General features: G+C 34.2%; 1 long non-coding RNA gene across 3 annotated transcripts; it reads right to left on the bottom strand.

The window, feature by feature from the left end:
• Nucleotides 1-12,230: 12,230 nt before the first annotated feature.
• Nucleotides 12,231-63,575, bottom strand: LOC103886219. Of its 3 annotated transcripts, none has more exons than XR_002523355.2 (5): nucleotides 63,509-63,575; nucleotides 48,274-48,478; nucleotides 45,992-46,053; nucleotides 30,634-30,743; nucleotides 12,231-12,907 (listed from the first exon to the last, which is right to left on the bottom strand). It is a non-coding gene; the product is annotated as an uncharacterized LOC103886219 (long non-coding RNA). The 3 variants fall into 3 exon arrangements; XR_004185394.1 differs by having other exon boundaries at nucleotides 63,521-63,575; XR_004185395.1 differs by lacking the exon at nucleotides 45,992-46,053.
• Between the last annotated feature and the right edge of the window lie 8,514 nt (nucleotides 63,576-72,089).

The raw sequence follows: 72,089 nt of genomic DNA, 5'->3' as shown, positions 1-72,089 counted from the left end.
ATTTAGATATCTTTAATTTAGGAGAGGATACATCAAATTGAATGAAAAGCATGAGCCAAATGGAAACAGGTGGGTGAGTTTGTTTTATAAATTCTCATGACAGAACCTTTGGTTTGATTTGAAGGTGTGTGCACTGTAGTATTCCGGCCTGTCTGAGAGTGTCTGAAGAACTATTGTACTAAGTCTGCTAAGTGTCTATTGCTTATTCACAAGAGAAACCAAGAATTCTCCTGGAAAATGAATTAAAAATATAGTTGCTCTGAGAAAATTACAGAAATTTATATAAATGATTCCCTCAGCTACTCAGATTTATTTCCCAATAAGCCAAGGGGTTCTAGTGTTTCCATAGAGTAGAGGTTTGAGGAGAGGTATCCTTCACCTTGTTTTATATTTCTTTGTGAAAAACAGCAACTGATGTAACATTAAAGAAGAGTGAATTCTCTTGTGAATTGGATGCAGAATCAAGCAAAGCGAGAAAACCTTGTGTCTTCCTTGCATCACCTCTTTGTGTCCATTTCCATCAGAAATCAGACATTCCATTCTGTTTCCCATGTCATATTTTACAGACAAGTCCCCAGATGAGGAAGCCCATGGTCTACTGGTACTACCAATATCAAGCTGAAAAATTCTTCCTTATTCTGGGATTCAGTATTAAGAAATTTCTTGTTTCCATATATCTAAGACAGCTTTTTCAGTATCAATCTTATTATCAGTAATAAAAAAGTAACTGAGCTCCATTCTGACTCACTTTCATCTTCTCAATTGCTTCAGAATTTGGGAAGGAGGAAAGAGGAATTATTTAGTAGACTACTTCAGACACCAAAAGTGAACAAGTTAGAGACATAGTGATTTGTTAGTGTTAGTTTAATGCTTTATGCAACATGTAAGGTCTCAATAAAGTTACTCAGTTTGTTTTATTTTTCTCACTTTATTCTTACCTAAAAACAAAAGGGCAATATTGCTATCTAGATAGTATTTGAAATCACTGAGATTTTAGGTGTTGTTAAAGCCAACACATACAATATATACAGATTTTTTAAAATCAAAAGTTAATCCAGTAAACAACCCAAATGTCCTCAATTGTAGAATGGGTAAATAACAGTGGAAATGAGCAAACTATAGTTACACACAACAACCTAGATGAATATCAAAAACATAATGTTAAGATAAGGAAGCAAGACACAGAGAATATAGTTTCAATTTATTTTAAAAAGCTACAGAAATGAGAAGAACTAAACTATATTGTTTAAGGAATATATAGGTATAACAACAATATAAAAAGCAAGGAAATTATTGTCACAAAGTTTAGAATAATTCTAGGGGGCAAGTGAAGGTATTGCAAATGAGGAGGGGCATGTGGTAGGTATCTGGGGTTCTGGCAATACTCTATAACTCTTGACCTAAGAGGTAGTTACATGGAGGAGTGTCACCTTTTGACGTTCTTGTCTCACAATGCAGACCAACCTATTCTTTGTCCTCTCTTTTCACTTAACTTTTATCCTCCTTAAATTCTACCAGCATGCTACTCAGCTATATCTATTAGAAATTATAATTTTCTCTTCCTTTTGATTTATGAGGAAGATAAGTTTATATCCACAATCTCTTCCCTTTTTTCCCCAGTAAATCCTATTTCTTTCTTTAGGATAGCAGTGTGCATCGTGGAGATGGAACATTAAATGTCTTACGGCTTTTACTTCTGTTTTTATTTTATTTTATTTTCCTTCACCACCTCTCCCTCTCTTTCTTCTATTCTTTCCTTGCTACCATCCTGTGTGCTTATCTTTTAACTTTGGTTCATTTATTCTAGGAATTTCCTTCCAGAATCCTGGAGTACCACTTGAAATGATAGTTATATATTTATAATGGAAATAGCTATATTTATAATGGAAATAGCTTATTTTTGGACTTTATGGAGTTTCACTATGAGAAACAGATAAAATGAAATTATTAGCAGGTAAGACTAAAATCAAATTCACTATGGCATGAGTAAACACACCAAAAATCTCAGAACGTTGTGGACAGTCAGAAAAAGTAGATAAAACAATAAACCCCACAGCCATATTTTCTTTCTACACAGAATTTTAGGGACCTGTTAATATGGCAAATGTACTGGTTGTACTCTGTTATTTGATCGAAAATATATTACCATAATATTAAAAGCATCTCTATGGCAAAGAGACAAGTTGGTTTAATGATTCATGTTTAGGATTTAGACTCCGAATGAGGAAGAAGTTGTAAGATGATTTTCCAAAATAGTCTTGATTAGGTGAGAATGGGTGTGTGTGTGTGTGTACGTGTGTAAACGACAGTGAAAATTAAGAGTTCTTGAGGTTTTCAAATAGTCGTTATTCTGGTATGGTAATTTACTCTACACTAAAAAGCCTTTCGGCCAAAATAATCATTTGCAAAAAACTAATGAGATATATAATAATTTTATAAGTTAAAATTATAGGATAGTACCCAATTTTTATATTTTCCACAGCAATTATGGTGACAGTATTTAATGGCACAGCATAATATTATACATTTATTTATCACAATATTTCTCTATGGAAAAATTTAAAATTTCAAAAAATATATTTTATACTCTGAAATTTTTTTTTACTAAATTATATATAAATCATTGCAAGGTAAACTCAGCCCAAATATTTATAAAATGATATCTAATTATTTTTTAAATTAAAAATATTTTAATGCTAAGAATAATAGTTATAATTTTAGTATCCCAGACATAGTTTTAATAAGTTAGGAGAATATAATTTTGTATTTCAAATGTGGATATATATTACATTATAGACATTTTTAAACCAATAGTTTATCATAACTGAAAGAATACTAAGCGTATTGAAAAGTATTGTTAGCATTATTTTATCATTAAGTTTTGATAAGTCGTATACACGACGTAATACAACTGCAAAATTGAATTCAAGCATTGGAAAAATAAAAAGCAAAAATACTTTAAAGAGAAGCCATATGAGCAAAATGATAGTTCTAAACATAACTTTTTGGCTCTAGAGTGAGTATAATAAAGTATTGCCTAGCAATAGCAATGGCTGAAGATGCTATGAAAATTGGAAATGTCGAATTTGTCCTCTTATAACTAATAGTTTTAAAGTTATGTATGGAATAATTCACCCAAACTCTCCAGAAATATAGACAAAATAACTTGGTATCTCAAACAACATCTGCCTAACATTTCTCTCCTTCCCTTATCACAGGACTGGTCACTGACCAAGATAGACTACTCAAATTGGATTCCTAAAATGAAGTCTAGACAATTTCCCTGTTCTATTTCCTAGAATAACTACTAATATTACTTGAGATCCAAAAACAAGTGTAATACACCTTACTGAATGTTAGGTAATATTTTAGGAAATTAAAAGGAATATCTTGGTCTCTATTTTCTAAAACAAGTGCCATGCAATTAAAAAACCTGATAGAATATTCCTTATAGTATTTGATGTAATTAGACCCCTGTAGCTGAAAGTCATAAATATGATCAATGCACTGTTGACATCTGAGATATTACTCAATATAATAATATTTTATATATATTCATGATTATATAAAAGAATAGGAAAGACTAATAAATTCCTACGTGTAAGAACTCAAAATTATATGAGCTGTTTAAGTTAGTTTACACTAATAAGGTAAATAGGAATAGAAACAAAACATTAATAAAAATCAATTCATTTAAATTAGTTATAAGATGTTTATTAAGTATACAGTTAATAATAATTTTTTAACAAAACTTATAAGGCACAAAAAACACTAACTGCCCTACACTTTTTTGAAATAAGTTATAAGGCATTTGGAAAGGGCATAATCTCAATAAAATCTGAATATTGAATTCAAAGTCCATGCCAATGTTCTTTGAAAACAAACATCAGACATTTAGAAAGCATATATTATGTATTATTTATGGTTATAAACAGGAATTTATTAATTTCTTCTACATAACTGGTGCCACTTTTCCATTTCCATCTCTTAAATCACACTATCTCTTAATTAATGATTCTGCTCTCATGATTTAGCATACTCATTCATTTTATGATTTATTCTTTCATGGAGATGTGCTGAGAAAAAATTCTAAAGGCAAAATTAATTCAAAATAACCATTTAGAAAAAATTAGAAAAAATGTTGTATTACATATATTGTATCCATGTTTGTCATTTTAAGATTTTCTTTCTTAAAACACTTTTCTCTTCCTGATAGTAATATGTGTTTACTCTGAAAATTTGAAAAAATAAAAATATAAAGAAAAAATAAAAGTTACCCTAACACTTCAGTAATATCTTACTTCAGGAAGAACTGTCCTTTACATTTTGATAAATATCCATCAATAATTTATATGCACACCCAAGTATACATTTGATTATATACATTCTTTAGAAATAGAAAATCGTAATATACTTACTGCTTTATAAAATTCCTAATGTCCTCATGTTATGAAATACTTGTCAGTAATATTCTTTGTCAATAAACTACTAACTGCATAGTAGTTTATTGTATGAATGAATGACATATTATAATAAAGTCAACCTAATTCTTCTTGCTGGACAAATAAGTGATTTCTTTTTAAAAAATATTAACAACTTTAATGAATATCCTTGATATCAAAAATTTTTGTACCTGCATGATTTTCTTAAAAGTACATATTGCTATACATATAAAGTCAATAATCTAGGGAATGGCAGTTGTAACCTTTTCTAAATATGTTGCCAAATTGTTTATTCCCAATGCAATGCTAATGTTTACACATACCAATTGATAAGTACAGTGTTTGTGTGTTTATTTCCTTGTAATGCACCTATGCTGTGAATTATCTCTTTAATTTGAACATTTAAGTACTAATTGTATAGAACTTATTTTTGTATGAAATGTGAGGTTGCCCTTTCATGTAATTGTTTCTAAAATATTTTGCTTGTCCTTATACCATTTATTAAATTATCTATTCTTTCTAACCTTATTTGAAATGCCAATTTATCTTGAGTTAAATTTTTTCACATTTAATTCTGGGTGTCTATTTCATTGGTCCATTTGTACATCAAATCCGATATGATTATCTCTAAATATATTCCTTCTTCAAGCTGTCATGCAGCATGCTACTAATCCTATCATATTATTTATCCCAACAGTATTGTAATTTTGTATTTTTCTACTGCTTCCTATTACTGTGTTCATAGTGTGCATTTTGCTAGCACATGAAGCAAATTACACTCCCACCAACAGTATAAGTGTTCTCTTTTTACCACAACCTTGCCAGCCTCTGTAATTTTTTGACTTTTTACTAATCGCCATTCTGACTGGTGTAAAATAGTATCTTGCTGTGGTTTTGATTTGCATTTCTCTAATGATCAGTAATGTTTAACTTTTCTTCATATGCTTCTTGGCCATAGTTATGTCTTCTTTTGAAAGTGTCTATTCATGTCCTTTTCCCACTTTTTTATAGGGTTGTTTTTCTTGTAAATTAGTTTAAGTTCGTTATGGATGATGGATATTAGATTTTTGTTTCTATAGGTTGTCTGTTTACTCTATTGATAGTTTCTTTGGCTGTACAGAAGCTCTTTAGTTTAATTAGATCCCATTTGTCAATTTTTACTTTTGTTGCAATTGCTTTTGGTATCTTTTTCATGAAATCTTTGCCTGCGCCTATGTCCTGAATGGTATCACCTAGGTTGTTCTTCAGGGCTTTAATAGTTTTGAGTTTTTACATGTAAGTATTTAATCCATCTTGAGTTAATTTTTGTATATTATGTAAAGAAGGGTCAAGTTTCAATCTTTTGCATGTGGCTAGGCAGTTATCTCAGAACTGTTTATTGAATAGGGATTCTTTTCCCCATGGCTTGTTTTTGTCAGGTTTGTCAAAGATCAGACAGTTGTAGGTGTGTGGTCTTATTTACGGGCTCTGTATTCTGTTCCATTGATCTCCCTGTCTGTTTTTATACCAGTACCATGCTGTTTTGTTTACTGTGATCCCATAGGATAGTTTGAAGTCAGATAGCTTGATGCCTTCAACTTTGTTCTCTTTGTTTAGTATTACCTGTGCTATTCAAGCGCTTTTTTTGTTCCATATGAATTTTAAAATACTTTCTTTCTAGTTCTGTGAAGAAGTTCAGTGGTAGTTTAATGAGAATTGTATTGAACCTATAAATTGCTTTGGGCAGTACCATTTTAATGATACTGATTATTTCTATCCATGAGCATGGAATGTTTTTCCATTTGTTCGTGTCATCTCTAACTTCTTTGAGCAGTGCTTTATAGTTCTTGTAGAGATCTTTCACCTCCCCAGTTAGCTGTTTTCCTAGGTATTTTATGCTTTTTGTGGCAACTGTGAATGGGAGTTCATTACTGATTTGGCTCTTGGCTTGACTGTTGTTGGTCTATAGGAATGCTAGTGATTTTGCACATTGATTTTGTATCCTGAAACTTTGCTGAAGTTTTTTTTAATCAGGTTAGAAAACTTTTGGGCTAAGACAATGGGTTTTTATAGATATAGAATCATACTGTCTACAAACAGGATAGTTTGACTTCCTCTCTTCTTATTTGAATGCGCTTTATTTCCTTCTCTTGCTTGATTGCCCTGGCAAGAACTTCCAATACTCCTATATTGAATAGGAGTATTGAAAGATGGCATCCTTGTCTTGTGCCAGTTTTCAAGGGGAACGCTTACAGCTTTTGCCATTTTCAGTATGATGTTGGGTGTGGATTTGTTATATACGGCTCTTATTATTTTGAGGTATGTTCCTTCAATACCTAGTTTATTGAGAGTTTTTAACATGAATGGATGTTGACTTTAATTGAAAGCCTTTTCTGCATCTGCGGTTTTTGTCCTTAGTTCTCTTTATGTGATGTATCGCATTTATTGATTTGTTTATGTTGAACCAAACTTTCATGCCAAGGATGAAGCCTACTTGATCATGGTGGATAAGCTTTTTGATGTGCTGCTGGATTCAGTTTGCCAGTATTTTATCGAGGATTTTTGCATTAATGTTCATCAGGGATATTTGTCTGAAGTTTTCTTTTTCTGTTGTATCTCTGCCAGGTTTTGGTATTAGGATGATGCTGGCCTCACAGAATGAGTTAGGGAGGACTCCTTCCTCCTCAATATTTTGGAATAGTTTCAGAAGAAATAGTGCCAGCTATTCTTTATACATCTTGTAGAATTTAGCTGTGAATTTGTCTGGTCTTGGACTATTTTTTGGTTGGTAGGCTATTTGTTACTACCCCATTTTCAGAACTAATTAATGGTCTGTTCAGGGATTCAATTTCTTCCTGGTTCAGTCTTGGCAGGGTGTCCCAGGAATTTATTTATTTATTTCCTGTGTCCAGAAATTTATTAATTTCTTCTAGATTTTCTAGTTTATGTGTATAGAAGTGTTCATAATATTCTCTGATTTTTTTTTTTTTTGTATTTCTGTGAGGTCAGTGGTAATACCCCCCTTGTCATTTATGATTGTGTTTATTTGAATCTTTCTCTTTTCTTCTTCATTGGTGTAGCTAGCAGTCTATCTGTTTTATTTTATTTTATTTTATTTTATTTTATTTTTAAAAAAACAGCTCCTGAATTCATTGATCTTTTGGATATTTTTTCATGTCTCTGTCTCCTTCAGTTCAGTTCTGATTTTGGTTATTTCTTGTCTTGTGCTAGGTTTGAGATTTGTTTGCTCGTCATTTTCTAGTTGTTTTAATTGTGATGCTAGGTTGTTAACTTGAGATCTTTCTAACTTTTTGAGGTGAGCATTTAGTGCTATACATGTTCCTCTTAACACTTCCTTAGCTGCGTCCCAGAGAAAATTTTAAAATAACTCAGAGGAAAACAAAAATGCCTTGTCTATTGTGTCGGTTAATTTTGTGTGTCAACCTGATTAAGTCATGTGGTGCATATATATTACTCAAACATTATTATGAGTGTTTCTGTGAGGGTTTTGTTGGATGAGATTTACATTTAAGTTGGTAGACTGAGTAAAGCAGATTGCTCTCTACAATGTGGGTGGGCCTCATCTAATGTGTTGAAAGTCTAAATGGAATAAAAAGGCTGACTCTCCCTTGATTAAGAAAGGGTTTTTCCTATCCAAATGCCTCTAGCTGGAATATCAGCTTCTTCCTGCCCTTGGACCCAAAATGAAATATCAACTCTTTCTGAGTCTCAAGTCTTCCAGACTTAGGATTGGAACTACACCATCAGCTTTCCTGGATTGCTGGCTTGTCAGCCTCCATAACCACAAATTATGTGATCCAATTTCTTATAATGAAACTCCATATTATAATGAATGTATATTATAGTATGTAATAATAAATACATTTTACATATAATTATTTTTATATATGTATGTGTATATATGTACAGATACACACACATCTCCTGTGATTCTGTTTTTCTGGAAAACAATTACTAATGTGTAGAGGAATAAGACTAAAATATAGAGGAATAAGACTAAGAATTACATCAGACTTCTCTTTAGAAACCATGCAAGCAAGAAGAGGGTGGAGTGAAATACCTAAATGTTGAAAAAAAACCATGCCAACTTAGAATTTTATATCTAAGTGAAGGAGTAACATAAACTTTTTCAGATAAATGAAAACTCAGAAGACCGTCACTAGTACGATTGAATTGTAAGAAATATCTTAAAGAGTTATTTCAAGAAGGTCAATGATATAGGTCAGAGACTAAGTTTTTAAATGAGTTCTATAATTCCTTGATTTGAGGATAGAGATGAAAATCCCTAATATGCCTGCAAGATCCTGAAAACACTCTTTCTGATGACCACCCTAGCCTCTTCTATAATCACACCTCTAGGTAAAAACCTACTAGAGTACACTGTCATAGCGATATGTACTTTCATTGCAAGACACTATTCATGGTTAATGTTTTTATTTCCGATTAGACTACAAAGAGAAGGGACAGTGTCTAAAATTATGCGTCATTGTTTCTCCAGTTCTCAACTCAATTTCTGATACGGAATGCTTAACGCAGGGGTCCCCAACCCCTGGGCTGTGGACTGTTACTGGTCAGTGGCCTGTTAGGAACCAGGACACACAGTAGGAAGTAAGTGACAGGCCAGTGAGCATTACCACCTTAGCTCTGCCTCCTGTCAGATCAGTGGTGGCATTAAATTCTCATAGGAGCATGAACTCTCTTGTAAACGGTGCATGTGAGGGATCTAGGTTGTGCTCTCCTTATGAGAATTTAATGCCTGATGATCTGAGGTGAAATAGTTTCATCCCAAAACCATCCCCCGCTCATGTCCATGTAAAAAATTGTCTACCACGAAAGCAGTCCTTGGTGCCAAAAATGTTGGGGATCACTGCCTTAACACATATTTGTTGAATCAATCAATCAATTAATGACATTTACTACTTTTTGACTAAAATGCTTCAAAGACTAGGCAAATGATAGCTATTTCCAGATTAGTTATGTAACTACAGGGTCATCTCAGAAGCCTACAGTACATTAGTACATTTTTTTATTACTCAGAGTTCTGCAGAAAAACAGGACCGAAAGGAGAGAGAGGGAGGTTATGAAGAATTAGCTCATCTTATTAAGTAGGCTGAGAAGTTCCATGATCTACTGTCTGCAAGCTGGAGACACAGGGAAGGCAGTGGTGTAGTTCCAGTCAGAGCTCAAAAGCCTGAGAACAAGGATAACCAATGGTCTGAATTCTCGTCTAAGTCCAAAGGCCTCAGAACCAGAGGACTGATGGTGTAAGTCCCAGTCCGACAGCAAGAAAAGATGAATGTCCCAGCTCAAACAGGCAGAAAGAACATTGTCCCTTATACAATCTTTTCATTTTGTTCAGGCCTTTGATAGACTGGATGAAGTCCATTCACACTGGGCTGGGTGATCGATTTTACTCAGTCCACAGATCCAAATGCTAATCTCTTTCATGTTGACACATAAAATTAACCACTATACATTTGCATAGGCCATTTATTTATTTTAAGGAAAAAAATTACAAACGGGGGCGTCACTAAATATGGCCCTTCAACAATTTTGGTTTGGCCTATGAATTGTTTTAATAATTAGTAAATTTCTGAAGAAATTCTAAAAATTGGTAAATCTTCTATGGGGTATCCAGATTACTACTTATACATAAAAAGTAGAAGATCTGGCAAAATAACATTTATGTTCTCACATGCCAACATGTGGCTTCAGTTTACTACAGTTCCTGATAGCTTTTGCCTGTTTAATTTACTGCTCCTATCTTTAGAGAAATTTTGGGTTGTTTACTAAACTTTTATAAAACTTGAGGTTTTATAAAAATGGATTACTACTCAGAATTTTTGAGCTATGGAAGATGCTTTAATTATTTGATAATTTTGCCTGAAGTAGAAAAACATCAATCTTTTCTACAAGAGAATATCCAATTTATGATTTTAAAGTATGTATTCTTAATATCAATCTTGTTTCCCAACAAAAGTGCAGCAAAAAATGACCTGTAGTATCACTGATTACGGCTCTGCTCATAGTCAGGTGGGAAAATACTTCTTTCCATTCTATAGAATTTTACTGGTAAAGCCATTTCCTTTATATATTTCTCTAACTGAAAAGAAAACAATGTGTCTGGCTCAATATTTAATATCCTTTAATTATTGGCACACTGCATGGAGTGTATGTCTAATAAATATTTGTTTCAAGGTATATAAAAAAGTAACATTCAGTGATTCTTAGTAGTTAAAAAACTATTTGGGGTTTAGAAAGTCAGCTTTAATTATATTCAGAAGCATTTGTCAATATGTTTGTAACTTCCTCATCATTGCCAGTAGAATAAAGTAAGTTTTACAGATGGTTGAATGGTTGAAAAAAAATTGATTGAACAGATATGACTTGCTGAAAAAAATACATACTTTTCCAGTTCTCACCAGTTCTCAAACAGTAATTGTCCATTGTAAAAACACATTACAGAAAACAACGTGATTCTAGAAATTGCTTTTAAAACAGTTACATAGGTACCTGATATTTGGAACTGATTGGCCAGTTAAGTGTTTTCAAGTGAGTCAGCTTTCAACATCCTGAAAAGCCAATTGAATCCAAAATAAAGATATGAACTCTAGGCTGATAGAAATGGATCACTTTAGTGGAAGATTAAAAGTTGACTTGAATAAGGACTTCAAGAAAAACAAGGAAACAAGAATTTGAATAGTCGTCCTAGAACTAATGATTTTAGCTTTATCTTTAGCTTTCCCACCTACAAATGGATTGTTATATAAATATTTCTGCTTCCAAAAGTTCTTTATTTTACTATATATATTCCAAGTTATTGAAAGCAAATTAACTGAAGACACTGAAGACCATGGATGCCATGGATGTGTTATTCCCATATTGGCACAGTCTAGAACTACCTGGGAGATTAAGAAAGAAGAGATTGGCTGTCCGGCTCCCATCTGTAGATATTCTGATTTGACTGATCTGAGTGTGCAGCCTGAGGATGAATATTTTCTTTTTCTACCTGTCCTATTTTTTTTTTAGTGTGCACCCACACTTGAGAACCACTGTTCTAATTCATGATCCTTAAAATTCCATTAGTATCAATGCCCTAGTATTTCTTATCTTCTTTCACTTGTAAATGAAAACAAAAGATATTTACTTTGCTTCAGATCTCAAGGATTTGAAAAATATAAATATATAGTTTTACATCAATAATGGCCTAGGCAAAGATTATTTTAAACCAGATATTAGCAATGTCCGCTTGTATCATATTTTCTTGACTATCCTATTTCTCTCCACCTTTGAGAGACAAAGAAATAGAGAGAGACAGACAGACAGACAGATGCAGAGAGATCATTTCATCCCATCATTTCCAAACACCCATGTATATATATCCTGAATATATCCATAGCTTCTGGTTTCATATAAGATTTGAATCAAATTTTTTCCCACTCAAAATAACCACATCAACAAAAGCAAATGTTTATTTCTCACTCTGAATATTTCATTGCTGAACTTTCAACAGCTTATGTGTTACAAAATCACCCCTATGTCTAACCTCAAATATTCTTTGTACAAGCTTCTATTGAATTGAAAAAGCACTTAAACACAGTGAGACTTTCTTACTCAGAAACAAAAATCCCTGGATGACTATACAGAATAAAAATTCTCCAACCTATCAAGGACTTATCTTCATGACTGGTGCCCCTCATGATAGCAATGATAGCACGATAGCACCCTCTTGACCAATTTTCAGATTTGAAAAAGACTTCACACAATTTGAATTATGCCTCTGTGGCAAAGTGAAAGGGCATATTTTAATTTTGAAATGTACTTTTACCAGGTGGAATGAAAAATGATAATATTGCTCGAGACGAAGGGAGGCATCATTCAAGAGCAGCGATTCTCCAAGTGTGATCCCCAACCAAAAACATCAGTGTCATCACTGAACTCAGAAGCCCAAATTCTCAGGCCTTACTGCAGACTTATTGAATCAGAATCTCTGGGAGTATGGCCCAGCATTCGGTGTTTTAACAAGCTTCCAGGTGATTCTGATACATGTTAAACTGTTATAAGTACTATTCTGAAGAGAAGATATTCCCCTGATACCTACAGTAAGCTAAATTCAACCCATGTCAAAGTGAGGAAAGCCTCAGGTAGATATTCTTTTGCGGTCTTGATACCCTCATGGAATTGTGAAGTCTAAAAAAACCCAGCTACTCAATGTAAAGAAAAACAAACCAATAAGACAGAGATTAAAGGATCAAACTGTAGGTTGCTACACTCAGGAATATGTCATTGTGCTTACAGAGCAAGTAACATGGAGTTCATCTTTCTGTACCATGAAAAGATTCTTTTGAAGTTGTATCCAATGTAGGACTTAATCTTTCTGTCACAAGAAATTGAATTACAATCTCACCTTTCTCTGTAGCTCCATCAGATCATACAGGAAGCTGTCCAGGGACACAAACATTTCTCTGGAAGACACAAAACAGAATATCACAGTGCCAACCTCATAGACAACATTTCCAGAAAATAATTCACCCAGAAAATGCATCTTCAGAGTGCCCAGAAGAAAAAAGTTACCAGTATGAGTTCTATGAAATTAAAAACCAAGATGACTCAAGTTCAATAAATGTAATCAACAAAAATCTTTTATTTACACTCACCTCCCTGCAAAAACAAAAAAACAAAGCCCAAGTGGCTCCTTTCTGAGTCCAGTTATAAAAAATCTTAGTCTATAATGTGGATATGGAAAAAGGACTGAATATTCTCTGAAAATAAGATATAAGACGATTAGGCACCTTTGTCCACTGGCAGAAAGGAACAGAGAACCTTTCTACCTCTGGCTAAGTGGATTTTGTCAATTTCTAGTTTAGTAGGATAGTCTTTATACATGCCATCTGTTTTTGTTTTCTCCTTGGTAATCCTTCTAACCTATACATCTCCCATTATTTGAATAGATTTAGTAGCTAAAAATGACACGAAGAACCCAGTAAAAAATATAATTGAGGCCTTGATTGAAAACAATAGTTTTGAAAACTCTTACTTTCAAATGCAAAACCTGAGCTTCTTCAGAAAATAAATTACACACACACACACACACACACACATACATGCACACCTCAAAAAACTTTGCATTCCAAAATTCAAAGTGGCAAACTGCAGAAAATAAACTTTATAATATAAACCACAGGGTAGGAAAGAATGCTTTCAGAGATTGTTTAATAGCAATGCATCTGACATCAAAAAAGGAAATTGAGGGTTCAAGTAAATTTAAGGCATATATCAAGAATATAGATGGTAATGTTTATGTCAGAAGAAAACCATGAAAACATCCTTAGCTAAATCCAAGTTCAGTAACGTAGTTTGAAACAATAAACACCACAGGTACATTTGGAGCATAGGTACTAGAGCATAAACGACTGGCTTCCTAGTGTGTATCCTAAAAAGCTGCAAGAATTATCATCAAGTCTTACATTCAAAAAGTAGAGTAAAAGTGGCAGTTGAAATTCTTTCGGTGAATGCACTGGATACAGTCTCACAGCATCTCTTAAATTCAAGATTAGTCCAAGGATAATAGCTAAGAATTCTCAAATACTACCCCCTAATATGTGGGTAGTGGCTCACTCACATAGTGGCTTAGAGGGCTAGCATGTTGGGAGAAATTTTATTATTTGGATGGAAAGGACCTGCCAAGATACAACCACTCAAAGTCATGGCAAGACTTCACAAGTGACACACTGGGGATAGAAGCCAAAATCCTGAAACTAAATGGAATGTGACTGCCCCTTGTCAACCAGCCATAAAGCTAATAGAAGGCAAAAAGAAATAAGAAATAGACACTCAAGAAAAATTGAGTGTCTGTTTAGGATAGTGAATATTATTGACCATGGCATTAAAGCTTGATGAGGGATCAAATGATGATGAGAGCTGGAGTACTAGAGAAAGTGATCTATAAAGAGAGAAAATGGTGGTCAGAGAGTGAAATACTTGAGATTGAGATGATAGTGGGGCTGTAATTCTTGGTGATAGTTTTGGGTAATGACAAGGTATAGGATATTGCCAGGGGAAGAAGTGTCTGAGACAGGAAGGAATACAAGAAGAAAAACAATGTTTAGAAACTGAAAGGTAAGCTATTAGAATAATCATTGATTTTAGAATTCCAAGAATTATATAGTCCTGTTGGAGATTTGAGTTTGAAAATCTTCAAGGAGTTAAAGGGCAGGGGCTGGTGGCCATAGATCAGGGCTTAATGAGTGGTTTAGGCTGATAATAGAAGAGATTCAAAGCTGTGTGGTTGATGTGTTGGGAAATGGTCACGAGTGACAAAAAGGAGCACCATCTTTACAGTAACACAGTAGGGTGGGGGGAACCCAGTACTTGAGGGAGCATCAGAGGAAGCAGTGTCTTCAGATTAATAAACAGTGTGTTTTTTTTTCCCATTTGTTTAGATGTCCTTTCATATCTCAGCAATGTTTTGTACTTTACAGAGTACAGATCGTGCACATCTTTTGCTAGACTTATCTCTAAGTATTTCAAACTCTTTGATGCTATTTTAAGTGACAGTGTTTATTTAATTTAAATTTTTGATGATTGATTGTAGATTTTAAAGTGCTATTAAAAACACAAATATTTATTGTCTTACAAATTTCTGAGGGCTAAGAATCCGGAAGCAGTTTAGCTGTGTGATTTTCATTCAGAATGTTTCATGAGTTTGCTGTCAAAATGTTGACAAAACTCACATCCTCTCAAGGCTGGACTGGGACAGGAGAATATACATTCAAGCTTATTCAGTTCCTTTCAAGCTATTGCAATAAAAGCCTTAGTTCCTTGCCACTGGGGCTTCTCCATAGAGCAGCTCATAACATGGCGGGGACTCTGTTGGCTCTCATAGACCCTGGAGACATTTCCTGGTCTCCTGAGCTCTGTCTCTGGAAGAAGGTGAAATTTAAGATGACAGATCTCAGAATGAATCCCAGAGGTCTGTGCCATGAATATTGAGTGTGAGCACAGGGTTCAGAGTGCCTACACCACCCTCTGATCATTTGTAAGTCTCTTTTCTCCCTGTTTTATTTTGGATACTTTTATTGTTATGTCCTCAATTTCACTAATCTTTTCTTCTGCAAGGTTAATATGTTGTTGATTTCATCCAAAGTATTTTTCCTATTGGATGTTACAGGTTTTTATCTCTAGAGTTTGACTTGAGTCATTTGCATATTTTTCATGTCTCAACTAACTTATTCAAATAGCTTCTTGAACATGGAATACAACTATAAAGTTGATTCGCTGTCCTTGTTTACTGATTCTGTCTTCTGGGTCATTACTGGGTCAGCTTCAACTTATTGAGTTTTTCTCCTCATTTTGGGCCATATTTACTACTTCCTTGTATGCATGATAATCTTTTTATTGGATGTCAGACATCGTGAGTTTTATCTTGGTGGGTGCTGAAGAAACCTCTACTTTAGAACGTTTAGCAAAGGTAAGAGTGATACTGTCACACAGTAAGTGATGAAATCTGGATTTGAATTTAGCAAGTCTGCGTCCAGAACTTGTGATCTATAACACTTCTTGCCATGTCTGTTTTTCCTTGTATTTACTTGGCCTTTGGGCCTGGCTACTTCATTAACAGCCATTACTGGCCTGTTCCTTTCTGCCCACCAGAGTCTCTGTGTCATTAAATAATGACTATCTCTGAAACTAGAACACTGACATTCCTTTTATTTGAAATAACTTCAGATTCTAAACCTTGCACTGTCTAGATCTTTTAAAAAATATATACACTTCCCTGGATTTGTCACTCTTTCCTAATGCCTTGCATGTCAAGTATAATGATGTTAAGTAGAAACATTTTTGCTAAGTTGAACATATGCTCAGCATGGACAAAAGCAGCTTTTGTTTTAGAAGCATTAATCTGAAGCTTGAAAAAAGAAAGAAATTCTGTAAGGATGTGACAAAGTGTAGGCACATAACATTTTGGCACCAAGAACATTTGGATGTAGTTGCTTTGAACTGGAGCTTTTTTATCTTTGTCTTGAAAAAAAAGGAATAGATGAAAATTAAACATGCTAACAGTCAGATACACGAAACAATGGGGTGTGCATGGGTTGTGAGGTAGAGGATTTTAGGGAAATATAATTTAAAAGCAAAATCTTCTCAAAATCTGCTTCCCAACGAAAGAAAACCTTGATATGGTTCGGATATTTGTCCCCTCAAAAATCTCATATTGAAATGTGATCCTCAGTATTGAAGGTGGGGCCTGGTGGGAGGTGTTTGATTCACGGGGGTAGATCTCTCATTGATGGCTTAGCACCATCCCTTTGGTGATAAGAGTTATTGCTCTATTGCTTCACACAAGAGCTGGTAGTTAAAAAACAGCATGGCCTCTCCTCCTTATCTTGCTCCCTCTCTTGTCATGTGAGATGCCTGCTCCTCCTTTACCTTCTGCCATGTGTCAAAGCTTTGTGAGGCCTCACCAGAAGCCAAGCAGATGCTGGTGCCATGCTTGTACAGCCTGCAGAAACCTGAGCCAAATAAACCTCTTTTCTTTATAAATTACCCAGTCTCAAGTGTTCCTTTATCACAATGCAAAACAAACTAACATACCTCTCCAAAAAGGTAACAGAGACAGAAAATAGTTTTATTATTAAGTAAGCATTAAATCAGAATTTCATATGCATCACAGGCAATCCACTAAGAAATTGTGAAGACAGAAAGAAATCTTACCCTTTTACATAGCTGAGCAGGTAAAACCCATTTTGTACCTGTTCTCAAGATAAACAGTAACTAATCCTCAAGTAAGAGGACTTGACACTTTTGTTATACAAATTATATCCTAAATTCACTTGGTAGTTGGGGTAACTATGTGTGTTAGCTAGTTGTCTCTCACCAAAGGAAAAATTAACTTCTCACATTTTTATTACAAGACATAGTTTTGCAGCTTGGAACAAGATCCCAAGTTAGATCCCAACCTCCCACAGAAATGGAGAGAGAAGAATGCTATCTTCTTTGATGTTTTACATTTCAAAGAAACTCAGGTTTTGAGAAAGACTTCCCTGGTTTATAAAGTTGACAGAAGTCCTACATAGTTTTCAAAAAGATTTATGTAAGTGTCAAAGAGAGGAGAAAATACTTACAATTGTAAGTTTCCTAAAGTGAATAGTGTAAGAAAAAGGGTGGGAGGGGAAGATCTTTCCTCATTTTCAACTGAGAGAATTTAGTTTTTTAAAAAAAGGTTTTTATTTGTCCTTAGAAGTGCAAACTCAAATCTCATTCTCGAAGTGTGAGCTCCACACCAGCAACATCAGGATAACTTTGATATTTTGTTAGAAATGCAGAATTTCAGTCCTCACTTCATGCCTACTGAATAAGAAAGTGCATTTTTAAAAACATCCCTCATTAATTCCAATGCCCATTAATCTTTAAAAATCACAGATTTATAGGATGCCAGAGGAGTTCCAGATCTTCATCTGTACTTTATTTTGGCCACAAATGGTTTCAGGTTTCAAATAGCTAGCCTATCAGGTTGTTATTAATTAATTACCCCAGGTGCTCAAGCCAACATACGAAAACTCAAATTCCAGATAAGTGCATCGGAGTCAAATGTCTTCAACCTGCATGACTCTGTATCTCATCACATTTAGTCTAACACCTTCACAATCCACTCCCACACATACTTCCAAGGTTTCTATATAAATAGATTGGCAAGATTTTCTAACTCTGTTGGAATATGAGTTATTTCCTTCTTAAGTAGATTTTATATCTTACTATGCTATCTGTGCTTAGTCTTATATTACGAGACAGAAGACAACTTTCAAGGGTGAGTTTAAGTCTTTTTATGTGGCAAATGACATAGGTGCAGTAATTTAAAGGTTTCTACAGGGAAGGCTGGTGTTCTCAAAAGGGTGAGTGAGATAACGCTGTTTCTACCAGCAAAAGAGCTTCATGGTATTTGAGAATGCATAATTTTTAGCCTCATTCATGTTGTTTAGGGTGTCCCCAGTCAGACATGTAACATAAAGACCCCACTCCTTCCCCTCTAGCTCTCTTAGCTTAAGGTCCTGGTATGGTTGAGCATTTAATTAGTGTTACAACTCTGCAATTCTTACAATGAAAGCATAGGTATGATCTTCTGTCATATGCGCCCTACTGTGATAGAAGATGAGATACTTCTTTCAAGCTACCTTCAAAGTTTTCTTATTTTTTGTTTGTATTCTGAGTTGCATACTTGCGCCTTTAATTTCACCTTCTTCTACTATATGTTCTCTGGGGCCATCAGAGGAAGCCATGATATGTCTAGTCATGTTTGTCACCATAGTGACTAACTGCCATGGCTACTTGGTATCCTCATACTTTGTTCTTCATCTACATGCCATCTCATGCACCACCAGTGACAATTTGAATAATAATGACCTCTCTGTGTTCACAAACATGCCATTAACCTTTAGAAAGGAGGCTATCCACATGCTTCTCAATGAAGGCTCCCAGAATCTCTCCTTCCAAGGGACTGTCCTGAAGTCACTCCAGCTTTGCATGACTGTATCAGTCAGGGTCCTGGCAGAAGTCCTACAGACTTGACACAGCATTGCTAAATATCATGAACTTACTCCCTTACTGCCATTCAGTCTTTCGCTATGCCTCCCAATTGTCAAACCCAAGTAGAAGCCTCAGGGTAGGAGAGCTGGGTAGTATGGTCCACAAATGTTCCTAAGACACAGAGCAGTGTGGAGGATGAATCTGGAGGGGGAAGTGACATTCAACACATCTGCAATCTGAGTTCTAAACATAGTATTTGACTTTCAATTTTCTTTCATGAGAAGAAAATCATAACAATATTCATTGTAAAAATTATAATATACATGCTGACACCCGCTTTTACTTTTTCACTCAAGTGCAGAAACCAAACAAACATCTGTCTAACATAATAGAAATCTGAGAAATCCCAATGCTTTTTTTTTTTTTTTTTTTTGAGATGGAGTCTCACTCTGTTGCCCAGGGTGTAATGCAGCAGCACAATCTCAGCTCACTGCAACCTCCGCATCCCAGGTTCAAACAATTCTCTGCCTCAGCCTCCCAAGTAGCTGGGAATACAGGCGCCTGTCACCACACCCGGCTAACTTTTTTTTGTTGTTGTTTTTAGTAGGGACGGGGTTTCACCATCTTGGCCAGGCTGGTCTGGAACTCCTGACTTCTTGATCCACCCGCCTTGGGCTCCCAAAGTACTGAGATTATAGACATGAGCCACCGTGCTCGGACCCAGTGCTTTTTAATCAACATTTTCTTATATATTTTAAGTGTACATTGAGAGTTTTCCACCCTCTTATCACAACAATATTGACAATAAGGCTTTTTAAAATAAGAGAATAAAAAGACAAAAATGTACTAAATTAATTATGGTCTCTTAAAAACTATAAGGTGCCTCACAATTATCTTACTATATTACATATCTGATAACTAGTTTTATTTACATAACAGAAATGGATGTTTAGATATGTAAAATGTATCTCTTTTAAAAAGGTGTAACTTTTTGGGAATGAACAAAGGTTTTCTTAACTGGCCAAGAATGTCAGTAGTATATTGTATTAAAACAGATTTGTTGTTGACCTTCAAGAGGATGTAATCTTTATGAAAGACAAAGTCCATGTAAGCAAAGAAAATATAATGAACAAAAGCCATTATCTCTATAAATAGTGACTCTAGGGACAGAAAGAGAGAGTCAGTCGTCTCACAGTAAGCAGATCTATGGAAACTTATTCCCTGGAGACCAAGGGAGCTGAGAGGCTGAAGAAAGAGTCTGACAAATCCAGTTTCTTTGAAAGAAATATTTAATAGGATCTCATGAACAGAGGCCATGCCTCGGGTGGTGGCAAGGTGTGATGGCAAATGCCAGTGTGGTTACCTCTCAGATCCAGGGCTTATACCATAGGGAAATGGTACATGTGCTTCTGAAGGGATGTGTAGAACAATGCTTAGGGCAGGATTTATGGCAATTTACAATAAAATCCAGGATTGTTTTGATGTAAGGGTGGATTTAAGGTAAGCATGCATTCTTACGCAGGAACAGTAGATAAAATAGAAATCTGAGGGATGTTCTCAGAACTGGGGTTAATCACAAGTTAACATTGTGGATTAACATCCAAGATTGAGTTGCTTTAGCCTCCACAGGTTTGAAATTCTTTATATCACAATAAAATGAACCAAATTCAATGATGGAATATATATAAGAGTGTGTGTCTCTATCTGTATATGTGTGTGTGTGTGTGTGTGTGTGTGTGTGTGTGTGTGTATGTATTTTTTTCATCAACAAGATGACTGACTTTTTCATGTTGTATCCCTTTTATCTTTAAAAATACATTTAATACATTTTTGGAAAACAAGAAACATTTGTGGAAGAAATTACTTTTTCATTCAGGAATAAAAAACAGTGATATTTTAACATGAAAACATTGGAGAAGGGAAAGGAAGAGATGTTAAGGTTATGGCAATTCATTTATATACAATCTACCATTTTTCAATAAAATAGTTTCTCCTGAAATTTCATTTAAAATAAAACGGTAGAAACTTGCTTTTTGTAAAATTATATATACTTACTGTCAGTTAAGAAAAAAAATCTCTCATGCAAGAATAGTAGAGAGAATTCATGCAGTGGAAATCAAAAGATATTTCATTTCATAAGGTTAACTGTTACCCAGCTCTAGCTGTCACCACAGGAGTTTCCTAGCTGGAGGCATATGTTTAGCTGTAACTTAGAAAATACGTAAAACAGCATCCTTGTCTAAAACCTCAGAAGCAATACCATTTTATTTTCCAATGATTTTTTATAAAAAAATTATATCTAAAATATATAGCAACATCTATATATTATAAAACCTATTAAAAAGATATTTTTTTAACCGAGGGGAGAAGAGGTCCTGATGTAGCTGCCTTTTGGTGAGAATATCACAACTTAATGGTGATTTGACCTATGTTTTAAAATATTAAAACAAAATAACAGTATTCTTCAACTCAAACATCTGAGGAAGTTAATTGGTAAAGTTTCTTTATGGCTTTACTTGAGGTCCAAATGCTCAAATCATAACAAACATATTCATAACTAACTGAATATAAAACTAGCTACTTTGGTTTAGGAATGGTCATCTTATTGACTGGATAAAAAACAGAATGCATATAACAAAACAAGGCCAAGAATTTTTATCATAGTCTACCTTATTTTCTAGTGAATCATTTTTATTCCTACAAAGATGCAATAAAATTTTAAATTTATCACAGCTTTTCTTGGATTCCTTCTTTCTTAATATAGAATTCAATGAGTCACTTGCTTAGGTGGAAAGAAAATCAATACTGCAAATATACTCAATTTTTCTACAGAAATTCCCAAGAGAAATTATTCTATGGTCCAATAAATTTCTTAGTGAAGAAATATATTCTATTACTTAGTATAAATATGTACTTAGTCATTTTACCCCATAAACTCAATTATATTGCAACCCTGTCTTAACAGTGTATAACTTTTTTCTTTTCTTCTTTGTGGAGCAGAATTTTAAATTACCACTCATTGCATTCTCATGTATCTTCCATTTAGGACCAAAAATATCCATGTAAAGATTTCTCTTTAAAACTAACAACTATAAAAATCAACATTAAAGGAAGTATATTCATGATTTGCAGCATTATCACATTCTGCAAAACAATCTTTAAATGGATTCTTAATAAGAAGCTTTTGTCACATCTGTTAAATTTGAGTTTCTGAAATGCCGTAACCAACAAAATTGTTGATTACATAAATTAGATAATTGTTATTTTGATCTGGTAGGGAACTAGTTACATTTTAAAAACACGTAGTTAATTAGAAGTGCTACTGTTTCTTCAGCAAGATCCGTGGTAGAAAATACCAAGTCCAAATCACAAAGGTCAAAAAATGATACTCATGCTTGGCAAACAATCTCTGGTAATAATTGTTTCTCTTGTAAAGATTGTAAAAAGTGAAGGAATTATCTGGCAATGTTATGTGAAATTTTTTGTTCACCTAGCAGTTATACTTAGCAGTGCAAATTAATATATCTTTAAGATTTAAAAAAACAACCTTTAGAATTTAATTTGCCATGTCTGAAGTCACAAAGCACAGTCAGAATTAAAATCAGTTTTATGAATCTGAACATTTGAAGTACTAGATGTGTATGGATCACAAGAAAGCACTCAAAGCTTCTTGGATCTTGTCTGAGACAGCAAGATGGCTTCCTGTTTTTGTTTCTTTTTTCTTTTTTTTTTAACTTTTAATGCATTCACTCTTTCAGCAAATATAAAGCTTGTGTTCTAGGCAGTAGTCTACACTTAAAACACAAAACAGAAGGGGCACACATGAACACAATCACAGTTAATAAAATGTCTTATAACAAATATTATCAAAAATAGTGAAAGTTAAAAAAAATGATTATTCTACCTGGCAGTGAGAAGTTTGCTAGATGAGGATCAGAGAAAGCTTTCTAGGAGAAGTTGTATTCTATCTGAGTCTTAAAAGATGACAGTACAGATGAAGGACTGTTGTGTGAAAAGGTATGTGTAATATGATGTTAAAAATCAAGGTTTTGACTCTAGCAAAAATAGGTGACCAGAAAAGATAATTAGATGACTCTCAAGCCCCTAACTCCATTCAGGGTATGAAAAAGGTCAAGAATAGTTGAGTTAGGGAAGTGAGTTGCTTCAGAAAAAAGTGGACTGTGAGTCCCACCTTTAACACCATGTCCCTAAGAGGAAGAATGCATAGTTATTTTGGCATCTCTGAAATCAGAATATATCTTAAAATCAATAGTACATGATCTGTTTTTGGTAGCATATTGTCTTTCTTAGTGAAATATAAATTACTAGAGACTCTTACGATCAATGGCTTCTCAGTTTCAGTGAAATCTGGTAATGAAGGATTTGTGAAGAGAATAATGAGAAAGAACCACCTGGTTGATATTCATGACAATCAATCTCCACTTTCTACTTCATGTGACGGTATATGTTATATCTGTCTTCACTTCTGTCTAGAGAAGGACATTAAAGAGACCACCGATGAGCCTGCTATGTTTCTTTGAACTTAGTGTACTCATATAACTAGGGTCTTATTCAAACTTAAAGGGAGACAGACAGTTGGTTTGAGAGAGAATAATTTGAATGTGGTATGCATCTCCAGATGTTTCCTGTGGATATATGTTGGACCACAGGCTGGCATAGGGTCACTTTACGATCCTCCAAGGGGCAGGCTGGAGAGCTGTGGCAGGCTCAGGAAATGACTGCTAATCCAGTGTGCCAGAGTAGAGGACAAATGACATAAAGGTGGGAGGATAAATTAGATAAGTAGGTTGAGTCCAAACTGCAAAAGTCCTTAATTTTCATGTTTAAGAACTGGGTACTGATCCTCTAGGCACTGAAGAAACAGCTTAGTGAGCAAAGAATAATATAACCTGATCTCTGTTTTTTAAAAGTCTGCCATAGCATGACGAGTGAACTGGGGGAATGTGAATCTGAAGACAGAAAATAAAGCAACAATTATTTAAAACTATTTTGCTCAAACTAGTTTGGATGTCAGTAGGTAACATAAAATGATAAAAATCAAATTATTTGGGAAAATTCAGGAGGTAAGCTGTTTTAGACAACATTTTACCTATTATGTGTTTTCACTGAAGGTGGTGTTCTTTCTCTTCCTATCTTAAAACATTCATTTTAAATGGAATGTCTTTGCAAAAGTCAGTGACATACATTTGTTTTTTTGATCTATGGTGGTATCAAGATCATTTTTCAATTTGAATTTATATAATTATTTGCTACAATGCGTATTCTTACCATCTTTGTGGCACAAACATATGCATGCCCATAGACCACAAGATGTGGTTTTAAAAGTGTTATAATAATATCTAAATACCCAAATGTTATAATTTATTTTATTATTTTTATTAACTAATTTCTTTAATGAAAAGTATTTTGAGATATGTCACCTACATAAAATTTGCTGCATTTTTAATGTGGCTATCATGTTGTCAGAAACATAAAATTGCTAAAGAATGCATTAGACCTCTGTTTATACATCTTGTTTTTGGAAATCCCTGATCGTTTCAATTGCAATGTAGGATAAAGAAGTTCAATGATTATCAGAATAATTCTAGATAATACTTTGCTTGGGAAAATATAGAAACTTGTACTGATTTAAATGTATATTACTTTCCCCTTTTAACTGGAGTTTGTTCCTCTGTTTCTATGTAAATAAACAAAATCAAGTCAGATACACATCAGTTATTAATATCCTGATTTTAGTATTTCACCTCTTTGCAAATTTATATTGATCTCTGCAATGAATGAGCCACTTTATCCTTTTCATTCCCTGAATTTTGAAAAAATTCACTATTAACTATGTTTAAATAAAACCAGTACCAACCACTACCTCAGATATCTCCCTTCATATAACAGAAACAACGTTCTAGGAAACACTATGCTATTTTAAATTCCAATTAATTAATTAATTTAATTTTGCCACATACCTAGACTCCAAATCAATTAGAAAAGTAATAGATTAGACCCATGTACAGATGAAAAAACACATGGGATAATGACAGTAATTTACTTGCCATTGTGTTACTTCTAGATATCTGTTGGATGACATGTTTTTACTAAATTGATGGGTGTTAACTGATAAAACCAATAAGAATTGAATATCCATCTATGATATCCATTAATACATATGCAAATACATAAATAAATGAATTAAACATAGTTTTTTGAAATGTTCTTTTGTATTATACAAAAATTAATGACATAAATATACTAATGTTCAATATACATGTTATTTATCTGAGCTGAATCTACATATTCACTTCAAAACACTTTGAAAAAAATGTTTGAGTTGGCAACTTGAAGGTCTTGATCAAGATATATTAAAGACTCCTTTTGGTTTTACCAGTTTTTATACACAGATCTGGACTTCCCAATTCCCTAAGACTTGCAGTCAACAAACAATGGTATGAATCACACTGGAGCAGATTTTCAAAGCAAAATGTAGATAAATAAATATAGTGTTTCATCTCATTTTTTCTCCTCCCTTAAAACAATACCCCTATTAAAAATCCCAAAATATCCCAAAATAGTCCCAAAAATCCCAAAATATTTTATCAAATTCAAACAATGCTGAAGCATATCAAGAAAATAACTGTATTAGTTTGTTTTCACACTGGCGATAAAGACATATCCGAGACTGGGCAATTTACAAAGTAAAGAGGTTTAATGGACTTACCATTCCACGTGGCTGGGAAAGCCTCACAATCATGGCAGAAGGCAAGGAAGAGCAAGTCATGTCTTACATGGATGGCAGCAGCAATGAGAGAGAGGGAGCTTATGCAGGGGAACTCCTCTTTTAAAAACCATCAGATCTCATGAGACTTATTCACTGTTATGAGAATACCAGGAGAAAGACTTGCCCCCATTTCAATTACCTCCCAGCTGGTCCCTCCCACTTGTGGGATTTCAAGATGAGATTTGGGTGGGGACACAGTCAAACCTTATAATTCTGCCCCTGACCCCTCCCAAATCTCATGTCCTCACATTTCAAAACCAGCCATGCCTTCCCAACTGTCTCCCAAAATCTTAACTTATTTCAGCATTAACTCAAAAGTCCAGGGTCCAAAGTCCCATCTGAGACAACACAAGTCCCATCCTCCTATGAGCCTGTAATATGAAAAGCAAGTTAATTACTTCCTAGAAACAATGGGTGTACAGTCACTGGCTAAATACAGCCATTCCAAATGGGAGGCATTGACCAAAACAAAGGGGCTACAGGCCCCATGCAAGTCCAAAATCTGGTGGGGCAGTCAAATCTTAAAGCTCCAGAATGATCCCCTTTGACTCCATGTCTCACATTCAGGTTATGCTGATGCAAGAGTTGGGTTCCCATGGTCTTGGGGAACTCTGGCCCTGTGGCTTTCCTGGATACATCCTCCCTCCTGGCTGCTTTCATGAGCTAATAGTGAGTGTCTGTGAGTTTTCCAGGCACACAGTACAAGCTGTTGGTGGATTTACCATTTTGGGTTCTGGAGGATGGTGGCCCTCTTCTCACAGCTCCACTAGGCAGTGCTCCAGTATGGGCTCTATGTGGGGGATCTGACCCCACAGTTCCCTTCCACATTGCCCTAGCAGAGGTTATCCATGAGGGCTCCACCCCTGTAGCAAACTTTTGCCTGGGCATCCAGGCATTTCCACACATCTTCTGAAATCCAGGCAGAGGTTCCATAATTCTTGACTTCTGTGCACCCACAGGCTTGACACCACATGGTAGCTGCCAAGGCTTGGGGCTTCCACCCTCTGAAGCAACAACCCAAGCTGTACCATGACCCTTTTTAGTCATGGTTGGAGTGACTGGGACATAGGGCACCAAGTCTCTAGATTGCACTCAGCACCGGGACCCTGGGCTTGGCCCACAAAACCATTTTCTCCTAAACCTCCTGGCCTGTGATGGGAGGGCTGCCATGAAGACCTTTTGACATTCTCTGGAGACATTTTCCCCATTGTCTTGGGGATTAACATTTGGCTCCTCATTACTTATGCAAATTTCTGCAGGTGGCTTGAATTTCCCTAAAAAAAAATGTGTTTTTCTTCTCTACTACATGTCAGGCTGCAAATTTTCTGAACTTTTATACTCTGCTTCCTTTACAAAACTGAATGCCTTTAAGAGCACCCAAGTCACCTCTTGAATGCTTTGCTGCTTAGAATTTTTTTCCACCAGATACCCTAAATCATCTGTTTCAAGTTAAAATTTCCACAAATCTCTAGGGTAAGCACAAAACACCACCAGTCTCTTTGTTAAAACATAACAAGAGTCACCTTTGCTCTAGTTCCCAACAAGTTCCTCGTCTCCATCTGAGACCACCTCAGTCTGGACCTTATTGTTCATATCACTATCGGCATTTTTTTCAAATCATTCAACAAGTCTCTAGGAAGTTCCAAACTTTCCCACATTTTCCTGTCTTCTTTGGAGCCCTCCAAACTGTTCTAACTTCTACCTGTTACCTAGTTCCAAAATCACTTCTACATTTTCTGGTATGTTCTCAGCAATGCCCCACTGTACTGGTACCAATTTACTGTATTAGTCCATTTTCATGCTGTTGATAAAGACATAACCAAGACTGGGTAATTTACAAGAGAAAGAGGTTTAATTGGACTTAGAGTTCCATGTGGCTGGAGAGGCCTCACAATCATGGCAGAAGGCAAGGAGGAGCAAGTCACAGCTTACATGGATGGCAGCAGGCAAAGAGAGAACTTGTGCAGGGGAACTCTTTTTAAAGCCATCAGATGTCATGAGACTACTGACTGTCATGAGATCTTCAGGGGAAAGACTTGCCCTCATGATTCAATTACCTCCCAGCAGGTCCCTCATCTTGTGGGAATTCAAGATGATATTTGGGTGGAGACACAGCCAAATCTTATCAAAAACAAATACCTCTTAATTCTACTTCCAAGTTTTTCACTGTTATACTAATTCCTAAGAACCAGCTGCCAACTAATTTAAGAATTCCAAATTAATTATGCCCAGTTAATCTTAATTCAACCCCACACACCAAGCTTAAAAGATTTGGGAGCATAAAACTAATGAATATTAATCAGTAAGATCTTAATTTTAATAGTAAATCTGAAAGAAAAAAAATTAAATCTTGGACCTTCAGTTTCATCTTAAGATAGTTGTGGCTTTGAACTAGCTAATATTTAAATTCTCTTTCAACTCTAAATATTGATTCCACAGTGTCATTTCTAAGTAATAGTAACCGAGTTTAACTTTATAAATAACACTTCGATTAGAATTAGAGAAAGTATAAAAGCATAAGATGGTATTCCTTCCAATACAAATTTATAGTATACAGGTAAATCAAAATATATATCTAAATTAATTAGTAAAATAACATTATTAAAATATGTTTCTGATAAAATCATTACATATAAGCAGCACAATTAGGGATTGTTAGCTGAATCAACTCAGAAAAAGCATTTGACAAAAATCTCACATTCGTTCATGGAAAAAACTTAATAAACTAGGAATATAAGGGAATTTTCTCAAATTGATGAAAAACAGCCATGAGAAAACCTAACATTATACATAATTGTCAAAGACTGGATGCTTGCGTTCTCACAACTTCTCTTTAACAATGTACTGAAGACTTTAGCCATGGAATAAGGTAAAACATACAAACAAAAATTAAGATGTACCAATTAGAAAATAAGTAAAATTATTATTATTTTCAGATGACATGATTTTGTATACCAAATCAACTAGAAGTAACAAGCAAATTTGGCAAGATTGTTTGATACAAGACCAGTATGCAAAAATCAGTTATATTTTTATATATTACAACAACTAGTACATAAATGAAAATAAAAAAAATTCCATTCATAATAATATGACAAAGAATAAACCATATAGGGACAAGTTCAACAAAATAAGTAGTTATAAGACAGGTACACTAAAAACTGCATTACATTGCTGAGGAAAATTAAAGGTCTAAACAAATAAAAAGTCTTTACATGTTTATGGATTGGAAGACTCTAAATGTCAAGATCGCAATTCTCCCTAGATTGATCTATAATACAAATATAGTGAGATCCCTATCAAAATCGCAGCATTTTGTAGAAATTGGTATACTGTTCCTAACATTTGTCTTAAAATGCAAAGGATTTAGAATAGCAAAAGCACTTTCTTAAGAGAACAAATTTGGTGGTCAGGCATTCTAAAATGAGCAAAGTATTTCAATAGACATTTCATCAGAAAAGATGTGTGAATGACTGCTAAGCCTAAGTGTAAAGATACTTACCATTAGAAGAATGAAAAAGTAAAACTATACCAAACACCACTATACATGCGTAGGATGATTATAATTTAAAAAGGGAGATAATACCAAGTATTGGCAAGTTCATGTTGAAACTAGAACTCTCAAACATTGCTCAGGTATGTAAAAGGATGTAGCCACTTTAAAAACAATTTTTCAGGTTTTTATAAAGTTAAATGCAAGTGTAACATACAAACAAGCAGTTTGACGTTTAAGAAGATACCCAAGAGAAATGAAAACACATTCTCTTGTAAAGACGTATATGTGAATGTTCATAGGAGCATTATTCTTAATATCCAAATGTCCACAACTAGTAAAAGATACAGAAAATATTATATATCTCTGCAATGGAGCACTGTTCAGCAATAAAGAGATGCTGTACTCATTTATGCTACAACATGAACTAATTTCTGAAATATTATACTAAATAAAATAAGCTAAGTGCAAAAAAGTGCGTTTGCTCTCTTCCATTTACATGAAATATCCAGAAAAGGCAAATATGTAGCAGAAAGCTGATCAGTGGTTGCCTAGAGCTGGAAGTGAGTGTAGAATATTGCAGATGAATGTGGAGAACCTTCTGGGTTCTGGTAATGGAAATATTCTTAAACTAGAATGTAGTGTGGATGCACAACTCTGTAAGTTTACTAAAAATTATTGATTTGTATACTTTTAACAAGTGAATTATATATATATATATACACACACACATATATAAAAAATACCTTAATAAAGTTGTTAAATAAATCAGTTATAAAATAATGCAGGATGGCAAGAAGTGGTTGGGTGGGTATAGGTAAAACTAGCTGGCGAGTCATTGATAATTGTTAAAGCAGAAAATGAATGTGTGGGGTCTTATTTCACTCTTTTTCTGCGTTTGTACTTCCTTGAAATTTTATTTGTGTTTGTTTATTTGAGACAGGGTCTGGATCTCGCTCTGTTGCCCAGTCTGGAGTTCAGTGGCACGATCACGACTCACTTGCATCCTCTACTCCCGGGTCAAGCAGATCCTCCCACCTCAGCTCCCTGATGACCTAGGACTACAGGCATGTGCCACCAGCTAATTCTTTTAATTTTTTGTGGAGATGAGGGTCTCCCAATGTTGCCCAGGCTGATCTTGAACTCCTGGGCTCAAGTGATCCTCCCTCCTCAGCCTCCCAAAGTGCTGAGAGAACAGGCTTTCTTTTAAATTTTCAAAAATAAAAAATTAAATTTTAAAATTAAAAATTAAGTCTTGTTGTCCACTCTACATAGGGGTACTGAGTAAAGAGAAGGTTTCAATCTTATATCTAAGAGTTTTAAAACACAGAAAGTATCTTCCTTAATGTTCTCTTGGAAGTGTCTGCCTCTAGTTGAGAACTAACCTGTCAAGTGTTTCCAAGCTTCTCAGTTTGTGGAGCAAGAGGGTCAGTGGAAACACACAGGAATTGAAGACTCTTGAGCAGAGGCATGAAGCTGAGTTGTAGCCAAACCTCTGGTGGAAAGCACAGAGGGCAACATCATTGTATGTGAGCCTTAAAGAAAATATCATTTTGCCATGTAGCAAGTGATAGACCTCTAAAAAATATATGCAATTTTCCTTATGTTTATATTCAACTTAAAACACTTCAAAGAAGTGTTTATCCCTCAGGATAAACAACAAATTGCTTTAAGTTTTCCCAGCAGCTCCCCACCATATCAGCCTCACTTCTAACACCCGTGAATTTAAATTCTCCAGATTTCCCAAACTTTTTTAAATTTTTTCCGAGCACTAAACTACCCTTCAGCATTCTCTTATCTCATATCTTTACACTTATGGTGTCCTTTGCTTAGAAAACGTTTTTGAGTCTGTGCTGGGCTACACCCTAGCAATCCGTCAGTTCATGAATTACACGTCACTATATCAGGAAAGCATTCACTAGTTCCCTGAATTTGACTACTACTTCTGTGCTCTCTCCTAGGAACTGACCTTCCACTCACAGTAAATCATTGCAATTGTTTGTCTTCCCAATGCTGTAAATTCATGAAAGTATCTTCAGTGGCTTGCACTGTGCTTAGCAATCAGCAGGCATTTAGCAAAAGTTGTGTTCAAGGATTAAATTAAATAATGTATATATTCACCTCCTCAAAAACTTGATATAAAATGTATGTTTAACACACAGTGGGTGTAAAATAAACACCTGTTTAGTGAAGGAATGGATGAATGAATGAGTCGGCCTTTTATTAAATACAGTTGATCAAACAATCCAAGATACTATTTCAAAGGAAATCAACCTTTAAAATGTAACTATACTGACTAACTACACAGTAAATTTTCTGTAAGGCTCAATGTAAATATAAAGAAAATAGAATTCCTTTGTTTTATTATGTTTTATTCAATCTTGTTTAAATAGAAGAAACTATAAAATACTCCTTTAAAAATCTTTCTGCAATTTAAATAGTATATATTGTGTTCTTCATGGGCAAAGTAACCTTGATGTCTCAGTTGTAATAGTTTCAAGTATCCTTGGGTAGTTATTTTTGGTGGCAGGTTTTGTTTACAGAGAAACTGCAGAGAAATATCTTTGAATATAAAAATGTCTAATATTTAAATAAATACACAAACATTCATGACTTTATTCTCGACTGTTGCTGGAAGGAATAATGCAGCAAAATCATGACAAAAATATCTATAGCTTTTTTCACTTGATTGGTCTCAGATTGTGAGCTATATTATGATAAAATAAAGTTACAATTTTATAACGGTTACTTAATAAATGTATAGAAATATAGTACACAAATTGAAGGCCTTTGCCTGTGGTGTGCTAGAATAAATTAAAAAACAGAACATAGAAGAATTTCTTTTTATTAAATGAAATAAAATGAATAAATTATGTTCATTGTTTGACTTTGTGTTATGTAAATGTTAACTTAAAGCAGCATATTTTCTTCTGGCTGTTTATCTTCTATGTTGAAGTAGCAGAATCCCATGCAAAGAGATTCCTTTGAAAGATTTATAGCTTAAGGCATGTAATAAGACAATGTTGTGTTTATCTCATTCCCTCTAGAATCACTATGCTATTTCTGCTGAGTAGAGATACAGATTAAAGTATTTTAAGATTCTACAGGGGATGTCCTGATGTGATTATGAAGCATTGACTGTTTGTTCCTTCTTTCTCCTCCCACTCGATGCTATTCAAATTCATATGCCTAGTTTCACTGGTTAAAAACAGTCAATTGACTTCTCTAACCCGGACTCCTATTGAAAGCCCAGGTTTGCTGTTCTGAGTAATAGGGAAACTTATCACTTTCAATTTCAAGGTCTGCATAATGTCTCTGATTCCCCCCAAACATAATACCTTTTTCAGAACTTTTAAAGGGTGAAAGCTTCCGCTTCCAGTACCTAAGTAGAAACCATGAAAAAGGGGATAAAGAAGGGGTTCTCAACAAGCCAGCTGTTCAAATTAACGGAAGGATTATGGTTACGACAGACAAACATCCACCCCACATACTATTTTAACTAGGATGGTTTTTAAATGAAGCTTCTTTTCACCAAAGTAATCCATGAATATGTTATACAAAATCACAAGTCTTACAGAAATACACAGGTGCCTCCCCCGACCAATCTCTAGTTTGTCCCCCTAGAGCCACCTCCTTTTAACTCTTTAAACTGTTTTTTCCTCAAATATTTAACTTCAAATTTCTCATGATTTTTATGCTGCTATTTTTCAAGTTATCAATTTTGGGTATTTATTTATCCTATGAAAGATAAAGATTTACAACTCTAAATAAAGTCACATGTATGCTGCACTTTTTCTTGCACCATCTCCTGAAGTTATATCAAAAATTAAGTCAATATTTAATTTAAAATAACTATGAATGTGTAACTAGAATTTAAGTAGTGCACTATAATTACATTTAATTTCTTATAAAATCATTTTTTCCCTAGAGTCAATAGTTTGCCATCATTGTTTCATTTAATTTTCTATCTATGTAATGCTATTTTTTCCCAAATTGGCAGTAAAAATTTTAAATTTTGTAGAGGACACTGAAGATAGAATGCACCAAAACTCTTTTAAGTCCTCTCCTCTTATGCTTTCATTAATTTAGAGGCTAGAAAACAAATTCACATCTTCACAGAATACATTGCAATATGACCCAGTCCTTGGCAATGACATGTAGGTGGAACTTACTGGGTAGACCTTCCAATAATTTTTTGTAAAATATGAGATTTGATTTCTGTACTTCTTTGACCTTCTGCTTCCTTATCATCCTGTCTGAAGCAAACATTTTTATTTATTTATTTATTTTTGGTCTACCTGCTTGAAGCAGTGAATTAGATGCCTGACTGTGTTTGTAACCATGAGACAATAATGAGATCAATATTTATACTCCTGAGATGTCAGGTGTTATGGGTTGAGTTGTACCCTTCCCCATCCCACCCCCAAATTCGTATGTTGACTCCTAACTGCCAGTACCAGAATGTGAACTTGTTTGGAAACGGGGTCATTGTAGACAAAATTAGTTAAAGGTGGGTCCCCAATCCAACATGACTGGTGTTCTTAAAAAAAGGAGAAATTTCACATAGATCCCCACACAGAGAGAAAACACCAAGTGAAGATCAAGAGAGAGATCAGAGTGATACAGCAGAAGCCAAGGATTGACAGAGACTGCCAGCAAACCACCAGAAGCTAGTAGAGGGGCATGAAACATATTCTCCCTCACAGCCCTCAGAAAGACCCAGTGTTGATCTTGGACAAACCCTTTCCTGTTAAGCATCAGAGGAGATCTTAGCCCAGGCCAAAACTTTTATTTCAGCCTTGTATATGACCCAACTAAGCAGTGCCTAGACTCCTAACCCATAGAAACTGAGAAGTAATAAATATGCATTGTTTTAAGTCATTGGGTTTATGATAATATTGTTACTTAGCAACAGATAACTAATGCAGCTAATTTTATGTAATCATAAATTTATTACACCCATAGAACTGAATATTCTTATGAATTCTTATTAGACAATAAAATACACATGTGGTATAAATAAATCACATAGGTAATGAATAAAATTAGTTTATATTCTATTACACTCAAAAATTTATGTTGTAAACAACTACTTGTAACCAATCCAAAGGTATATTCAAAAATGATTAATTAGGAAGATTTTCATCTGATAACAGGGATTTCTGAGATGCATTTTCCTACAGGCAGTAGCCTAAAGAGAAGTTCTGTTTGGTCAATAATGTTAAACAAACATATATTAAATATGCATTTACTGTTGAATTACTTTGTTTGATTTGGGTATGTATAACATAGTAAAGTCTCAATTATTGTGTGAGTTTCTCAAATTACAATGACATGGCATGGTTTTCTCATTTAAAGGTTTTAATTTACACTAAAATTATTGTAAAAATGTTAGCTATATACCAAAGGAAAAAAAATAGCATCATAAACATGCTATGAACAAATCACTAGCTTCAACAATTGTCAACAAATGTTAATCTTTCTTCTTGTATCCCTCCACCTATTTCCTCAGATTGCATATAATTATACTTGTAAATATCTCAGTAAGTTGCTCTAAATCCTAAAAGAAAGATTTCAATACATTTTGCTTAGCTACCAAAATTAATAATTTCATTAAATATACTTCTGTTTTTCAAATATCCAATTGTGTCACAAATGTCATTTGTTTTACAGTTTATCCACTTGGATCATGATCCATATGAAGTATTCAGAGTAAGTCTTTTATTAATCTATTAATATAATTTCTCCCATCTCCTTCTTTTTTTCTGAAAAGTATTGGTAGAAGAAATAGTTTTTTGATCTGGCAAATTATTCACAGTTTAGGTTTTGTTTATTGCATTCCTCCAGGTGGTATTTAGTAGGTTTCTCTGCCTCTGTATTTTCTATAAATTGTTATTTATAGAAAATAAATTGCTGTTTATAGAAAATATAGAAACTTCCACAAGATTACTTCATGGATAGTATAGATAGTTCAGCAAGATTACTTCATAGTTGGTGTTTTATGCATATGATGTCTGGTTGAATCTATTTCGTATTTCTTTTTTTTTTTTTTTTTTTGAGATGGAGTCTCTCTCTGTCGCCCAGGCTGGAGTGCAGTGGCCGGATCTCAGCTCACTGCAAGCTCCGCCTCCCGGGTTTACGCCATTCTCCTGCCTCAGCCTCTCGAGTAGCTGGGTCTACAGGCGCCCACCACCTCGGCTGGCTGATTTTTTGTAATTTTAGTAGAGACGGGGTTTCACCGTGTTAGCCATGATGGTCTCCACCTCCTGACCTCGTGATCCGCCCGTCTCGGCCTCCCAAAGTGCTGGGATTACAGGCTTGAGCCACCGCCTTGTATTTCTTAAAGTGAAAAAATTTTTTTGAAAACTTTTTAACTTTTAGGGGTGGAGAAACTTTTTTTTACATTTTTAAAACATTTCTAAGAAAACTTGTAGCTGCCACATTTTCAGAAGAATTGTCATTTCAGGATAGCACCATGAGAAATATAATAACTTACATGTATACAAACAAATTTCAGTTTTAGTTTCAAGCACATTGCAACCTGTAAATCTCTTTTCTAGTGAATACAAATAAGTAGTATTTATTTCAGAATACTGATATTATAAATGAGTCTACAGAATTTTACAAAGACTCACAAATGAAATTAGAGTTTGAATCAAACTTGATTTTTAATACAATTTTCTTTAGCAGAATTCCAAAGGAATAAAAATGCATGCAAAAATGTGAATGGCCCTTCAGGTTTTATTTATTATTACTTTTGATAACTCAAACTAGAAACACAGAAGGAAATTAATTCAATATTGTTACAGAGTTTCTGAAATACTGGGCAAGTGGTACAATCTTTTCAATAATATGTATTTTGTTTAAAATTATTACCTGAGCTTGCTAAGTGGATTAATGCATCAATGGAGCACACTGGATTTGCTAGTAGTATTCACTGTTATTCGGTTTGAAAAGGGAAATTCATAAAAATTTCCCTCTTCAGCATGCTGTGAACATCCTGTGAACTTACTTTAAGTAAAAAGTGGACTTCTACTGAGAATTCTGAAATAGAATTTCACAGAGATAAAAAGTTTTCATTGAAAGACGGGAAGCAATATTTGTTCTGTATTTGTATCTAAAAATATATTGAAAAGTTTGGAGATTTTTCTTGTAATTATACTTGTTATAACATATTATCCACAAGCATGCATTTCTTTCATTTTCTCTTTAAGAATTTTAAAGAATTTAAAGATCATTACATTTTTTCTCTAAAGGCAGAACTTTAAAAAACAACTAACAAATGTTGTCACTTAGATACGTGCACACCTGTTTCCTACATAAACTCCACAGAGATGACAAAGACCTGGACAGGTAGATTAATAGGCCAATTCACCCCTTGATAAATGTATCCTATAATACTCCTTCTCTGAGTTTTGCTATAAAATTACTCTTAATGAGTCATTTTGTGACATTCCTACTTAAAATAGTAACCCTACCACAATTTCACTTTCCATCAGAATTTCATATTCTTTTAACTCTATTCTATTTTTCTTGAGCACTTATTAACATAGAGGCTAAAATGTAATTTATCCATTTAAAATATTTAACCTGCCTCTCCTTCCACTAAAATATAAGTTCCTATAAGCAAGAATTTTTAATTTTATTACTTTTTAGTTTGTATTTTCCGAAATACAAACATTTAATAAACATAAATGAATGAATAAGTCCCACAGATGAATGTTGGAACAAGTCATGGCAATTGAAGTTCTTATTTTCCATTTCGTGATTCTCAGGCTACTGGTGACAGCTTTGGATGTAATAGATGCTACTGGGGAACAGAATCTACATTTTATTAAAATCACTTGCTTATAAATAACCAATACACGAAGTAATACTGGAACAGAGTTAATTCTTTATATCTTTAAAATTATTGTTAGTATGCACATCAGAAATTAAAACAATAGTGAATTAATTGCCTGATGAAATTTTTGACTCTTTTTAAGCTATGTTTGCACAATGTAATAAAATAATTCTTCCCATTATTTACCATATTTTCAAACCGATAAAATTAGAGCACACTTTACAAGCTCTTTATATTAAAAATTTTAACGAAAGCAAAATTTGAAGGATATTACAATGAGCACCCACCCACTTTTCAACTAGGATCAAATATTGTTAAATTTTGCCGTGTTTGCTTTATCAGCAGCCATTTCTGCAAGACTTATGGTATTTTACTGAAAAAAAAAAATTTAAGATCAATTCATTTAATCATATGTAAACTTTTTATTGGTTTAAGATCTTCAAAAATCTTGATGGAACTGTGTGAACAAAGTATCAAAATTATTGTTGCAAGCTAAATAATAGCAACCATATCCTTATAATTATATTTTTAAATGTACCTACCACAGGGATATTGTATTTGCAAAAGTAGATAATGACTTTCTGATAAAAACAGGACATTTAAGAAATGTTAGTGAAATAAGATAAAATTTTAAATATTTGCAAAATATTAAAGGAATCTATAATATCCGGTATTACAATGGCATTTGTTATATTGCTGTTGTGATATTCTATTGATGACTATATATTAATGCTTTTCTGGAGGAAAGATAAAAAATATGTACAAAATTTTCAATGTATGTATTTTTCCACCCAGTGATTCTACTTGCAAAAATTTATCCTAAGGAAGTAACAAAAAACAAGTACAAAGACATATGTTCAAATATGTATAATAAGCATGGTTCCTACCAAAGGTAATTATTTAGTAAGTGCTTATTTTTAATTAAATTGTATTAAAGTGAAATACATTAAAATCATCAAAACAGATGCAGGATTATATTTATTATGTATGATTAAGGAAAAATCAGGTTACACATAGGCAGTATGCTTAGTATGAGAGACACTCATAACCACTGATTTGCAATATTTCAGAGGCACCATTCGCATACAATACAATGTGAATAGTGATGTGGTGTGCACCTCTCATAGTATAGAGTTAAGGGCAAGAGCTCAAGCCCACGATTCTTGGGTTCATTTATTTTCTATTCTTCATCTCCACATCTGAGTTGTGTAAACTTAGGCAAGTTATTTCTACTTTATGGGGTGAATGTTGAGACCAAATGAGCAAATGCACATCAAATTGTGCTTAACACTTATAAGAGTTAACTATTATTTTTATTCTCCATGTAAGCTCCACACACATTCTGTTTTGTTCTCAGTTATATTGTTGCATATAATTGATTCTTAAAAATATTTTGGATGATTTTTAATTAAAACTTAATCCAAGTATAAGTGTTCATATAGATTTGGAAATTCTGAAAGACATCAGCATTTTAACACTAGTTATCACTGTTACATAATTTTATTTTGTTCTGTATATTTGTGTTTTATGAACATTTTTATGTGATAATATATTGCATAAAACAATGTACAATAAAACAATGAAATTCCATTAAAAATTCTATAGTGTATACCTTTCCTTTAACTCCAAAGTTTATTTCTAAGTGTTTACTGCAAAGAAATAGGGGATCCCTACCAGAGTGCTTTTGCCTGGAACCTACCCACTGCCCTGCCAGAGTGCTTACTCACAGCAGAGTATCTGCAGTCTCCCTGCTGCTGCAATGGAGATCTTTCACCCATGGCCACCCTGCCAACTTGCTGGAGTCCTTTTGTCCACGAATCCTCAGCCACCATGCCAGAGCACTTTTGCCTGTGGCCTGCCCGCTGCCTGACTGAAGCACACTTGCCTGCAGCAACCCAAGCCCAACCTGCCAGAGTGCTTTTACCAGAGCCACCACCATAGCTCTCTCACTGGCCACCCCTGCCATCCCACTGGAGTGCTTTTGCTGGCAGACACCCATCAGAGAGCTTTTGTTCAAGGCCACCCAACAGCCCCAACAGAGTATTGTTGCCAACAGGCACCACATCCTCCCACCCCCACCCAGTGCAGCCAATGCTTGACCTCAAGGGGACAGAGAATAAAGCTGTGGTCGCAGTCCCAGCATCCAGAGGTAAAGAATTCTGCTTAGGAGGGCTGAATTGAGACTTATTTCTCTGAAAGCATCAGTGTCAGAAACAAAGACAATCAACTAAGCCCAACTTATACCACAGTCAAACTCTTAACAGCATTAAAAAACATAACAGCTAAAAGATCCATCTGAAGAACATCAATTTCAAAAGTTAAAGGAATATCAATCCTCACAGATGAGCATGAGCCAGCTCAAGAATTCTGGCAAATCTAAAAGCCAGAGTACCCCCTTACCTCCAAATGAGCCCAGTAGCTCCCCGGCAATGGTTCTTAACCAGCCTGAAAAGATTAAAATGACAGAAATATAATTCAGAGTCTGAATGACAAATTTATCAAGATTCAGGAAAAAGTTGAAACCAAATCCTAGGAACCCAAGTAATCCAGTAAAATGATCCAAGAGCTGACATAAGAAATAGCCATTTTAAGAAAAAAATCAAACTGAACTTTTGGAATTGGAAAGTTCACTATAAGAATTTCATAATTCAGTTGGAAGCATTAACAGCAGAACAGACCAAACTGAGGACATAATCTCAGATCTCAAAGGCTGGTTCTTCAAATCAACTCATTTGACAAAAATAAAAGGAAAAATTAATTTTTGCAAAGTGAACAAAATCTTTTATAAATATGGGATTACATAAAGAGACAAAATCTATGACTCATTGGCATTCTTGAGAGAGAAGAGTAACAAACTTGGAAAACACATTTGGAGATACAGTCCATGAAAAATTTTCCAATCTCACTAGAGATGTTGACATGCAAATTCAAGCCATATAGATAATCCTTATAAAATACAATCTAAAATGACCATCCTTAAAGTCTATAGTCACCACATTCACCAAGGCTAATATAAAAGAAAAAAATCTTAAAATCAACTGGAGAGAAGCATCACATAATATACAACAAGAACCATAAAGGTTAGCAGCAGACCCCTCAACAGAAACTTTACAAGCCAGAAGAGACTGAGGTCCTATTTTCAGCATCCATAAAGAAAAGGAATTCCAATGAAGAATTTTATATCCTTCCAAAGTAAGCTTATAAGTTAAGGAGAGCTAAAATCCTTCTCAGATAAGCAAATGCTAAGGGAATTTGTTATAACTAGACCAGCTTTACAAGAAATCCTTCAAGGAATGATAAACATAGAAAAAAGAGAACGATGCCTGCTATCACAAAAACATGCGGAAGCACATAGCTCACAGACACTATAAACTATATAATCAAGTCTACAAAACAACCAGCTAACAACACAATAACAGGATCAATATCTCACATATCAATACTAAGCCTCCATGTAAGCAATCTAAATGACATAGTTAAAAAGCACAGGGTGGCAAGCTGGATAAAAAGACAAAACATAACTGTCTGCTGTCTTCAAGAGACCTATCTCACATGCAGTGATACTCACTGGCTCAAAGTAAAGGGATGGAGAAAGAGGTCCCAAGCAAATGAAAATTTTTAAAATAGCAGGAATTCCTCTTCTTACATCAGATAAAATAAACTTTAAACCAACAATGATTAAAAATCTCAAAGAAGGGCATTACATAATGATAAAGGGTTCAATTCAATAAGAAGACATAACTATCATAAATGTATTCATACCTAACATTGGAGCATCCAGATTCATAAAACAAGGTTTTCTCAACTTATAAAAAAAGCGAGATAGCCACGCAATAACTGTAGGAGATTTCAACACCTCTCTGAGTGTATTAGACAGATCATCAAGGCAGAAAATTAACAAAGAAATACTAGACTTAAACATGACACTGGGCAAATTGGACCTAATAAACATCTACAAATTACTCCATCTAACAACCACAGAATATACATTCTTCTCATCTGTACATGAAACATTTAATATCAACCACATGTTCTATCATAAAGCAAATCTCAATAAATTTTAAAAAACCAAAATTATACCAAGCACATTTCTGGATCACAGTGCAATGTAAATACAAATCAAGAATGGTTCTTAAAGCTACCCAAATAAATGGAAATTAAACAACTTGCTCCTGAGTAACTCATGGATGAACAAAGAAATTAGGCAGAAATTTTAAAAAATTATTTTGTCAAAGCAACATAAGCATATTGTTTGATAAATAATTATAAAAGAGATCAAGCAAAATTTTATTGGAAATATTTTAAATGAATGAGGTAATTTTTTCTAGATCATTATCTATTGATATAATATTACATCTTGCAAGCATCTGTCCTAAAAAATTTTCTTAAAACTTAGAAATAGGCAAAAGAGATTATTCGCTATTCTACCAAAGGAGAGATGTGTGTTCTCTTGCCAATCATCCAATTATTGTCTAGTTCCATGGTGCTGTATTACTTGTATAGCTTTTATTAACTAGGTTATTTTACAGCTTTGTAGGGTCAGAAGTTAAAATTATTTAAAAAATGATGGCAGTGCAAACAATTTGTGTCCATAGTGGTGAAAAAGTATGTTTTCCCATAAAGAACATAAATATTTTTAGTCAAATTCTCAAGTGAAGAGTGTTACTGGCTCTCTCATTAATTAATGAGTTGAAAAAAATAATTGACAAGTGTTCATTTTGTATTTTAGAGTTGTAATTTGACATTTTACAAGTTATAATTGCGCAAATGGGACTAGGCTCACCATCAGTTCTATTCCTGTATATTTTTATAGATGTAATAACTTGGAAAACTCATTCACATTAGAGATTTGTTAAAGCAATATTTTTCTCTGTTTTAACTGCTTTCGAGTTGTCAAAAATAGCATAGTAATCTATTACTATGTTAACCAATTGTCATATTCATACAATTAATAAAACCCATTTATTATTAAATTATCATTAGTGGTTGACTATCCAATAATATTGATTCTCTGATGCTACTAAAAGCAAAGATTAAGAAACTACTAGACTTGCAAAATGTTTGTCATTCAGTAATTTGGACATCTCAGAGATTTTGTACCTAGAGGAAAAATATACGCTATTCTTTCTTTTGCCTTGCCTTGATTTCTAAGGCATATAAATCCAGGAAATGGTACTGATAGAATAAGAGAACTGGAAAATTATTTCCCTTCTTCTAATAAAGAAAAATCATTCAGAAATTTAGTTATTGGTATGTGTCCAAGTTTTTTGCAATCTTACATTCAACGGATAAGGGTCACAGAAAAACAATTAAAATATATACAATTAATAGGTTATAATAAAATAACATCAATTAATAAATAATAATAATATAATGTTAATAGGGCATTCCACAAGGCAAGAGAAGATTAATCATGTGTTTTCATGATTAGATTAAACACAAGAAATAATGATTAAAGACCTGATAATTGAGACTCAATAAGGTGAGTGGGTAACTCTTTGACAGAACATGTCTTAATTCCAAGACAAGTTCTCAGAAAATATTTAAAGATTTTATCAGGAATGCTAATTTCTTCTAAGGATAAAATTGGGGAAAATACTTTGGTCTATTCAGGTCTGGGATTTTTTTTTGTTTTTTACTTTCAGACACTTCTTAATAATTGTACTATGGTTTTGAGTGATGTTAACATTAGGAGAAGCAGAGTCAGATAGAAGATAAATCTCTGTACTATTTTTGCAATTCTCCGTAAGTCTAAAATTGGCTCAAATTAAAAAGTTTTAAATGAGGTGTTTGTGTACATTCAAGTTTATAGACAGTGACTACCACATGCAAAGCAAAGAAACAGTGAGAAATAAATGAACATATAATTTCCATATAATTTCTCACATGTAGTGAGTACACAATAAATGTAAACAAATATATTACTAAAGTTGGGTATATATAATTGTTACACAGTTTTGTCATGTATCACAATATTTTTTGCTTAATTTTAACTCTTTTGTTATTTTGTATTTTGACTTTTAATATAGAAAGTGTGAAATTTCCTTTTATGTTTTAGAATTGGTTAATTCGAGAGCAAATATTTTATCATAACACATCTCATGATTAAACAAAATTCTGCCTTATTAAAACATTCCTAGAGTGGCCATGGAGATATCAAACATACCTAAAGTATAGATATTTTTCATACTGATTCTTCTTTCATAGTTTTGCTTTTTAAAACTTTATTTCAATGTAACTATGCTTTCAGAAATACACTCATATTGGTTAATAGAATACAATTTAAGTTTAAGTTATCCTACAAAATTTGGACCACACACTTGGTACATGGTTTAAGATTTTTAAAAAGGATTTGCAGTCTGGTTTATTTTTATCTATTACAAATGTGTAAGAGATCCTCCATCAAATGCTGCTAAAGAAGGCAGCAAGAACTTTGAGAAATTTATCTTTGGTTTGCCTCAGAAAAATAACAAGTAATCCACTGCGTAAGTTTATAAAATTGGTGCAACAAAAAATTGTTGTACTGTTTCACTGCCAGTTTAGAAAATTCAATAACTAATGGATATGGAATGGACTGGGAGGGAACCTATATACACATGTGAAACTGTAAAAGCTACCTGATTTAGTTAATATTGCATGTAGATTCTAAATCTACACAAACCAAGATTCCGATAATTTCTTCAATCCGAATTAACACTATCTGTTCACTTCATCTGCTGAGGTCAATCAGGAAACTGGAATCATTAATGGTAAGTTTTTCTGACTTATGCATAAAAGAAAATTAAGTTTCTTCCTCAGCTTTTCAGTCCAGAAGTGACAGTATACTACAGGCAAGGTATTCCCTCCATTGTCAGCATTCATAGGGTGATATGAAATGAGGTCTGCTTGGGTTTCAACTTGTATCAGCACTCATATGCAAAACAGTCTCCAAAGTTAATAGCCACATGACTTTAGAAGTGACTAAAAAATAAAATGGCCCTTCTTAGAAGACTAGAGCAAAACATCCAGCCATGGTTACAAGACTTATTAAAAAAGAAAAAAAATGCTGCTCCTTGTGAATTACACAATTAAAAAAAGTAGCCCCAAAATAAGAAGTAGCTCTGAAGGGAAGAGGAAAAAATATAACTTAAAATATCTTGAAAACCAACGTGAATATATGTTCAAAAGATAGTTAAGAGATTCATTTTCCTAAGACTACCTAAGATTAAGGCTAATTATGTATTCTTGTATTTCAAGCTTATCACTAGTTACTAAACATCAATTTACAAATAACATGTTCCTTTTCTGTTTTTTATCAAAAGAGAAAATTCTAGCTTAAATTCTATCCAGTGTGGGGGAGGAGGACTAGAAAATAGAAAAGATTCAAACAGTTCCTTGCAAACATCACATTTTTTCAAATGGAAGAACTTCCAACTGGACCAGAAGTTCATTCTCTAATGTACTTTTCATTGAAACAATTATTAATAAGTACAAATAGGTGACATTAAGGGTCAGAACCTAATATAGGCCTGACAATCAAGTCCTTTTTGAATTTATTTAACAAAAGTATTGTGAGGACAAAAAACAAGTACTCAACATCCAAAGTTTTAAACACAAGCTCTTTCTTAGAAACAAAATCATTCACAACAGGACATGTTCCTAGTGGTATTTTGTGATCAATCCTAAAAAATTTTGATTTATAGCTCATGATATTTAGTGAGGAAGTATTTTTATAATATGTGTAGCATTTTTACTTAAGTCCATCATTTATTTATTTATTTATTTATTTATTTATTTATTTATTTATGAGATGGAGTCTCGCTCTGTCACGAGGCTGGAGTGCAATGGTGATCTTGGCTCACTGCAGCCTCCTCCCAGGTTCAAGCAATTCTCCTGCCTCAGCCTCCCAAATAGCTGGGATTACAGGTGCATGCCACCACGCCTGGCTAATATTTGTATTTTTAGTAGAGATGGGGTTTCACCATGTTGGTCAGATATTGAACTCCTGACCTCGTGATCTGCTCACCTCAGCCTCCCAAAGTGCTGGGATTACAGGAATGAGCCACCGTGCCCAGCCAATTCCATCTTTTAATCAAAACAAATTTGAAGAAGTGATTTTAATAGACCCTAATATTCCTTGGAAGTGATGAGTTACTAACATGTAGAAATGAACGAAGTTTGTTTTCTTGATGACTGATTCTATAAGGAAATGATTTGTAATTAATAAATGTTTGCTATAGTGAACTGAATTTTATCTAGATGATGTCTCAGTATTGCTTTCTCATAATTAATTTTACCCACAATAATTAGTCCTTCCCATTCCTCGTCTCAGTTCTGTAGCCTCCAGACACTTCATTTATTCCATGACTTAGCATTTTTTGCTTGCTTAGCTATTCTGTAAAAGCATTTCTATTCTTGATCATGCATATCTCCATTCTTTGCCAAGCAGGTTTTCAGTGTGTCATATTCTAGCTGAATTTTGTCCCTTTGTTAATGCTTTCTACATTCTGCAAGTCTGCTTTGTTTTACAAATCAAATTTTACTGTTTCAATTCTTTTTTTATTTCTTATATTCATCAAATTATTCTGAAGCAAAATTTAACCTATTTCTTTATAACTCATAATTTTTTTTATTTGTATATGAACAGACAAATAATTTATTTTTCTAAATATTCATAAATTCCCTGTGGGAGTTTTATAGGCTGAGATTTTTCTGCATTATTTTTTCTTTATTTTACAAAATAGATAATTTTATGGAGATTCATAAATTTAATTTTGATTTTGCTGTTTGTTTGCAGTTATATTGTTATTAGAAATTAGGTATATTAATATGCTATGCATCAGGTTCAGTGCTAAGTAATCTAAATGGATTATTTTATTACATTAAAAGAACTCTATAAAAATTTATGTCATTACACTCACCGTTCAATTGATGAAACTGAGGAACAGATATTCTAAGTAAATTTCCCAGGCTGGTTTTGTAGCTAACAAATGAAAGACTTTAAATTAAGATCCTGCAACCACACATCTTGTATTCTGTAAATATTGATTCATGCTGTTTATCTTATTGTTTATTAATAACTGACAGCAGGCCCATTTTGTTCAAGGAGTAATGATGCTTTTTGTCAGTACACTTAAAAGAGATTTCTTTATTTTGGAAAGCAGATGTGTCAAAGGCTGATAATGTTGAATCTGAAGCCTTCAGGGCCAATGTCTCATATCTGTGGTCTGGGGAAAAGTATGAAGTTGTAATAAACTAAACACCCCTTTGGAGTTTGAATAGTGGATTCAAATATATGTATCACAGCTATGTGTAACCTTGCCTGTTTTGTCCTCCAGTCCTACCATCGTTGGATATCCAAACCTAAGTGGCATGGGAGAAGGGTACAAAGGGAAAAATTATAATCATCCCAATGTCTTTATTTTCCTGACCATCACACAGCCACCTAATAGATGCTTCCAGAGAGTGTGGTAAGAGATGAGGACTTTGTCAGTTTTGGCCCTAGAGTGCAGTCAATGTCCTCCTTCCAATCCAGAGATTCACATGTACTACAGGTAGTATGGCTGTTTCTCAATCCTGCTTCAAGTGTGCATTTGTAGAATTATAACAGATACCTTTATTTGAAAAAAGGACTTCCACAGTTTGTTTATCTGTTTGTCACTTAACTTGTTTGATGCTTTCATGGCTATTTTAATGAGAAATAGAGAGAGGCAATCTCTAACAGAAAAGCTTGGTTAACAGCTTTTGGAAGTACTGGCTTGTGTTCATTGATGCAAATATCATATTTGGACATCAAAGAAATCTTTGAAGCCAGCTTTTTCTCACCCAGATATTAATTCAAAAAATTTTTATTTTTCCTTCATATTTTTAGACCCTTTGCTTTCAGATTTATATATTCAATTACTCTATACAAACACATACATATCTAAAACATTAAGAGATATACAAGATATATTATTCTGATATTTTGAATGAGAAAGGGTTGTATACACACACTTTCTAAAATAATTTAATAGAAAAATTACATCAACTTTAGCAACATAATTTGATGAAAAGTAGCATGTTTCTTTTATAATTATCTTAAAATTTGTAAAGAAATGACTTAATTTAACTTGAAATTTATTCACAGATATAATCAGCTGTCTTGACAATGTTTGGAATTCAAAACCCTATGCCCGTTAAGTATTTATTCTCCCTATTCTCAAAAGTGTATTATGTAGGCCGGGCATGGTGGCTCATGCCTGTAATTCCAGCACTTTGGGAGGCCGAGGCAGGCGGATCACGAGGTCAGGAGATCGAGACCATCCTGGCTAACACAGTGAAACCCCGTCTCTACTAAAAATTCAAAAAATTAGTTGGGCGTGGTGGCGGGTGCCTGTAGTCCCAGCTACTCCGGAGGCTGAGGCAGGAGAATGGCGTGAGCCCGGGAGGCGGAGCTTGCAGTAAGCCGAGATCACGCCACCACCTTCCAACCTAGGTGACAGAGCAAGACTCCGTGTCAAAAAAAAAAAAAAAAGTGTATTACGTATTTCTAATTATACACACACACGACTATATGTGTGTGTATGTATGTATATGTGTGTGTGTATATATGTGTGTGTATATATGTGTGTGTGTGTATATATGTGTGTGTGTGTATATATATATATAAAGCAACCTTGTTTTCAGATTGTTCTTATGGTTGTTTTCCTAGAGCTGTTTAGCATTCCCTTCTACTATGCCTCAGTTCATTTTGTTACTCTACTTTTAAATGTCTCCAGAGATTCCTCATTAAAAAAAAAAAAAAAAATCTCTGCCCTGCTTTTTACAGAAAGCCTCTTGGGATTTCTAATTGTTGCTATCCCAGCCATCTGTCCAGGTTTCTTCTCCCAACATCTCCTTTTTTCCTTTGCCTGGGACCCACATGCTTAGCTCCTTTCAGTTGCCTCACCACCACCCATTTTCTACTCCTCGGTGTTTCCCTTCATCCCAGGCTCCTAGCTCTTGCCTCTGCTGTTCCAAGCCAGCAGCATCCTCTGTTTTCATGCCCCTATTGATGTTTTTTTTTCATAAAATGCTTTCCTATTTTATTTTGTCTATTTTACTTTTATAGATTCAATTAAAATCTATCTTTTGCATAAAACCTTGCCAAAGAACACAAATGCTGATTTTCCTCCAGATTCCTAAACTCCTTATAGTCAATACAAAATTGTAAAGTACTTACCTATTTATCCTTCGATACTATTTATGCTGAAATTTCAAAATTTCAGTTGTTCAAACTACAGTTTTTCTCCCACAACCGTTTTTCACAATGGTAGATGAGTTGTATTATGAGATCTCTTACTATGAGAGTTATGAGAAAAAATATTTGACCACACTACTGGACTCCATCTTGGTTTGATTCACTGTGCCAATTTGATTTAGCAACCCTAAAGTGTACAGAAAGAGAAATAACTCCTTAAATTAGTTCATAGATCAGCAATCAGTCAACATAGTACTCCCAGGCAGCCAACCAATCTTCAGTTATCAAAGACAGACTTGACTAACAGAACAATCACTTTTTCTGATAAAATATGTTGCACTTTCCCTTAATAAGACACCCCTTTGCCTCTGTTCGAAGTTAATGGTCTTCACAGAGAGTGCTCTTCCTTACTATGTATATGAGTTAATAAAATACACTTTTTAAAAAGTAAAAGTACCATTCTAATACAGATATAAAATTAATGCATGTCAAAGATTGTATACATACTTATCGAGGGAACTGGTTTGGGTTCAAATAAAAATTTGACATATACAATATATGTTTGCACACCTTGGAGATATTGCAGGTTGCATTCCAGACCACCACAATAAAGTGAATAAAGCAATAAGGTGATTGCTTCATTCACTAAAACCAATTTTTTCTTTTTAGTTTTCCAAGGCATATAAAAGTTATGTTTACAATATACTCTAGTCTATTAAGTGTGCAGTAGCATTATGTCTAAAAATATGTACATAACTAAACTAAAAAGTATTTTGTTGCTAAAAAAAAAAAAAAACTAATGATCATCTGAGCCTTCAGAGAGTTGTAATCTTTTCACTGGAGAAGGATTTTTCCTCGATGACTACAAACTGATTAGGGCGGTGGTTGCTGAAGGTTGGGGTGGCTGTGGCAATTTTTTAAAAATTTGACAACAATGAAGTTTTGCTCCATCAATTGACTCTTCCTTTCATGAAAAATTTCTTTGTAGGATGCGATGTTCTTCAATAACATTTCACCCACAGTAGAACTTCTTTCAAAATTAGAGTCAGTCCTCTCAAATTCTTCCACTGCTTTATCAACAAAATTGATTAAATATTCTAAATGTATTGTTGTCATTCCGACAACATTGACAACAATTTCACCAGGTTGTGAATGTTATTGAATGACAACAACAGATTTGGAATATTTAATAAATATATTGTGTCTCAAGAAACCACTTTCATTCTTTATCCATTAAAAAAACCTCCTCATCAGTTAAAATTTTATTGTCAGATTGTAGCAATTTAGTCACATCTTTGGGCTCCTCTTCTAATTCTATTCCCTTGCTCTTTCTGTCACATCTGTGGTTATTTCCTCCACTGAAGTCTTAAATCCCTAAAATATTACCCGTGAGGTTTGGAATCAATTTCTTCCAAACTCTTGTTAATGTTGATATTTTGACCTTGTCCCATGAATCACAAATGTTCTTAATGGCATCTAGAATAATAAATCCTTTCCAGAAAGTTTTTAATGTACTTTGCCCAGATTTATTAAAGGTATCACTATTTATTGCAGCAATAGCTGTATGAAATGTATTTCATAGATAATAAGACTTGAAAGTCAAAAGTATTCCTTGATCCATGGGCTAAAGAATGGATATTTTGTTAGCAGGCATGAAAACAACATTAATCTCTTTGTACATCTCCATTAGAGTTCTTGGGTAACCAGGTGCATTGTCAATGAGCAGTAATATTTTCAAAGAAATCTTTTTTTCTGAGCAATGGGTCTCAATAGTAGGCATAAAATACTCAGTAAACCATATTATAAACAAATACACTGTCGTTCAGACTTTGTTGTTTAATTTATAGACCACAGGAAGAGTAGATTTAGCACAATTCTTAAGGGCTCTATGCTTTTCAGAATGGTAAACAAGCATTCATTTCAACTTAAAGTCACCAGCTGCATTAGCTCCTAAAAAGAGAGTCAGCCTGCTCTTTGAAGTTGTGAAGCCAGGCATTGATTTCTCTTCTGCTTTGAAAGTCCAAGGTGGCATATTTTTTTTCAATAGCAGGCTGTTTCATCTACATTGAACATCTATTGTTTCGTGTAGACACCTTCATTAATGACCTCGACTAGATCTTCTGGGTCACTTGCTTCTACATCAGCACTTGCTGCTTTGCCTTGCACTTTTTATGTTATGGGGATGGCTTCTTTCCTTAAACCTCATGAACCAACATGTGTTAACCAAATGTTTTTCTCCTGCAAGTCCCCACCTATCTCAGCTTTCATAAAATTCAAGAGAGTTAGGTCCTTCTTCTATATTAGGCTTACAAGAATGTTGTTGCTGATTTGGTCTTTTATCCAAACCACTAAACTTTCTCCATATTAGCAATAAGGGTGTTTTGCTTTCTTATCATTTGTGTGTTCACTGGAGTAGTACTTTTAATTTCCTTCAAGGACTTTAACTTTGCATTAAAAATTTGACTGTTTGGTGCAAGAGGCCCGGCTTTTGGTCACTCAGCTCTCGACATGCCTTCCTCACTAAGCTTAATCATTTCTAGCTTTAGATTTAACATGAGAGATATAAGACTCTTTCTTTCATTTGGATGCTTAGAAGTCACTGTAGGACTATTAATTGGTCTATTTCAATATTGCTGTGTCTCAGAGAATAGGCAGGCCAGGAGAGAGAGACAGAGAGAGAGAGACAGGGAGACAGAGAGAGGAACTGCTGGTTGGTGGAACAGTCAGAACACTTACATAACACTTGTCAATTAAGTTTGCCATCTTATGAGTGCAGCCCATGGTGCTCCAAAACAATTACAATAATAACATCAAAAATCACTGATCACAGATCATCATAACAAATATAAAAATAATGAAAATGTTTGAAATATTTTGAGAATTACCAAAATGTAATAGAGATATGAAGTGAGCATATGCTATTGGAAAAATGGTGCCACTAGACTTGCTCAACACAAGTTGCCCAAAATCTTCAATTTGTAAAAAAATACATCAGTGAAGCACAGTAAAATTAGGTATGCCTGTATTATATGTACATATTATCTACTGTACATTATATACTTGCATTAATGTGCACAATAAGTATTTGCATTCCCATCAGTTTTCTACAACAAACTAAGTTGTTTTATCACTCAGGAATGTAAAATAGCCTTGTCAAAACAACAAAAGATACACATTCTTTTTTTTTAACTTTGATTTTAGACTGGGGAGTACATGTGAAGGTTTGTCACATAGGTAAACACAGGTCACAGGGGTTAATTGTACATCTTATTTCATCACCCAGGTATTAAACCCAGTACCAAATATTTATCTTTTCTGCTCCTGTCCCTCCTCCCACCTTCCACCCAGGGCCAGAACCCAGTGTGTCGTTTCCTTCTTTGTGTTCATAAGTTCTTATCGTTTAGGTCCCACTTGTGAGTGAGTACATGAGTGAATACATGAGGTTTTCTGTTCCTGCATTAGTTTGCTAAGGATAAGAGCCTCCAGCTCCATCCATGTTTCTGCAAAAGACATGATCTCATTCTTTTTATAGCTGCATAGTATTCCATGGTATGTATTTATCACATTTTCTTTATGCAATCTCTCATTGATGGGTATTTAGGTTGATTCCACGTCTTTGCTATTGTGAATAGTGCTTCAGTGAACATTTGCATTCATGTGTCTTTATGGTAGAATGATTTATGTTCCTCTGGGTATATACCCAGTAATAGGATTGCTGGGTTGAAGGGTAATTCTGCTTTTAGCTCTTTGAAGAATCTCCATACTGCCTTTCACAATGGTTGAACTAATTTACACTCCTACTAACTGTGTATATGGGTTCCTTTTTCTCCACAGCCTCACCAGCATCTGCTATTTTTTGACTTTTTACTAATAGCCATTCTGACTAGTGTGAGATGATACTGCATTGTGATTTTGAGTTATATTTTTCTAATGATGAGTGACATTGAGCTTTTTTGTTCATGTTATTGTTGGTCACACATATGTTGTCTTTTGAGAAGTGTCTGTTTATGTCCTTTGCCCACTTTTTAATGGTTTTTTTTTTCTTGTAAATTTGTGTATGTTCCTTACTGATGCTGGATGTTAGACCTCTATCAGATGCATAGTTTGCAAAAATTTCCTCCCATTATCTAGGTTGTCTGTTTCCTCTGTTGATAGTTTATTTTGCTGTGCAGAAATTCTTAAGTGTAATTAGATTCCACTTGTCAATTTTTGCTTTTGTCGCAATAGCCTTTGGTGTCTTCATCACGGAGCCTTTGCCTGTTCCTATATCCAAAATTGTGTTCCTTAGGTTGTCTTTCAGGATTTCTATAGTTTTGGGTTTTATATTTAAGTCTTTAATCCATTTTGAGTTAGTTTTTATGTATGGTGTAAGGAAAGGATCCAGCTTCAATCTTTGGCATATGTCTGGCCAGTTAAACCAACATTATTTATTGAATACAGAGTCTTTTCCTCATTGCTTGCTGTTGCCACCTTTGTTGAAGATCAGATAGTCTCAGATGTGCAACCTTATTTCTAGGCTTTCTATTCTGTTCTATTGGTCTATGTGCCTGTTTTTGTACAAGTACCATGCTGTTTTGGTTACTTTATCACTGTAGTATAGTTTGAAGTTAGGTAACGTTATGCTTCCAGCTTTGTTCTTTTTGCTTAGGATTGCCTTGGCTATTTGGGCTCATTTATTTTTTTATTTTTATTTTTATTTTTATTTTTGTCCCATATGAATTTTAAAATAGTTTTTTCTAGTTCTGTGAATAATATCATTAATAGTTTGATAGGCATATCATTGAGTCTGTAAATTGCCTTGGGCAGTATAGCCATTTTAATGATATTGATTCTTCCTATCCATGAGCATGGGATGTTTTTCTATTTGTTTGTGTCTTCTCTGATTTCTTTGAGCAGTGTTTGGTAATTCTCATTGTAGAGATCTTTCACTTCTCTGGTTAGCTGTATTCCCTGGTATTTTATTCTTTTTGTGGCAACTGTGAATGGGATTGCCTTTCTGATTTGACTCTTTGTTTTGCTGTTGTGGTGTACAGGAATGCCAGTAATTTTTGTACATTGATTTTGTGTCTTGCAATTTTGCTTGTTTATCAGCTGAAGGAGCTTTTGGGCCAAGATTATAGTGTTTTCTCTTTATAGAATTATGTCATCTGCAAACAGAGATAGTTTGAGTTCCTCTCTTCCTATTTGGATGCCGTTTATTTCTTTCTCTTGCCTGATTGCTCTGGCTAGGATTTCAATACTATGTTAAATAGAAGTCGTGAGAGAGGACATCCTTGTATTGTGACCATTTTCAAGGGGAATGCTTCCAGGTTTTTCTCATTCAATATTATGGTTGTGGGTTTGTCATAGAAGGCTCTTATTATTTTGAGGTATAGTCCTTGAATACCTAATTTATTGAGCGTTTTTAACATGAAGGGGTGTTGAAATTTATCAAATTTATTAAAATTCACATTATTATTGAATCAGATTATTCCCAGAAGTATCTACAATACAAGAACTAACAATCCATTGCAAGGATACTCAGTCATTGCTTTTGTTTATTTCTGTTAAAAGTAATTTATTTATTAATTGTGTTAGAAGTAATAGGCATTAGAGTTGCAATGATTTAAACAAAGGAGAAAGGGAAGGAGACAAACTCCTGGCTCAGAAGCAGCTCACAGTAAGACACAGTAAAATCATGTAAAATAAATTACAAAACAGTATGACAAATATGAGATAAAGGTATGAATAAGTATTAAGAGTACTATTCAAAAGTGTCAAAAAACTTCAGAAGTATTTAGATTAATAAAACATTTTTAAAAAATAAATTGATTTATGTTAACAAAGTATGAGTCTATTTAAAATTAAGGAAAGCAGACAAATGAAAATTTATAAACACTGTAAGGAGCAAAAACAAAAATAAAAGTCCATGCTTTAATACACAGCAATTAACTTAAGATTAATCCACTGGAGTTCCCACAGACTTGAGATGGCCTTCCTCAATTTTCCTTCTTGAGTGTATATCTTAAGGAATGTGTCATTTGAGGTCTCTAACCTCTGCCCTTGTTACTTTCCTTCTAATACTAACTTTTACTGCAACATTTTTTCAAGCCTCTTAAAATATTGGCACTTTTTTCTTCCTCTTTGTTTTGTTCATCACTCTCTTGCTTTATTATTGTCATCACAAATTTATTATTCTTTAATCTGTGTTTGCTAATCTTTGGGAGAAAAAATAAAGGTTATGATTCTTTTAGAAATGTGCTGTAATATGTCTAACATTCCTACATAATTTTTTTTCTTGTTTTCAATTTCAAGAAGAACAACCTTAAAGATGCTATCTTTTCAGGGTCCCGCGCTTTCTTTAGTTTGGTTTCTTTCAACTCAGAGACAAAACAACAACAACAACAATAAAAACCCTAAAACAAAACAAAACAACTGTAAGTTGTGTTTCCTTTAGTGTTGTGTATATTTTATCTACACGTCTAATATTATCTTTTGGTTATGTAACAATATTAATTTTCATTGTCATGATGATTAATTGTTACTTGTCTTTTTTTTTCAGTTTCCTACCCAATCCCTATTTTCAGTAGATTCATTATTAAAACATAAGATTAAAATTAGAAGAGGCTCATAAGAAAGAATGAGTTTTGTTTGTAAGTGCAAAGACTTGACCTCAGATGTCTTTGATGAAAAACAAAATTATAGAAATAGTATATTGTTGTACACAAGAAAACTAAGGGAAAGATAATGGTTATGAGAACTTCAGATTAAAATGCATTCAGGTCTCACTCTCTAATTCTTATTTCTATAATTGTCTGTATTCTCTTTAACTGTATTTCTTGAAAAATGAGAAGCATTTACTTTTGTATCAATAGGACTACATGCTCGCAACTCCAATGTGTGATAAAATACTCCTTTTTAAATGTGTAATATTTAACAGAAACCATGGAAGTCTTCTTATGTCTCTTGCTTTAGGTATATGTTTGTATTTTGGACTACTTTATCTCCTGAGATGATCATGAATTTAGCCCTTTATTCTATTAATGTGGTGAATAAGATTGATTATTAAATAATAACCCAGGATACATTTTTGGAATAAACCACACTAGATAAGTTTTCTGGTTACCTATTACTGCCTAACAAACCATCCTAAACTCAGGGTTGCTATAATAACAAATTATTTTTATTTTTAGTTTGTATGGCTTAGGGGGTTAACTAGGCTCACATGGGTGAGTTTTGCTCACAATCTCTCATAAGTTTGCAGGCAGATAATGGCCCAGGCTGGAATCATTGCAAAGTCTTCCTCATCCGTATGTAAGGCAAATGAAGCTGGAAATCTCTCCATGTGATCTAGGCTTTTCCACAGCAGTGACTGGGTTCTCAGGACAATACCACTGAGAGAAAGGAGGAGAAATGTTGTGTTGCTCTTTAAAGTCTAGCCTCGTAAGTCTTTTTAAGTAAACAAAAATTAAGATAATTCATCAGAAATAGGTCTACACTTTAAGAATGTTAAAGGAGTTTCTTCAGGTGATGGATTTTGCATAAACCTGGGATTATGGAGGTTTTCTGCCTCTCTCCTACTGGCTAATATTTGCTTCATAGGAAAGAATACTCTAGAAAACTGTCTGAGATTTCTAGGCCAAACCCCAAAGCAGTAAATCACCCACTGCATAATTTTACCTCCAACAGGAATTTCCCTCTCCTGTTCCATGCTCAGTTCCCAAACTTTCTCAAGAGCATCTAGTGATGACCCATGGAAAAGATCTGGAGAGTGTGTGTGTGAAACAATCTTGCTACAGAACATTCACAGTTCTGTAAATTGTCTTGCTACCTTATTTTTGCTCTTTTATTTTTTCCTTTTTTTTTTTTTCTTTGAGACACAGTCTTGCTCTGTTGCCCAGGCTGAAGTGCAGTGGCAAGATCATGGCTCGTTGCAACCTTGACCTCCCAGACTTGGGTGATCCTCCTCAGCTTCCAAAGTAGCTGATGCTACAGGCATGTACCACAATGCCTGGCTAATTTTTTGCATTTTTTGTAGAGACAGGGTTTTGTCCTGCTGCCCATGCTGGTCTTGAACTTCTTGGCTCAAGCAATCCTCCCCGCTCAACCTCCCAAAGTGCTGGGATTATAGGATTGAGTTGCCACACCTAGCCTTGCTCTTTAAGAATGTGTTAATTGTTGTTTTTTCTTACATGATTTTATTCTCCTCATTTTTTTCTTTCAGTACTTTGCCAAAGGTAAAACAGTTTCCGTGTTCCATGTTTTCCAACAGAAATTTGTCACCCTTTGGAATTCAAAATACTTATTGTTATATGACTTCATATTTCTGATTACCTTAAAACAAACAACACAGTTTTTTATATTGTTTAGCTATTTTCTTACTGCTACTGGAATAATGACATTCACTTGGGTCTTTCCATGTCCTAAACAGAGTGAAACTATTATCTTTAACACTGATGGATCTTTTTGCTGGATGTAGAATTTTCCTTTGACAGATTATTTTTCCCTTTGAACATTCTAAGAATAGCTTTTCATATTTGCCTTAATTGCATCATTGTGATTAGCAAGATTTTAAGTTTTATCTCTTTTAAATATACCATATATCTTTTTGGCTGACTTTAAGATTTGCCTTTTTATTTCAATTTTCAACTTTTGATTATTATGTACCTAGTTATAATGTTGGGGGGTTTATCATACTTTAAATTTACTGAGCTCCTTGGACATATGAGTTGATATTCTTGATAAAAATTGATTTTGGGACTTTATTTCTTCAAATATTCTTCTACCCCAATTTTTATTTTCTTTAGTTTTCTTCTTCTCTTCCATTAAAAATCTATTGGATTCTTTGATATAATCTATTTTTTAAAGAATTGGTCTTACATGTGTTTATATGTGAAAAAATATGGAAAAGAAGAAAGTAATTATGAAATCTAAATATGTTTGGAACAATTTAGAATAACTGTCTTCACATAGCCTCTTTCTCTCTGTGCTTCAATTAAGATAATTTTCATATATTTATCATTTCTTCTGCAGTGCCTAATCTGCTGTTAAGCGTATTCACTAATGCTTTATTTTATAGATAATAATTTTATTCTATAATTTCTAGTATAATTTCTAGTCAGTTCTTTTTTATATTATTTCATTTCTTTGCTGAGATTCCTATCTCGTAACTCATCATATTCATCTTTTTTTCATTAAATCATCAACCTCATTTATAATTGGCTTCACATTCATTGCTGGCTACTTTAACATCTGTGTTAACTGTATTATATGCTATACATTGTCAATGCTATGTTTCTGACAGCCTAGAATTTATTTATTAATTTATTTATTTTAAAGGGTATTAAATTCTGTTCTACCAACATGTTTTTAAAATAGTAAATAAACTTGGTTGTCTCCATACTCTGTTTCAAGATTTTGAGGGAAGTTCAAGAATAGTCAATTTTCTCATGCTACAATAGCTTTATTTCTAAAATATGGTTAAGTTTTAATTTATAACAACTTCAGGCTGACTCCTCTTTCAAATAAACTTTCACTTTTCTTTCCCTAGTCTTGCTTTACTTTAAAAGAAAGTAAATCTATTTTCATGATTGACCAAGTCATGGTGTCATAGAATCGGAGGGTTTTGTTTATGCTGTTTTCCATTTATTCTATTTTGTATTAATGACAATTGCTGTGGAATGGTATTGATGTGAAGAACACTTGTCTAGTGCTTACTTTTATGCAATACTCTTCCACATGAGCAACATAGAACTGATCAATTTGCAAACCATTATTACTTTTGGAATTGCTCCCAGGAGAGAAAAAATAACGATTTTCTTATTTCATCTTCTTAAGAGTCACTGTTTTCTTATCATTACCCTCATTTTTTGTGATAAAATTATTTTTTTACTTTCATAGTAACAAAACGAATGGCATCTCTTTATTAAAAGGTGTGAAGACGTCAGCTAAATAACTAGTGCTGACAGCTGTAATTCATTTCCTCAGCAATCAATATGCTCCAAAATGAAATCATTTATAAAAACATCTCAGAAAGTAATTTATAGGAATCAGTTACTGCCACATGAAGGAGAGGTATTATAAGCTGTTATCTAATAATAAAGAGAACAATCTATCAAATATAACTGACCCAGAAATGACAAATTAATAGAATTATTATCAAAGGAATAGAAAAAGATATTAGAACAGTGACTGTAACTGTATTTCATATGTTCAAGAAAATAGAGAAAGATTGAAGATGTTAAGTTGTATTAGCCTGTTTTCATCCTGCTGATAAAGACATACTCAAGACTGGGCAATCTACAAAAGAAAGAAATTTAATTGGATTTACAGTTCCACATTCCAGGGGAAGCCTCACAATGATGACAGGAGGCAAAGAGGAGCAAGTCACCTCTTAAGTGGATGGTAACAGACAAAGAGAGAGATTGGGCAGGGAAACTCCACCTTATGATACCATCAGATCTCGTGAGACTTATTTACTATCTCGAGAACAGCACAGGAAAGACGTGCACCCATACTTCAACTACCTCCCACCAGGTCCCTCTCACAACACGTGGGAATTCAAGATAAGATTTGGGTGGGGACACAGCCAAACCGTATCATAAATGGAGACACAGAAGAATCAAAAAGACATAAATCAACTTCTAGAGATGAAAGTATATTTAAGATTAAACAATACATTTGATGGAACTAACAGAAGGTTATATTTTACAAAAAAAAAAAATTAACTAATTTAAAGACATAGCAATAGAAAGCATCCAAAAGGAAATGTATAGAAAAAACGAATAGATTATCTAGAGCTGTTGAGCAACTTCACGCAGACTAATAAGTGTATAATTAAAGCAAATGAAGTCTCCACAACAGGACTGTATGGTGGTTTTAAAATGTAACTAAGAGAGGAGACCACCCCTCATATTGTCCTATGCCCAATTTCTGCCTCCAAAGAAAGAAAAAGTAAAACCTAAAGGCAGAAATGAAATCCACAAACAGACTTTGAGAATGAAGTGAACTCCAGTATTATTCATGCGCGACCTACGAAATTTGAAGACAATTACATTCACTAAACACTGTGAATTTACAATTAAAAGACACAAAGGCAGTAAAAAGTGAAAATAAGTTTTTGGATTACCGAAATTTGACTAGCAGGAAGTGGCCTAAGTAAATTATGCATCAGCAAACATGGGTTACCTTTTACAGAAAAGAAGTATGATTTATAGGGAGAAACCAAGAGCCCAAAAAGCACAGTAAAAAGCCCCAGAAGGCAAAGACAATTGTCAGGAAGCATTATTTCTTAGAAAGACTAGCATGAGTTATAGTCAAGGACCTTCTAACACTTGTTTGGATGAATTTCAAAATTAGCAAGAATTAATGATTTTGTTATTTCCATGTTTTTCCCTTTGTGAACAGGAATGTCTATAATAGTTATTGTATGTCTGTCCCACCACTGTATGTTGAGAGTAGGTGGATATCATGTCTGTTTTTACCTTAGGTCTTACTTCAGTAACTGTATCTAAGAAACTAAAGTGAGGGAACGGCTTCTTCATATGGAACTGGTATAAATGGCAAGATAAGGAACTTTTTGTTAGTTATATAACGGGATAAGACTTTGGGAAACTTGGAAAGAGATGAATGAATTTTGCGTATGATAGGATTATAAATAGCTTATCACCAGAAACTAGCACTGTATATTGCAAAGATTTGTCTTTTCTTTATTAAATTACCTTGGCATATTTGTCAAAAATCTGTTGACTTTATATGTGTGGGTGTATAGTAGGATATGCTATTCTGTCATATATATTTGTGTATCCATACTTTTACCAATACTACACTGTCTTAACATTGTCTTGAAGTCAAGTAGTGTTCTCATTATTTTCTTTTTCAAAATTGTCTTGACTAGTATAGTTATTTTTTATTTTTCATGTAAATTTTAGAATCAGCTTGTAAATTTTTACAAAAGAAATCTCCCTAAAATTTTGATTGTAGTGTATTAAATTTGTACAAAAATTTAGCTTCTTAACAATTTCTCGAGAATAGTGAGTCTTCCTATCATTCAACTTATAAATCTCTCCATTAATTTCAATCTTTTGAATTTCTTTCATGAGTATTTTGTAATTTTCAGCACAGAGATTTTTACATTTTTTGTGCTATGTATAGCTGTTTCATGTTTTTCAGTACTATTATAAGTATTATTGTTTTTTCAATTTCAATTTCCAGCTGTTCATTGCTATTATGTAGAAATATAATTGATTGCCGTATATTTATCTTACATATATTTACTTCATTAAGCTCACAATATTTGTAGTAACTAATTTTTGTATCTTTGGATTTCTCTATGCAGACCATGATTTTCCTGTGCATAGAAACAGTTTATATCTTCCTTTCCAAATGTATGCCTTTTACTCCTTTTTCTTATCATATTATACAGTCCAGATCCTCCAGGATAATGTTGAATAGGAGTGGAGAGATTGAATATTCTTTCCTTGTTTACTGTTTCCGGGAGAAAGACTTTCACTATTGTCTATAATGTGAGCTGTAAGCTTTGTTTTTAATAGAAAGCCTTTATCAGGTAGAGGAATTTATAATAAGTTGATATTGACATTTTTTGCATTTACTGAAATTTTTATTATTTTTTCCTTTTTTGTATGTTTAATTATATTGTTCTTCACATGTTGAATCAACTCTACATTTCCTGTATAAACCCACTTGTCAGGATGTGTTATACCTTTATACATTGCTAGATTGGACTTCCTGACATGTTGTTTGTAATCTTTCTGTCTATGTCCAAACCGTGTAGTTATATTTTCTTATATTTTTTATCACTGTTGAATAAACTATTTTTGACCTTCATGTCTCTCTTCTAATGTTAGACTTATATTTAAAATTTAACAGGGCAACATCTTTGATGAAATAAAAAACTCCTTTAATTGGCAATGTGTCACTTATATCATACAAAGTTGTTTAAAAGGAATAACCCATAAGTTTTATAAATTCCAATTTTCATCATTTAATTTAATGCTAAAGATATGATTCTCTGTTGCTAGGGAATTCAGGGAATTCAATGTTATATTTTAGGAATACTATGTAAAGAAAATGCTAAAAATAAAGCATTTTAACTATGTGAGTAGGTTTTTAAAATTATTATTACTAGTTTACCTAAACACCAGCTCAGAGTGTTGTGATTATCAAATGCACTGTAGTTTAGTATGTTATTCAGCACCCATTATCTCCTTCCTTGTTACTAACTTAGGGATTTTTTTCATGCATATGTTGCCAGAGGGCTTAGGTGTGTCTCCAGGTGCTGGTGAGATCACTAGCCCCAGCTGGTGTTTCAGGTTCTTGAAACTGCCACAAGAAAGCATTCAGAGACAAGTTAGAATGAAGCAAAAGGCAAGAAGCATTTATTGCAAAGTGAAAGTACACACTCAAGAGGGGGAGTGCAGGTGTATTTGGGAGAGTAAGTCGCGCACAATGGAGTTTGAGTTTCTAATTTTATGGACTCTTCTAATTAGGGAGTGGAATAATCTTGAGGTTTTCAAGGGAAAAGGTGGAGATTTCTTACAGTTGAGATGCCACTAGTTTTTATACTCAATATGGGCATGCTCGGATATGTCATGATGCTGGTGGGTGTGTGATTTAGTATGGTAATCAGCACATAATTAAGTCTGTGATATGGCGTGGGTGAAACTCTATGTTGGACCCAGTCAGTTTCAACTAGCTTAGTCTCCACCCTGTTTTGTTAGGATCTTATCAGCCCAGGCTCATCATCGTCCTTGTAGCTAACGTTAACAACTCCTTTCTTGCTGTTATGTGAAATTACTGCTGATACGTTTCCCACTTCTCCGGTGACCCAGCGTTCCTATTTTATAGGTGTTTCTTTTTTTTGTTGTTGTTGTTGTTGTTGTTGTTGTTGAGATGGAGTCTCGCTCTGTCGCCCAGGCTGGTGTTTCTTTAATTAGGGGGTGGAATAGTCATTAGATACTCTAGAAAAGGAGGGGATTTCTGGGACCCTCAGTTACTGACCCCTTTTCCCCTTCTTTAGGTTTGCCTGAGTCACGGACATGTCACTCTGATTGGGATTTTGGCCATTTTCTCTCCCTTTTGTTGGGTTTTCTCTTATCCTGTGGTTTCTTTGCCTAGTTCTGTTTCAGCTGTCGCTAGGGTTTTTCCATTGTCCTGTTACCATACAGCACTATTCCTACATCATATCCATCTCTCCTCCACCAGTTTACCCACTTCAGAAGGAACTGATCCCACCATAACCTACAGGGCTGGACTTTTTTACTTATGACATTAGATTTCATTCCTTTAACTTCAGTGGCTATTTCTGAGGTAGGTATATGATATATACCTAATAATTAGGATGAATTTCAGATATCTTATTTAATATTCTGTAAGAATAACTCCCTCTTCTCTTTTGGATGATGGTATATGTGACATGAAGCCTTGAAGTGCTGTAGTCATTTGGTTATTAGAAATAAAGGAGTCTTATACAAAAGTGAATCATATAGTAAAGAAAAGAAATGGGATTCTTTAGTGACCATTTAGGCACTAAATTAGATAATTCCAGAAGCTCACTCTATATTGGCACTTTCAACAATGTAAGCCAACTTTATTTAGGTTTCCTGTTATTTATAAGTATTTGGCTCCTGAAAGACGAATAATGTTTATGAAATTATTTTATTAATTTGGCTATGACATTTTCCTCGATAAAGCCATTTTATAATTTCCAATTGTTTAGGGGGTAAAGGTACAGTTTATAACATAATCAGCCAGTCACTGCCTAAAGTAGACTAGGGAGGCCACCCTCCCCTCCCCTTCACTCTCTAAACTTCACTCTTTCAAATATACCATATCCTGTTCTGCTTGAGGATTTTGTATATGCTATTTTTTCCACCTAGAATGCCTACCTTTGCCTAGTCATTGAGCATATCTCACGCTGACCAATATTTCTTCCAAGGCACCTCTACTTATGACCACCCAACCAGATTACATATTCCTATTATTCCTTTTTTTTCTTTTTTTGGCTCAGTTGAGAAATTTCTGCCTCCCCACAGGATTTCAAGGCATCTTCTTTGCAGCCATTTTATACCCAGTGCTTATATTTAGGATATAACATAATAAGTCTTCAATAAATATTAATAATAAAATTATATTTTAGGTAATTACATATGATTGAAAATTATGTATTAACAAAATTATTAATATTATTTTAATGGCATTATAATATATTTTTACTCACAACATTACTAACATCAAACATGTGGGTTTTGTCCATACCAACAACCACTTCTTCAATTCTCTGAACCATCAACTGGATGTGACACAACTCAATTCAATTGTGACATCAACTACCCGGAGTAATTGTCAGACTCCACCAGTTTAAGGGATCCATACCACAAGATTGTCCTCATTACAGATGCAAATTACAAGAATCGTGAGACTAGGGTACCTACACTCTGTCTGAGCTGGCTACAATGATGAGGATTCCTACAACCTCCTCCTTCAGGTTCGATTATTTCTAGAATGGCTCATAGAACTCAGGAAGACACTTTACTTAACTGTCATTGGTTTATTATAAAGAATACAATAAAACACAGCCAGATTAAGAGGTACATTGGGCTAGGTCTGGAAGGATCCTGAACACAGGAGTTTGGGTGTGTCACCCTCCCGGCATGCTGATGTGTTTGCCAGCTCCGAAGTTCTGCAAATACCCTTGTTTAGGGTGTTTTTGATGTTCTTGCTTTTTTTTTTTTTTTTTTTGGACATTTTGCTATAGAAAAGGGGCCCTGATCCAAATCCCAAGAGAGGGTTCTTGAATCTTGCACAAGAAACAATTCAGGGCAAGTCCGTATAGTGAAAGCAAGTTTATCAGGAAGGTGAACGAATATAAGAATGGCTACTCCATAGACAGAACAGCCCTGAGGGCTGCTGGTTGCCCTCCCCGCCCCCCTTCCTTTTTTTTTTTTTTTTGAGACGGAGTCTTGCTCTGTCGCCCAGGCTGGAGGCAGTGGTGCGATCTCGGCTCACTGCAAGCTCTGCCTCCTGGGTTCACGCCATTCTCCTGCCTCAGCCTCCTGAGTACCTGGGACTACAGGTGTGCACCACTGCGCCCGGCTAGTTTTTTGTGTTTTTAATAGAGACGGGGTTTCACCGTGTTAGCCAGGATGGTCGCTATCTCCTGACCTCATGATCCGCCTGCCTCGGCCTCCCAAAGTGCTGGGCCCGGCTGGTTGCCCATTTTTATGGTTATTTCTTGATGATATGCTGAACAAGGGGTGGATTATTCATGCCTCCTCTGTTTAGACCATATAGGGTAACTTCCTGATGTTGCCATGGCATTTGTAAACTGTCATGGCACTGATAGGAGTATAGCAATGAGGACGAACAGCCATCACTCTCGTGGCCATCTTGCTTTTGGTGGGTTTTAGCCAGCTTCTTCCCTGCAACCTGTTTTATCAGCAGGGTCTTTATGACCTGCATCTGGTGCTGACCTTCTATCTCATCCTGTGCCTTAACCATCTGAGAATGCAGCACAACAGGTTTCAGCCTCATTTTACCCAGCTCCTATTCAAGATGCAGTTGTTCTGATTCTCAAGACACTGACACTTTCACTACATAAGCATGATTGATTACATCAATGGCCATTAGCTATTAACTCAACCTTCAGCCCCTGTCCTCTCTTTGGTAGTTGTAGGATGTGGCTAAAATTTTTAAGCTTCAAATCAAGACTTGGTCTTTCTGGCAACCAGACTCCATCCTGAAGCTATCCAGAAGCACCTCAGTCAAAAAGTCATATTATTAGCATATGAAAGTCACTCATCACTCAGGCGATTCCAAGGGTTTAAGAAGCTGGGTGCCAGTAGACAGTAACTAAGCCCAAATATGTATACATATATTTATTTTGCCACAGACATGGAATTTTAAAATGTAGTTAGAATGGTTTACAAAAAATGATAATTACTAGGAAAGAAGTTATTTTTATATCATATGGTCATAAATGAGGGAAACTTTGAATAATAAACTTGTCTTTAAATATTGAACTATACTGGGTTTTGGAGGTAATAAAAAAAGAAAAAAATATCCAGTGTTTCCTAAAACAGAGTTGACTCACTTTCTAAAATATCTGTTAACTATTATACTCCTATATATGAAATAGGCAAACTTCCAAAATGATTCTAAAATTATATTTTGAGATATATATGACTTTAGCTTGCTCAATTTATTTTTGTTAGTTTGAGTCTTTTGGCAGAATAGATACTTTGGGTTTCTTTTCCTCAATTTCCAGATAGTGAAAAATTTATAATTTAGCAAAGCATTACTCTTATTAATGAAATAATTTACGCTTGCATATTATGAGGGTTTTCAATAAATTACGTGGTACATGGTAACTGTTATATATGACTGTGGTTTTTTTTTTTATAACTGTGAATGGTGGATTTATATAGTATGTTCTGTATCCCATTTTCTCCTTGGAAATCTGCAATGTTGAATTGAAATGCATGAAATTTAAGATTGGACTCTTTCAGCCTGGGAGATGTTGAAGGGACAACATCAGTTTTCATGGCAGTTGTCTTATTCTTCAACTGCTGCGGAAAACAAACCAAAAAAAAAAAAAACAAATAATGAAAGGAACAAAAAATTTAGCTTCTAATCAGGCATCCAAGAAATCTCTCTTTTGTCTCCCATTTCAGGAGATTGAGAAGAAAATGGATGAAATAAAATGATTTTACAAATGTCTTGTGATGTTAATATTTCTTAGGGAGCAAGCTATTGAAATGTCAGAAGTTGCTAAAAGAAGGGGATATATTTGGGAACAGATTACATTGCCAGTTTTTCATTGTTTAGCACATTTTATAACCCTCCCTAAAGAAAACAGCTTGATAACATTACCAAATATAATCTGACATGAGCCAAAGAGTAGAAAGTAATTCCTACTAGGATAGAGTACAGTTATTAAACATAATCAAAGTAATGCCCTGATCATGTTCAGTGGTTTGGGAATGCATCATAGATATTCATAATGACATAAATACCTAATTGATCTGAAAAGAAAGAAAAAGTGACACACAAAGTGAGAGTCATGGATATGCCCCTGGTTGAACAGAGATGATATGTTCACCCTTTGGAGAAGCAATGAATCCTCATCGAAAATGGGTTAGGATATCAAGATTGATGACACCACACACATACAAAAATGAATCAATAGATTTATCCATAACACAATGAGGCTTTTGAGAGAAGCAGGGGAGGCTCCCAAGCATGTCCTAGAATGGCTTGACAGAGCAAGGATAAATCACTAGTCTGGGTTTTTATTGGGGTTAAGAGTGGGGTTAATGTGATGGTTTCCTCATGAAATCCAGGGACCATGTGATTTGAACTTCTTGCCAGTGCCACAGGAGATAGCATATAGCTTTCTGATTGGTTTGCTCAAATGTTGGGGAAAGAAGAGAAGAGGAAGAGGGGAGGATTCAAATTGTCTGCAGTTTAACATTTAAAATTGAATTAGCCTTTCTATTACAATAGGTTTATTTGACAAGTCCTGTACAACGGAATCCTGCTTAGGTATGTTAGGTATGCAATACACCTTATCCCCAAGGGAAGGGTCCTTATCTAGTGACCCCACCCCATGTACCACCACCAGCATAGCCACTAACATTCTGGTCTGGAAGAGGAGTTTTGCCACTGATAAAAGGGGAGGAGACCTAACTGGGTTTTAATGCTCAGATGCACATATTTTCAAGAAAAATAAGTAATTGTAGTGCTCTTGCTTGTAGTGGTTTTGCTTCCTCGTGGAGTATAGGTGAAGGCTTCAGTGAAACATCCCTTTTAGCTGTTTTTGTTTTTTCTCCTTTTAAGATTTTTTTAATCATATTTTCTTTTCTGGCCTTTTTGCCCATGTCCTCCTTTTAGATATCTTACTCTGCTTCCTCTTCTTATTTTTGGGAATATTTCTCTGTCTAGACTCACATGGTTGTTTCAGCAAGGGCTGAGGATCAAGCATACTTTGTAATCCTATTGCCAGTGGTACCACTGTTTATAAAGTGAAGTGAAAATTTAAATAAGGCCTTGGAGAGAGTATGTGTACAATATTTTGGCATGCCTATTGTTGCTCCCATATTGTCCTGTTCGGTTGATATGATAAACTCTCATCATAACTAGCACACAGTAAACAAGACTGAACACTTCTCAGTTACATATATATGATAATATTGTAAATGAGTCATTGGATATAACTTAGCACAGTGCCAGACATATAGCAAACCTCAGTAAATGATAGCTAATATTATTAATATTATTATTATAACTAGCACATCTTGTGTTCTTGATTTCATGGTCATGAGAATAGAATGAAGAAAATCTTGGCTTGCTATCAAGGAAAGATAGATATATTTATATATACCTTTCTGTATGTGTATCCACATGATAGATGGAGTTCTGTGACATGCTCTGGTATAAACCTTTGGAAGAAGCTATGCTAATCTCTCAAACTCTCAGAATGTTCATGTGGACTTGGGAATGATGGCAAGAATGTGCCAGTAAGTGGTGGCAGTCATGCTAAAATAATAAAAGAGTGCAATCTGGTCATAACTCAGCACAGAAGAATCAATAAATGTCCACAAGCAAGTCTAACAGTACCCTATGGATCTATAATATTTATACTTCTGTTATTCTTCAAAGCATCTTGTGAAGTGAGAACCATGTCATGCTCTTTTAGAAGGAGAGAAAGACTAAGGCACCAGAAATCATTCAGTTTGTTTCATTTATTTCATTATGCGCATGCATTCAATTTGCTTATTGGGAGTGCTTCAAAGCAACATGTTAGGCAAGAGATATACAGATATATCTGTAAGTCCATAGGTATAACTGTGTGTGCATGTGTATAAATAAATATAATAAATATATAGATTTAATAAAACACAGATGAGTCCTGACCAAACTCAAGCTAGAACTACCTATGCTGTTAAATAGGCAAATGAATCTAAGAAGTTTTACATTTGGATCTATAACCAGAATTCTTTCCCAAACTTTAGGCTTATATCTGCTATTTTAAAAAGACATATCTTAACATTTTAAAAGACAAAATATGCAAAAAAGAACCCTTGACCTCAAACCAGCCCTGCACCCCAAAAAGCTCTACCTATATAATTTCTTATCTTATTAACAACTCTACTTTCCAGTTGCCCAGCCCAAAACCTGGGAGTCTTTTTTAACTATTAGCTTACTTTCATACCACATGTCCAATCAATCAGGAAATATTGCCACTATCTTCAAAATATATACAAATTCATCCACCCCACACTATTTCCAGTGGTTCTGGTCACTACTATATTTTACCTGGATTTCTACAGTAGCCTTGTGATTTGATTCTCTACTTCCACCTTTGCTCTTTCTAGTCAGTTTTCAACAAAGCAGTCAATATGATCCACTTAAAACACGGGAGAAAACAAAAAAAAGAAAACTATAGGCCGATATCCCTAATGAACATAGATGCAGAAACCCTCTACAAATATTAGTAAACCAAATCCAGTAACAGTACATCAGAAAGTTAATTCATTGTGTTGAAGCAAGCTTTATTCAGGGATGCAAGGGTGGTTGAACATACACAAATCATAAATGTGATCCACTACATGAACAGAACTAAGAACGAAAACCATATGATAATCTCCATAGATGCAGAAAAAGCATTTGATAAAAGCCAACATCTCTTAATGATAAAACTCCTCAACAAACTGGGAATAGATGGAACATGCCTCATAATAATAAGAGCCATCTATGACAAATCCACAGCCAACATTATACTCACTGGGGAAAGGTTGAAAGCATTTCCACTAAAAACTGGAACAAGACAAGGATGTCTGCTCTTACCACTCCTATTCAAATGGTACTGGAAGTCCTAGCCAGGGAAACCAGGCAGGAGAAAGAAATAAAACGCATCCAATTTGGAAAAAGGAAATCAAATTATCTCCTTTTGGTGAATGATAGTACACCTAGAAACCCCTAAATGATAATCGTGACCAGAAACATTGGAAATAGTGTTGGGTGATTGAGTTCGTACATATTCTGAAGATTGTGGCAATATTTCCTGGTGGATTTTATATATCAGAATCCTATACCTAGAAAACCCTAAATACTCTCTTGGAAGTCTCCTAGACCTGATTTAGTAAAATCTCAGCATACAAAATCAATGTACAAAAACACTAGCATTTTTAAACAATAACATTCATGCTGAGAAACAAATCAAGAACTCAATCTTATTTACAAATGGCTATAAAAATTATAAAATGTCTAGGAATACAGCTAGCCAAGGAGGTGAAATATCACTCTGCAAGGGGAACTATAAAACACTGATGAAAGAAATTGTAGATGACACAAATAAATGGAAAATATACCATGCTCATGGATCAGAAGAATTAATATTGTTAAAATGATCATATTACCCAAAGCAGTCTACAGATTCAAAACTATTCTTATAAAATTACCAATGCCATTTTTCAGAGTTAAAAAAAACAATCCTCAAGTTCATATGAAACCAAAAAAAGCCTGAATAGCCAAAGTAAGCAAAAAGAACACATTTGGAGACATCACACTGCCTGACTTCAAATTTTACTATGAGGCTATAGTAAATAAAACAACATGGTATTGATACAAAGATAAACAGATACACCAATGGAACATCATAGAAAAACAAGAAATAAAGTCACATATCTACTCAAAACTGATCTTTGATAAAGTTGACAAAAATAAACAATGGGTAAAGAACACCCTATCCAATAAATGTTGCAGGGAAAACCGTCTAGCTATATGCAGAAGAATGAAACTGGACTCCCATCTCTCACCATGTAAAAAACTAAGTTAAGATGGATTAAAGACCTAAATGTATGATCTGAAACTATAAAAATAATCTAAGAAAACCTAGGAAAAAATCTTCTGGACATTGGCTGAGGCAAAGAATTTATGACAGAGACCCTAAAAGCAATTGCAACAAAAACAAAATGACAAATGGGATTTAATTAAACTAAAGTGTCTTTGCACAGCAAAATAATAATAATAAAAAATAAATAATAGACTAAACGAATAACCTACAGAATGGAAGAAAATATTTATGAATTATGCCTTTAATAAAGGACTAATATTGAGAATTTATTTAAAAAAAAAAACAACAGTAAAAACTAGGCAAAGGCCCTGAACAGACACTTAAAAAAAAAAAAAAAAAAAGAATACAGCCAACAAACACATGAAAAAATGCTCAACATCAATAATCAGCAGAGATATGCAAATTAAAACCACACTGATATGTTATATGTCAGAATAGCTTTTATTAAAAAGTCAAAAAATAAAATTAAATGTTGGCAGGAATGTGGAGAAAAGAAAATGCTTTTACACTGTTGGTGGGAATGCTAATCAGTTCAACCTCAATGGAAAAACGTATGGAGATATCTTAAAGCACTAAAAATAGCACTGTCATTCAACCCAGCAACCCCACTACTGGGTATGTACCCAAAGGATAAGAAATCATTATATTAAAAAAGACACCGACATTCATACGTTTATCACAGGACTACTCACAATAGCAAAGTCATAAAAAGATACTTAGTTGATTAGAAAAGTAAAATGTGGTGTATAGGTTCACCATGGAATACTATGCAGCCATAAAAAAAGAATGAAACAATATCCTTTGCAGCAACATAAGTGGAGTTGGAGGCCATATACCAAGTGAGTTAACACAGAAGCAGAAAATCAAATATCACATGTTCTCACATATAAGTGAGAGCTAAACAAAGGGCACACATGGATATAAATTTGAAGAGAATACACACTGAAGACTCCAAAATGGGGGTGGGAAGGAGAGGAAAAGGTTTGAAAGATTATCTGTTAGGTACAATGTCCAATATTGGGGTGATAGGTACACTAGAAGCCCAATTCCCACCATTAGGCATGTAATACCCATGTACACAAGCACATGTACCTCCTGAATCTAAAATTAAAATAAATAAATAAATATTATAGATCATATTCTCTTCAAAAGTCTTCAAAATCTTTATGCTTCACTCAGCAGGAAATACAAAAGGCCCTACATCCTCTGCTTTCCCTCCTTATCTCTCTGATCTTACCTCCTACTAATGTCCCTGATCAACATGCTCTAGCCACAGAGGACGCCTTATGGTTTTTGGGACATAAGAGGCACACTCTCACCTCTGACCTTTGTTCTAACAGTTCTCTCTTTCTGGAACATTTTTCCCCCAGACTTTCATGGAGCTAACTTCTTCACCACCTTCAAGTCTCTGCTCAGATTTCATCTTATCAACAGAAACTTCTTATTAAAATTATAATCTCTTTTAATTTTAAAATTAAAAATTATGGTTTCAAATTACCATTGCTCTGCTTTACATTTTTATTTTTTCTTTATAACACGGATCACCATCTAACATAATTTACTTTCCAAATGATATTTATTGTTTATCATCAGTCTCTCCACAACTAAGATAAACATTCAGGAAATCTGGATATGTATCTGTTTTGTTCACTGATGTTCAAGTTCCAAATGCCAAGAATATAATCTGGCACATGATAGGCATTCAGTAAACATTTATTGCATGCATAGGAAAGCCAATTGGTAGCAGAAAGAGAGGAAAATCGATTCAGATAGAAATAAACATACAGAGACAGTTGAGGCACTGTAAATGGAGAGCTGTATCATGCACATTCTTAACGTTTTGTTGCTTATACAAGCCTTAGATTTAAAAAGAATTCTATTCTCCAGCCAATAAAAGTTCCTCCTCATCGATGTTGTAAAAGTCGGGTTCTCTTATACCCAGGCA

Source organism: Papio anubis, chromosome 7, assembly GCF_008728515.1.
Source record: "Papio anubis isolate 15944 chromosome 7, Panubis1.0, whole genome shotgun sequence".
Lineage (NCBI taxonomy): Eukaryota > Metazoa > Chordata > Mammalia > Primates > Cercopithecidae > Papio > Papio anubis.
Note: the sequence above shows the minus strand (reverse complement) of the source record. Positions and strands in the feature narration are given on the sequence as shown.